Source organism: Papaver somniferum, chromosome 3 (genome assembly GCF_003573695.1).
Source record: "Papaver somniferum cultivar HN1 chromosome 3, ASM357369v1, whole genome shotgun sequence".
NCBI lineage: Eukaryota > Viridiplantae > Streptophyta > Magnoliopsida > Ranunculales > Papaveraceae > Papaver > Papaver somniferum.
Genome location: NC_039360.1, coordinates 58,728,992 through 58,801,080, shown reverse-complemented (window position 1 = coordinate 58,801,080; position 72,089 = coordinate 58,728,992). Strand labels below are relative to the sequence as shown.

The window sequence follows — 72,089 nt, the reverse complement described above, 5'->3', positions numbered from 1 at the left end:
TCTTCAACAATGGTGATGCTAAACTTACAACCTTTGGGATCATTGGAGTACTTGGAAGGACGAAGATTTCAGGGAACGTTGAAGATTAGACTATGGAATAGGAGCCACTAAAGTTTATCTTTTTTGTATTCCATATGTATAATAGTTTTGTCACTAAAATTGACAAAGGGGGAGATTGTTAGAGCATAGCTCGGTCGACCTCGCATGGTTGATATCTCAAGCATGTTTGTCAATGTTAGTGATCAAAACTACGAGTCTTTATTTCTAGTCTACATAGCTAAGTCTCGGACTAGGATAGAAAAGTGTAGTTGAGCTCAAGGACTTCATGGCGATTCATCATACAAAGACGAAGATCTATTCAAGAAACCGTGGAACTTCATCAACAAAAAGGTATGTGGAGACTTGAACTTATATATCACTCAAAAGTCTATCTATTATATCTCCTACTTCTTATGAGACAAAAAGTCTTATGTTATATAGACTGGATCATACACATTTGACATTTCGAGCTAAGTATTCACTACTTATCTTTTTCTCGAAATCGTGTGTTGGTAAAGCGTTTCGCTTTGATCAAGTTTATCTTCACCTAGTGACGAAAGTCATGAAAAGTTTCAATTACTTTGACAATTACTCTGACGTGAAATGGTTTGTGAATAACGGCTATATAACGTCCTCTGAGAATGCCTCAATGATTGGAATGAGAGTTTATATTACATAACCATGTATTCCTTAATCCGAAGTTTTCTAACTTTGTTGATTGAGTGAAACCGGAGGAATTGGCTTTGCCAAGTCCGCGAACTCAGTTTGCGAACTCAGTCCGCGAACTGACGGAATTTCTCTTGCCGAGAATTTCTGCTGGGATTTTCCGAAAACTCGTTTGCGTGTTTAGTCCACGAACCTAGTCCGCGAACTGGCGGAAGTCTCTTTGCCGAGATTTTCTGTTGAGTTTGGAAAACTCTGGCGATTGCCTTAAGTCCGCGAACTTGTTTGTGAGCTTAAGTGGTTATGATCTAAAGATGTGCTCTGAACATGAAACTTAAATTACTAAGGAATGCTTTATGCAAACCGTGGCTATAAAGTTCATGAGCCGATTCATCGAATCGAATCATCTTTGTTTCAATTGTGTCTTGTGTAGTTACATAAGATCTCATAGCAATTGAACAACTCTCTAACTAGTTCATTTGAGTCAATTGAACTAGTTATGGTGAAGAAGAACTAGGTTAATATGAATTGCTCATATGGTTAACCTTTTGGGTTACTATGTTGAACCAACATACACATACACGTTTGGGCATGGTTTTCACAAACCCAGTAAACGTCTACCCAAGTGTGTGTGACAAGCTAAGTTTTCGATCTAACGGTTGATAAATATTAGCTTGAATCTAAATCAGGCTTTCATCTAACGGTGAATATGGATTGCTTTGTAACTAAGGCAAAACCCTGATTTGAAGGCTATATAAAGGAGACATCTAGAATTGTGCAAAAACTAATCCCCACACGTCTGTGTGATACTGGTGCGCTCGCTAGAGTCGATTCTCCTTTAACCTTTGGTTTTCTTCTCTAAAACCAGGTTAACGACTTAAAGACTTCATTGGGATTGTGAAGCCAGACTGATACTACATTTATCGTAGTTGTGTGATCTGATCTTGCATCTTCTATCATACGAGTACAATCTTTGATTGGCTTGAGATCGTGAGAGTTCTCCGATAGGCAAGATAAAGAAGTCACAAACATCTTCGTCTCACTGTTTGTGATTCCTCGACAAACCGCTTGTGCAGTCAAGAAGGATTGCTGAGAGGTGATTGATTAATCTAGGCTGTTCTTCGGGAATATAAGACCGGATTATCAATTGGTTCCTGTTCACCTTGATTTTATATCTTAAGACGGAACAAAACCTAGAGTTTTTCTGTGGGAGACAGATATATCCTTTGATAGAATTTTTTTGTATGAGACAGATTTGTTTATTATCAAGTCTGCGATTCTGGGTTGCAGCAACTCTTAATACAGTGTGTATTCAATCTGGACTAGGTCCCTGGGTTTTTCTGCATTTGCGGTTTCCTCGTTAACAAAACTTCTGGTATCTGTGTTATTTCTTTTCCGCATTATATTTTATATAATTGAAATAATATAGATTGTGCATTAAGATTATCAATTGGAAATCCAACCTTTGGTTGTTGATTGATATTGATTGATCCTTGGATATTGGTCTTTGGTACCGTCCAAATTATTCCTTGTGTTTGATTAAAGACTCGCTATTGTTTTAGCTTGAGTAAATCAAAACAAGTGAGAGATATTGACTCCTTGAGATACTTTAATCTAGATTGAGCCTGACTGTCTAGTTGATTCTCTATCAAAGTATTTCGGAGTTTGTCCATACAGATTCCTAATCGAATTATTGGGTGGTGTTGTTAGACCCCCGCTTTTTCAGATCTAACTATAATCGGTTTATCCTTGTGGTAGATTAGATTGATTAGTTGTGTAGATCGGCATCAATACAATTTTTTGTGATTAATTGATTGCAAAATCTTAACAATTACTTCGGTAATTGATAATAAGATAGATCTAAGAACATGATGAAGTATTTTATTGAGATAAACAGAAGAGACTTTGTCGAACTCACATCACTTGGTTGAAAAGAGTTGCTACCAAACAGATTTGTTGTTCCTTTACTGTTTGGAATACGAACCAAAGGAATTGTTTTAAGTACGTGACTTATTACAGGTCGGAGGCATGGGAATACAGACGGAACTAGGTGAACTATAGGTTTAGTTGCTTGGTCTCAACTATACGAAGTTGGTTTGATTTTGTATAGCGTCTTAATCCTAAGAGTATTCAATTCTGGACAAGGTCCCGAGGTTTTTCTGTATTTGCGATTTCCTCGTTAACAAAATCTTGCTGTGTCATTTACTTTTATTATCCGCAATTATAATTGTTGTTATTATAATTTAAAGTAAATTACACAAACGTTAATTCCTATTTACTTGATAAGTAATCCTATTGTGTATGGTCAAGTCCGAACCTTATATCAAGTAAACATACTTCGTTGTTGTATTGTCTCGATCTCGTATCTATAGACGGTCACACGAAGTGTGAACCGATTAGTTGTATTGTCTCGACTCAGTCCATAGACAATCACTTTCAGAGAAAGGACTTATAGGTGGAAAAGTTTTAGATTGAGGTATATTTGGGTACCCTCGTCTTTTCAGTTTAGAATATGGTCCAAAGGACTTGCTATTCACGTGCGTGACTCTAGAAGTCGAAGGCACAGGGATACTGAGGGAACTAAGTATCTAGGGGTAGTCTGCTTGGTCTCAACTATACGAAGTTGGTATTTGATTTTATATAGTGGCTTAATTCTGAGAGTATTAAAAACTGGACTAGGTCCCGGGCGTTTTCTGCATTTGCAGTTCCTCGTTAACAAAATCTTGTTGTGCCTTTTACTTTGTTTTCCGCATTATAATGGTTATTATAATTAAATAAAATATACAAGTACGTTAACTCCGTAATACTTGATATTGATCCTATAGAGTTTCGTTATTTTGTCCATAACTCCTTGGAAGCCCTGGAAAACGTACCCAAACAACTGCGTGGGAAGTCTTTTGTTTCTCCGAATTGAACACTGAATACCAATCAATTAACTTCAGCGCATGAGGATTGACAAACTAGTTTGAAGCACGAATCTTCTCTTTATCATCTGAGTTTGATAACATAATAATGAAAAAACCTTTGCTCATAGGCACACACTTGCACTTGTTCACGCCAAGCTTCCATTGATCTTCTAGGTTTTGATTAACATCATTGAACTTTAAACCTGTAACATCTAACCCAGCAATAAATCTATTCTGAAAAGGTTTACAACCCTCTTGGAAGAAATCATTAGGAATCTCAAGAGCAGGCTCGCCTTCAACCAAAGTAGCGTTAGGTAACGTTGAAATATCAATAGATGTTGGATTTAGGGTTACTCTTTTTGTTAGAGCACTGCTCGGTCGAACTCGCAAGCGTTTCTATCTCAAGCTTGTTTGTCAAGTTTAGTTGCCAAAACTATAAGTCTTGATTACTAGTCTACTTACAGCCAAGTCTCGGACTAGGATATAAAGTGTAGTTGAGATCTAGACACCACGACGATCATCATACAAAGACGAAGAACTAATCAAGGAACTAGTGGAACTTCATTGACAAAAAGGTATGTGGAGACTTGAACTTATCTATCACTCAAAAGTATATCTACTCCATCTTCTATCTTGAGACAAAATTCGTATTGCTATATAGACTTCGATTATACACATTTGCTATTTCGATCCCAGTTTATCTCATTTATCTATTTCTAGAAATATGTGTTGGTAAGCTTTCTCTTTGGCCAAGTTAATCTTTACAAGTGACGAAAGTCATGTTGATTATTTCAATATCTTGAAAATTGCTTTGATGAAGAATAGTGTGTGAGTAACCTCTATTTAACATCCTCTAAGAATGTTTCAATGATTGAAATGAGAGTTTAGAATATATAACCTTGAATGGATATAAACATTGTATGTGAACTCATACGTCCGTAAGTCCAAAATCCTTGAACCAAAATATGCGTACTTTGCTGCTTAGGATAACCGGAACTAAAGTCCGCGTACCTGTACGAGTACTGTCGGAAGTTTACGTCCCGTGAATTTCTGCTGGAGTTAGTGAACTGAAAACAAAATTAATACGAGTACTTAAGTATGCGTACAAGTATGCATACTTGAGTGGATTATTTTCTAAAAACGGTTTATTCGTGAACTTACACTTATATAAACTAAGGAATGCATATTTGGAAACCGTGGCTACAAAGTTCATGAATCAATTCGAGTGAATCAAAATCGTTTTTGCTTCGATTATGTATTGTATACTTCTATGAGATCTAATCAATTGGACAACTCTCTAACTAGTTCTTTTGAGTCATTTGAACTAGTTATGGCGAAGATTAATATGGTTGATATGAAAATGCTCATATGGCTAACCATTTGGTTAACTACTGTTGAACCAACTAAGTATACACGTCTAGGTACGGTTACAAAAACCTAAATGAACGTGCATTTCATTTGTGTATAACAAGCTAAGTTTGATCTAACGGTTGAAAGATATTAGCTTGAATCTAATCAGGTTTTCATCTAATGGTGAATATTGAATGCTTTGTTATCAAGGTAACTTAGATTTCAAACCCTGGTTTGGAAGACTATATAAAGGAGAACTCTAGCAATTGGGAAACCTAATCCCCACACCTCCTGTGTGATACTAGTTGTATAAGCTATAGTCGATTCTCCTTTAACCTTAGGTTTCTACCGAGACCCTGTAGGTTAACGACTTGAAGACTTCATTGGGATTGTGAAGCCAGACCCAACTATTTTTTATGTAGTTGTGTGATCTGATCTTGTTGTTTATATCGTTTTGAATACAATTGAAATAATTGACTCGAGATTAATTTCTCTGATAGGCAAGATAAAAGTAGTCACAAACATCTTCGTCTCATCGTTTGTCATTCCACAATATCTTGTTTCGCTAGTCGATTAAGATTATTGTGAGGTGATTGATAAATTTAGGATGTTCTTCGGGAATATAAGTCCGGGTTTTCAATTGGTTCATGTTCACCTTGATTTATCAAAAGACTGAACAAAACTCGTAGGTATTTCTGTGGGAGACAAATTTATCTATTCCTGTAGACTTTGTGTGATACAGATTTGTTTATTAAAGTCTTCGACTTTGGGTCGTATCAACTCTTAGTTGTGGGTGAGATCATCTAAGGGAATCAAGTGCGTAGTATCCTACTGGGATCAAAGACGTAAGGAGCGCAACTTTACCTTGGATCAGTGTGATATTGATTGGGGTTCAACTACATTCCAAAACGAAGTTAGTTTGTAGTAGTCTAGTGTCTATAAAAGCTTAATACAGTGTTGTTCAATCTGGACTAGGTCCCGTGGTTTTTCTGCGTTTGCGGTTTCCTCGTTAACAAAACTTCTGGTGTCTGTGTTATTTCTTTTCCGCATTATATTTTTTTTATATAATTGAAATATCACAGGTTGTGCGTTGAATCAATCAATTGGAAATCCGACCTTTGGTTGTTGATTGAAATTGATTGATCCTTGAACATTGGTCTTTGGTACCGTTCAAGTTAATTTCTCTTGTATTCAATTAGACTCGCAGATTTCTATTTGCTTGAGTAAGTATTGAATCGAGAAATTGAGATATAACTCTTTGATATACTTTTTATTAAGATTGAGTCTGACTATCTAGTTGATTCTCTTAAAAGTATATTGGAGTTAGTCCATACAGATTGCTAAGCGAATTATTGGGTGAGGTTGTTGTACCCTCACTTTTTCACTTTTCTTAACAGTATCAGCAAAAGAAAATTTCCTAGCATGACTCTGATTAAAGGTGCTAGGATCATGAACAAGGTTTTCAATCATCATGACGCATCCTAAGATGTTCAAGATAATCAAACCTACGTTTTTGCGATTTTTGTGATTTTTATGATTTTCGTGATGTGCGAATTTTTCTCTCAATTTTTATCCGAATTTCAAGGTGTGTTAAATCTACGGGCTAGAGTCGAAATCGTGAGATATTATGAGAATAACCATTTCTTCGAACAGTGCCATATGTTGATTCCTGACTACTATATTCGGTCACTACAACCGACTCTAAGCAGTGACTCAGTTCCATAAATATCCAGTGCATAATATTAATTCTAAGAAATTGAACAAAAAAAAACACAGACACACCTTTTGACAAAAATTATATATATTACAACAAGTATGAATTACAACTTCACCCACCATTGTACGTTTAGACAATTTACCCCTGCTCGACTTCTACTAAACTGCTCAAGTCCTGAGAAAAATGAGAGTTCGCCAAATACTCTTCTTCACACAGTACTAGGATTAACATCGACTACTCAGTTCCTTATCTATACTAAACTCTCCCTCTTTTCCTGACAGTTCTTGTTTGATAAATTCCACACGGTACTAAACTGCTCAAGTCCTTTCAAAAATGAGAACCCGCCGAATAATCTTCTTCTCACTCGTTGTAACATTTCTTCTATTTTCTGATGTCTGTGCTCGGAGAAATGCAGATCCTCCGAGCGGACACTATCCTGGTGTTCCAAATGGTGGCGGTGGATCATCAAATGCCAAGACCAAGAAAGAAGTCGGCATAGCAGTACCAGCAAGTGTAGTCAGCGTCCTTGGATCCTACATAATATATCTAAATGGATGGTTTGTGAATCTTTGGAGGTGGTGTAAGAGGGAGAACCAAAAGCAATATGTTAAGGTAAGCATTTGGGTTTGTTAATGTTTATGTAATTCTTTGCTACCTCTGGTACATTTTTCTAATCATTATGAGCTTCAGTCACATAGTCTATTTTTAGTAGTTTGGAGTTATCTTTGGTAGTAATTTTTTTCATATAATTTATTACTTGAGCTAACAATTATCTAAAGCTTCAAATTATGGAAAGAACCTCATTGGAAGTCTAACTCTTACCAAAGAAATAATTTTGGGTATCTAAAGAAACAACTTAAATATAACAATCGAGAATTAACTTTGGTTGTACGAAATTTATTGTTTATACCTTAAGCAACCTATCTTTGATTGATTATTATACAATACTGAAAACACAATCCCTACACTCTTGTGTATCTTGTTGAAAATTTTGTCCTCGAAATGCCTAGGATGTTCGTCATTTAAGATTCGACTATGAAAGACTTCACATGGGATTCGTGAAGTATAGGTACAACTACAACCTATCTTCAGAAGATAGGTAGTTTCGTAACGTATATTTGTATTTATTATGTTTGTAATTCTTCTTTATTCTAAAGGTCATTCTCTTATGATACAAGGCCTTTCAAGAATTACTGATCAAATCCAGATTTGATAGAAAACTTAAATCATGATTGAGTATAAATTTATCTATTGAAATCTTTTTTTTAACTCTTCCATAAGAATTCATTTTGGAATTTCATCAAAATTGATATTCTTATGTAAATAATTTATTAGGTATCTTTTTAACTTTGTGAGGAGAACAACCCTAATCTTGGAGATTTAGATTCCTCCAAATCAGGGAATAGATTTATGTCCCATTGATCTTGCATCAGAAAGAAAATCATCAGGCGTCCTGTTGGCGGAAGGATAGCGTTATTCTTCATGATGACTATGGAGAAACTCTTAGGTATGTAAAGGACATCAGTTAGGGGAATCAAGTGCCCAGGTTCTTGCGAGAATCAAGAAATGTAAAAGCATAGCTACAACAAAATAGCTTGGATGGTTTATTTTTTCTCAACAACATTCTAGATTGAAGTCTTATAATACATTGTATCTTTAAAGTTTAAATTGTATAAGGTCCCGTTTTTTTTTTGCTTTGTCGTTTTCCTTGTTACAAAAATCTTTTGTGTGTGCTTTGCTTTACTTTAAATTTTCATACTGTATATTGATTTTATCTTTATAATAAAAAGTACAAACAAGTTGTAGGTTAATCAACCGTTGTGATTCAAGAATATTTTTACTGAGATTATCCAAGGATTTTTTTGTTTGCTTTAATCCTGACTAAAGTTCACGCAAGGAATTGACTATAATTTATGTAACGAAAATGTTGATGGTATACTTGGAGCGTTCCCCTCTTTAATGTGTAATGCTAGCAATTAATGTAAATGTTAGCACAATATTTGTAGTTATAATGAAGCCAAGGGTACACCACATTTATTTATGAATGTTGTTGGATTACTTCGATGACATTATGTAGTTGTTTGACTTTCAGTTTTCTTTTATATCTATACTTTGGGGTCTTTGGACAGTGCATACTAAGGTTGTCGTGCATAATATCAACAAAAAGGGAGAACCTGTCTAGACTTGAAAGTTCGTCAAGGTATTCATAATTCGGCAATAAGCATATATGAGAATTACAAACACATGGGATGATCCGCTGAGCAATGAAAATATACGAGAATTTGGAAAAATCCATACGAATTGTTTAATTTTTTATTTAATTATCAAAAAATAAAAGAGCGCATTCATAATATATTAACTTGTTAATAATAAAATATTTATTTGTTGAATAGTTACATCAATGTCAACGCTCGTGGTCAGGTCATCCCCTCCCCCACCCCCACCCCACCACACCCCACCCCACCCCAAGGCAACAATCATCTAGTTATATTTCAAATCCTTGTACGATTTTGGATATCAAAGATTTATCATGTAAAATATAGTATGATCGGTCTTCGCAAAGGCCGGGTGAAGTCTTAAAAGTCGTAACCTAGTTATGTTTCATGAAGAAACCTAGGTATTTAAAGGACAACTCTATCACAGCTGGTATACATCGTGGAGGGATTGAGATTCCACGTTGCAGAGAATCCTCTATTCATAATGATGAAACATGCAAGATTGCTTAAGGTTCAAGCAAATTTTCTTGTGATCAAAGCAAGTTCGTGCACTAGTTTCCATGTTTAAGAATTACTGGACCCCAAGCAAACTAAAGTTCTCAACATAGATTGATTCTGAAGAATGGAAACCATGTAAATCATGTGAGAAGTTTTCCTTGTAATACAAAAAAAAAAAGAATGTGGACTTGTATATTTGTCGATTAAGATCGTGCATAAAATTTAGCTCATGAATAACCAAGTATGGTTCATGAACCATCAAGCAACGTTGGAGTTCAGTAACACCCCAAAACAGACCAGTTCGCGAACGAATAAAGTGATTCGCGAATTCAATACATTTGAAGTGTAGAAGAACATACTCAAAAGCGCATAGTTCGTGAACACGCAAATTTCAAAAGTATAGAGGAACACCTTGAAAGCGCATAGTTCACAAACTGTGCACCTTGGAGTTCAGTAACATCAATAAAATGCAAAGTTTGCAATTTATTGGCTCAGTTTGTGGAAAAAAAATACAATTTGACGTTTTTAGGCTTATAGTTCACATAATCACAGACATAGTTTTTTTAGTGGTAAAAATTATGCTCAACATAAAAAATGATAGGACCTATGAACATACAGCGCTTGAGTTCAAGTTTCAAGATTTGTCAATTACAAGCTTGAATTCAAAACTTCTTCTTTATGATTCATCATACACTAAAGTCGTCTTCGTTTTTCTTCAGTCCTCAATCTTCGAAGGTATTTGGTAATACTCAACTACCATGGTCTAATACTAGTTTGGGACTGACTTTAGTAGGCTATAAATCAAGATACATTATGGGTCATCAAACAATGACAAGCTTGACATACCAATACTTATAGTTCAACCAAGCGATGCTGACAGGGATCTAGATTTAAAAGAGTTGATTCTTGATGTTTTGGTCTTCTCCAGTCCGATGATTTTTGTTGTAATGTACTTTTTCAATTAGTTGTAACATCCAACTTATAGTGGTATTTTCTGCAAGAATTCCTCAACTACAACGATCGTGTCAATGGCACGACCACTAGGAATAACCACGGTTCTAGTGGCAAAAACACGGGCCATGCTTATGGCGACCAGAACAACAACGAACGACAATAGACAAAAGTTTGCTTAGAGTCAAATTCACAATTACTCATTCATTTCACCACAATCCGGATGAAGACACCATCGTACTTGCGAGATATGATCAACAAAATCAAAGCCCTACTGTGATATATTTTGCATCATACAAACCACCACATTTGGGAAGAGGCCAACAAGGCAACAAATACACTAGCAAATCAGGCGTCGGGCAGAAGTCGACAAAGATCTCCTAGTGGCATAGTAATATTCATCAAATTTTTATGAATTTACTGGAAGCGGGTGTTAATGGTGGTTTTTAGCTTAAGGTTAAAATCGTAAAACCTTGCATTTGATGTGACGTCACTCTGTAAGGAAACGGTGCCGTGAGTGCTAACCTCTCCACCGGCATATTTATTGAGCCATTCAATATATTTACATGAAATTTATCCAGACTGGAGAATGTAGCAACAATCCCAAACACTCTGTAAATTTCGGCACCTCGCCAATACAAAACTCACTGAGTACTTTCCTGTGCTATGTTCCCCGGCAGAACCCTTAATATCGGTATGACATGACGGATTTATGTTCACTCGTAGCGGAGTAGCATAAACCTCCAAGTACCAAAGTTAAGGCCATCGCACAAAATTATCAGACGGAAAGCACACTTCATTCTGTAGATAAGGATTTTTGTGGCAGCATTCAAAATCCAGCCAATTATTGAGATAACTCACAAAAAACTCATAAACCCGACTAATTTTCAAAAACTAGGGTTTCGCGCCCCGCGCAGTACACTAGACCCCATTGGTCGAAACTATGCTTAGCCACACTAGGCAATTTCCGCCACAGTGCACACCAGAAGTGTGGCCACGCCCTATCTTGCCTCCCCCTTCCCATCGACCAATCAGGTCGCTCTAAAGCCGCCCCACTCACACCAGAAGTGTAGCCACGCCCATGCTTGGCCGGCCCCCTTATATTAACCAATCAGGTTTCTCTAAACTCGCCACAGTGTTGAAAAGGAGGAAACCGCGCCAGATGACCGCAAAGCCAATTGGCTTCCCAAAAACCGCGCCAACATACCAAACGGCATGCCATATGCCAAACGCGCACATGCCAAACGCACATGCCAGGCACACATGCCATACGCGCATGCCAAACGCGCCAAACATGGCCACTCACCACATGCGACATGCCATATAGGCCAATTAGGGTTTCGGCAAGCCAAACCCTAATTTAGGCAAGATTTCCACACCAACGTGCCAAAATCTCAGTGGCCATGGCTACGCCAGGCGCAACCATGCCAAAGGCGTGCACGAGCCATGCCAGCCATGCCGCTAGCGCGCGTTAAAGGCGCCACCGCCAACTAAAGGTAGCCATGATCGACGGCTGCCTTTCCTCCTGAGATGCAATCTCAGCCATCCAAGTTCGCCACCAAACTAACAGACTTGTGACAACTTTTAAGCGACCAGCCGTCTAAATCCAGTGGCCATGGCTACGCCAGACGCCACTTGCACCACCACTGGCGTGCACGAGCCGTGCCAGCCACGTCGCCAAACCCTAAACTTTGGCCACGACACCAATTCCCAATTTGGCCACGGCGCCTAATTTCGGCCGCAGTGCCAAGCCCTAATTTCGGCCGCAATGCCAAACCCTAATTTCGGCCACAGTGCCAAACCCCAATTTGGTCACGACACCAAATCCCAGCTTTGGCCATGCCGCCGTGCCACAGGCGCGGCTATGCCACTTAAGCAACCGTGCTAATGGCATGCACGAGCCATGCCAGCCATGCTGCAACGCCGCCGACGCGTGTTAAAGGCGCCACTGTCTACAGAAGGTAGCCATAATCGACGGCTACCCTTCCTCCTGAGATGCAATTTCAGCCCACCAAGTTCGTCACCGAACTGATGGACTTGTGGCAACTTTTAGGCGACCAGCCGCCTAAACCCAGTGGCCATGGCTACGCCGAGCGCCACTTGCACCACCGTACCACTAGCATGCACGAGCCATGCCGCAATGCCACTAGCGTACACCAAAACGCCAATGCACCATTATCAAGCGCCAACACAAGGTAGCCACAATCAACGGCTACCCTTATTCAAAAGATGCGATCTCAACCATCGAAATTCGTCACCGAGCCGGTAAGCTCGTGACAAGTTTTAAGCGACTAGCCAAAACGAGCCTAGCATCACATATGCTATTTACCGGCGGCAAGCCTCTCAATTTTAACTTGCCACACGTAGCAAAGTGCTACATGTTTTCCACGAAAACGCTCGAGACATCAAAACATGTCACAAACTGGGGGATACTCATCAGGGTATTGGTCTAGCGGTTTACAGCTTGCGGCGTGCAATACTCCCGTTACAGGTTAGTGTCATAAAGCGGTGCGGTTAGTAATGGCAAGAAGTAATTGTGTAAACGTATCCTTCATTATGGAAACATAAATTCCAAGCGTTACCCGTTACTCTCTTCTTCCACCACTCAATCGTTTCCACTTCCTACGAGACCAGGGTACGTTTTGTTGCGACTTGTATAAATAGGTCCCACCTATTTTTCACCGGACAATAAGTTTTGGTCAGGAGAAAAAATACAACATCCAGAAATCATCTGATAGCTTTTCATTCAGCTAGCCAGTTCAACTTTCTGATACAAGTCACGAAACACCCTCACTTCTAGAATCAACTATTCTAGTCTCAACACTTTCTTCGCTTCCCTCCCTAAGACCAACCCTTCACCTTCGCTTTGTGACCGAAGCAAGCCTGGAACGACCATTTCTTGGTTTAGGCCAGGATTGTACAGATTGATCTCTCGAATCAAAAGTACTCCCGTGCAGTACAATGTTTAGGGTTTAGACTCGTTTCTCATCCACACGAAATTACCAAAAACAACAGAAACCGTTTTCACCCTCAAACAACGAGATATCTAAATTATTTTGAAATCCTAATGTTATAAAGTGTACAAAAGTATATGACTAAATAAGATTGAAAGCAGTACGCTGTACATACAAAACAAACGGCATTCAATTACAACTAGATAGTAGGACAGTCAACCACTATATAAGAGAACTAAAAAATCTAAGTTGCAAGAAAACATAAAATTTTGGGCACTAACAATGTGAGGCTCTAGGCAATAGCCTAGCTGGCCTGGTCCATAAGACAGCTCTGGCTCCCCGCTTGGCTAAGAAGGGGAAGCATGTTATATACTAAGGTAAAATGTATACAGACTATTCACAACACCTCCTTCTCAAGTTTCAAAACAGCCATAAAGGCTTCTTGGGGTACATCAACTTTACCAACTGCCTTCATTCTTTTCTTTCCTTCAGCCTGTGTACAAGGATAAACAGATAAGAAGCATTACAACAGAACAGAATAATCAATTATGAACCAATGGACATTATATATTTTCGTAGCTATGTTCATGTCATTCATAAAAAAGGTGAGCATACTTTATCCACTACAGCCCATATTGTCCTCTAAAACAAATAAAGGATGCAGATGATTATTCTTAAATCTTATCTCTAGGCATCTACATTATACTACAACAAAGCCTTCTTTGGGAGATCCTACCACAACAAACATGGCTACAGGAGAAATTTTCACGAGGAAGAGTTCATAAGTTCGATACAATGCTTTGTGATAATTTCAAAGTAACAAACCCATAAACAAAGTTTAAGATAAGTCCAAGAATTCTAATAAAAACTACTTTACCCATAAACATAGTTTAAGAGTTCATAAGTTCATTCTTGCATAGCAGGACAAGTTTTTTAGAGATGTTCTTTTATTGATAGCTTGACACTTAAAAGTACAAGATTTCTAATAAAAACTACTTTACCCCTCAAAATGCAAGAATGAAACTTCGATATATGAAGAGTTTCGACTATGTATAAGTATCTATAAAGCTTGTAGTAGTTTTGCTTAGTTGTAAGGTTTGCTGTATATAATTAACTGTTGATCCTACACTGCTACATAGTATTAAATAACGAGTAGTTATCATGCCTTCAGCATACCACCAAGGATAAAATCATCAATAGTTTGCATGCACGTTACGTAAACATCTGAGTTGAATAGTTATATGCAATCACAGGTTTATGAAAGCTGTTTAAAGGAGCTATCATCAGCATATAACCAAACCCTACTACTCCAATTCCTTCCTAGCTAGCTTATGGATCTTTAAAAGAATAACTAAAGTTCAACAAATGGCTGTCAATTTTCAAACACTCATTTCATTTGTGCACTCAGAATAACCTAAATCAAATAGGATAAGATAGAAAGATGTTCTCTAATTAACACTTTCGTCATTCTATACTTAAACTAGCATATGCATCGACGGAGTTGTAAGATCAAACTATGAGAAATGGTTGAATGGGTTACAACTTACCTGTTTCTTCAGCAACTTCTTCTTCCTTGTAATGTCACCACCTACAATAAAAAGAGGAATAAAGTGTGTTATAGTTGAAAAGTTTTGTCAGTTCCCAGAAAAATGATACACTTCTTCTTGAGATGAATATCAACATTAAGGAACACCAGAAATTGGTCTGGTGAACAAGTAACATCCGTTACAAATGACTCATCTTACCATAACACTTGGCTGTGACATCTTTCCGTATGGCTGATAAGGTTTCACTTGCAATCACCTTGACACCTATGCATGCCTGTCATGGGAAACATAATCATGCACACGAGTTTACATGATTAGTAAGAGCAACAGAACACCTATATCGTGAACTCCATTAGAGTAGTAACATGCTTAAGCCAATCATCAGCTCCATGCTAGTCATACAATCACAATATAACCTTATGTTTTTTGCTATTATATGGTGCACACACATACCATTAAGCTAATTTTATTGGCAAAGTATGACCTTATTTCATGCTGTATGATTGGAGTATCGGGTTTTATTGAATAAGTAAGCTAATCTTATTGGAGAAGTATGACCTGATTGAATAAGCAAGGACCATTTGCGCGGATTTTAATACATCAAAATAGGCTTCAGTGAGGATGATTAGGTTCCACATCTAAATAATATGAAAGTTTAAGAGAAAGAACCAAAAGCTGGTGAGAAGAGGAGAACTGTAAGAAGCCTTGAAGAGCAGAAAAGAATGATTATAGTACCTCCCTCTTTCCTTTATGACTGATGTCAGAGCAACACAAAATTCTGTTTTTTTGGTCTTAATGAGGTTGCAATTCTGATCCAAAATGATATGATGTCATCTTGGATGCGCATTGAATCATGAATCATGGTGATGTGGCCAGTGGTCAATAAGACGATATGCGAAACAGAGTTTTAAATTAAAAGGATTCAAATGATGTTCAGAAATCTAATTGGCCAAGTGTTGGTTAGATTAAGACTCTTGTTGTTGTGTATATCAGCCCATGATACTTGGTTACCAAGTTAGTTAGGATGTAAAGTCTTCTTCACTATCATGCTAAGGGTTTCTCCAGAACAGTATGCAGTCTAAGCATGAATTTGAGAACGAACTCACTTGGATGGGTACTTTAAACATCTGGCGTGGTATAAGCTCCTTAAGCTTTTGTGTCAACGCCCTCCCTATGGAATAAGCCTGTAAAACATTGCATTTCATGGTAATGTCAATCAACAGTTTACTGGCATTGTAAAGTACAACCTCAGATAATTTCTTTAGCACCGAGACAGATTTTTATTAAGTAACCTGAATAATGTGGCAACAGTTATCAGACTACACTGATTGGTTAAATGATTATGTTATCATGCTATCTTAAAATAAAGAACCAGGGAATATAATAAATCAGTTGGAAGGAAGACGAATATGAATATAAACAAGCTATGATGGTCAACTTTAGACCCAAGAATTACTGACATCCAAGAATGCCCTTATGTTAATTCAGCATTTACTTACTTGGCTCTATCTTTATTGCTATAATTGGTAATAATTGACACCGTCTATTGAGAAACCAATCCTTTATTTCCATAATCTTATGCAAGTACAACTGTGTAATCAGGATTTCATAACAGTTGTACATTCCACTGGTCATTCTCGCTTTCTTCTGTAGCACCGTGAACACTACTTAGGTTAACGTAACTGGACCAATGGGCTTTTTGTCTGTGAAAATGATTGCTTCAGTTTACATCAGTAAGCTTGATGCCGATTGGTTGGGGTAAAAAACACAATTCATCCATGAAACTTTTTCAGAATACGGTTATGATGGAATTAACTTTGATCCTTTCAATCACATACTAGTCAGTGCAGATCAACTCTTACAATCCACAGCAAATCTAGAGAGAGGTGCTCCTAAAACGACAGAGGACATTAAGCAGCCCTATTGCACACCACTACAACGTATTAAATGTACTACTTCTGGTACTCTAATTATCTACTTTTATATTCACCTTATCCTTGTGGACGATGGTTGCCAAAGGTTCCACTTTCTCACCATTGATCTGGACATCAAGTTTTATCAGATCACTTTCTCGATACCTATAAATTAAGCATTTGGAGAAAATCAACAGATGCACATTGAGCAAGTGGGGTTCCCAGGAAAATGAAAACAATCTCCATAAAAATCATAAAAAAAAGAAAAGAAATCGAAACAGTTACTAAGTAGTCATCTTTGAAACAGAACAAATATCTTGGCGATACTGGGGGCACGCAATACAGTTATTCACCCACAACGAAGACGTCGTAGTAAAAGGTAAATCATCAATTCCTAGATTTGATCCTGCACGGTTTGCATGCTTTCCTGTATACATGCATGCATGTTTTGCCAAATGAAACAAACATCACGTCATCATAACTATGAGACTTTTGTATTCACCAAAAGGTAAGAATCGGTTAAATTTCTGATAGCCTGATAAACTCAAGTTCATTTGGGGATGGGTAGGCTGGAGATGAAGTAAGGCTTGGCCGAGAAAGAAAGAGATGTGTAGTGTCTGATAAGAAGACACTCACCGTAACACCAGATGCCGCAATTGAAATAATATTAAGAATATCCAACTAAAATTCAAGAGATGTTCAAATATCAGATGCAAAAATCTTATTGTCTCGATAGAGCGAGCAAGTAATGACACGCTGTGGATATGCCCTTGGACATCATTAACAAGAATGTACCTAGTAGTAAAATAGCTGGATGTTATGACCACATGCAATTAGACAATGTTACTCATGGTTCTACAAATATGAGTGAATTCTTAAAATTGAAATCACTTTCAATTATCCCAGGAGACGCCGCATATTTATTTAGTTTCTGCGAGGCTTATGATTTTATAATTAATCTTGAGTAATTATTACCCGATGAAAGAGTACTCCATGCTAGCGTATCCCTTGCTTCTGGACTTGAGCTGATCAAAGAAATCTCCGACCATCTGTAAAATGAATACAAAAAAATTCCAATCTCCGGAGTCAGCAATAAAAAAAATCTAAACTACTTGTTTTTCGGTGAAAGAACTTCATACTATTCACCTTTTCTAGTTATTTATAAAAGCCCAGATGTTTACCTCTGCTAAGGGTAATTCATAGACGAGGGACGCTCTGTTCTCGGTTATATATTTCATTTCTTTAAACTCACCTCTTCGGTCTTGAGTGAGTTCCATTAGAGAACCAATATAATCTTTTGGAGTAAGCATTTCAATCTACAAAATGTTTCCAAAATCAATAATAGCTTTTACAGATAGCCATTTCAAGAAGTATGTCTTGAATGGAAAACAAAATAAAGTGATCTTAACCAGAACTAAGACCTTCACAATTGGTTCCTCGATAGACTTCCGCTTTCCAGGTTCAGGAAGCACCGATGGATTTGAGCAATCAACCTAAATCAAATACAAATGATAATACATGAAAGGCAGCTTTTCCCAAATAGAATAGAAAATTGCATCACTCTCTAAGAACCAAAATCAAGATGCCCTTAAGAAGAAATCCACAAGGAAGACAGTATTGAGATACGACCACAGGAGGAGGATAAAAACCTTCCAAAACTAGTCACAAAGCATGAAAACGGCTAAAAAAAAACAGACGTAGAAAATTTAGCTGCCAACTCTCATAGAGAAATAAAAAATGATGATGCATGGAACATGTGACAAATGATTATTCAAAATAATTAATTACGAAATGCAGGACTGAGAACTTACAATATCACCATTGACACATTTCACTCGGTATACGACACTTGGTGCAGTAGTTATCAAGTTCAAGTTGTACTCCCTCTCAAGCCTTTCCTGAAATATAGAAGTTTATTACAAGTAACATGTGGTTGGAACAAACAATAAAAAATTAAAAAGTGATAACAAAATGACATACAGTTCCAATATCTTGAAACAAAAATTTATTTTATTTGGGACTTCTACAATAACAAAGAAATAAGATTCCTCAACTTAAAAAAGGAGATTAATGTATAACATGTGATTCGGAAAAAAAAAATGCCATTAAATGCAAATCAGATATTTATGTAAGACTTTCTAAACTAGTTTTCTTACAACCTTAAAAGAAAAAGAAAAAGAAAATTATTCCCCTGATACAGAATGGAAATTTATAATCAAGTAACTCAAACTTTGGCTAGTTGTATAAGATCCAAAACAATCATTACCCATCCAAAACTTAGACGGCTAACAAACTATAAATTATGCTAACTGGACTTTCATTTCCTATGATTTGAAACTGTACTGTTTGTAGATATTAGAGGTAAAACTAATTCGTTAGAGTAAACTAAAGTTGCAGTCACAGAGATTTTAGAATACGAAAATCAAATTTATATTGTAAGAAAATGATGTTTACCTCTATGAAATAAGTAATTCACAACTTCGCCAGTAATATGGTTTACCCTAAAATTAGAAGGTTGGTCAAGCTAAGGTAGAAACTCCGATAACTGGTAGATTTGGCACATCAAGACAAGTTTTGCCACCTCTGCTTATCCTTTCTCATCTTCCTTCAGCATAGCGTTTCTTTTTTTGTTCACTTATGGTCTATCAATGATTTGCTTTGTCTTTCTATATTTGTTAAAGGCGTGAAACTAAATAAGCTAAGTAAACGGTAAGTATCTACATAAAACATAATCATGCAATGTATTTGGTCAATCATGACAAATTAATACACTAGATATCATCTCATATCCCAATAAAAAGCTTAAAACAGTGACTGTTGACAAATGTGTCCAGCAAAATAGTTGTCAGACGGCCCCAAATAAGTAAATACCGATAAACTCTAAAATAACACTATTACTCACTATGCACGTGCTATCATTCCCTCCATCGGTAACTTGATCAAGCAATAACGATAGTAAAGCACTCATAAATCACAACAACTGTACAAACCTGAACAATTTCCATATGAAGAAGGCCTAAAAACCCGCATCTGAATCCAAATCCCATTGCGCTAGAACTCTCAGGCTCAAACTAGAAAGGTAATGATATATATCAGAGACATGCAACAATCGTGGAGTAACAATTAACAAACTAAATTCAACAAAGAGTACAGGAAACATCAGAAGAGATATCGCCAATATAGTAACATCATCTGTGTCGGTGTATACTTAGTTCCCAAATATAGTGAAGTAAATAGAGTGTTACACAAAGGGCCGCCAAGCCATTTGTCCCCAATGTAAACACCAAGGAAGCTAGAGATGGGTATTGAGTTTTATCCCAAAAGCTTAAGGCCTCGAGTCTAAGTAATAACTGAGTGCAACCCTGTCATCCATGATTGTGACCCACCCCCAACCCACCTAGAGTTCAACATTTTTGAGTGAACACCGAAAAGGCCTCTAGGCCATTAGAGAGGGGGGTTGACAAATATGGATCTTTACTGTGAGGCTATTTCATTAACCCAACTCACGATCTTTTGAAGGAGTCTCATTTGAAGGTCAGGTCCCTGCATTTGAACCTCCTATAAGATATGAAACCACCCATGACTTTAACATCAACCGTAACACCACTCCCCAGAACACATAGATATGTCTTAATTATGCAGCAGGATTTGGAACGAGAGTGGTTATATTCCAAATATAAATGTTCTGCCAGTGAGTTACAGTACTGATGGTTTTCTATACGGTCCTAGATTTTGTCAGTCGTGGGTGAACCTAAATAATTGTAATATCTAACTCTCTTCCTCGTCAACAAAATTGAAGAAGAGTTACTTGCCTTAAATGAGGATTTTGCCACAAAATTAAGGTTTGTGTTGGTGAATGTGAAGTAACTATTTTCTTAGTTGATACATTTCCTTTCCTACGATTTTCTCTCTTAAAGTGAGGACAACAGTACAGTAAATACCAGGTTTTTCCAGTATTTCATGTTATAAATAATGCTTCTTATGAAGTGGTTGAATAATGATATCTCTATAAGACAACTTCATTATATACGGGCTAGAAATGAAGAGACCACACAATTCGCAAATCAACTAAAAGTACTACAAATTAACTTCATGTATCCATACCAAATTTAACCTTCCAAATTGGACTCACCCTTAAGGCTGCATCATTTAGTTGCAGCTTATCTAATGCATCTCGCAACTCAGGAAACCTACAAAGAAAATGCAGTAAGTCAACACTTCGGACCAATCAGACTATAATTGAAAATCTCAAGTAGTTATAATAAGATTAATACTGGTCGGCGTCAACTGGAAACAATCCACAAAAGACCATCGGTGTAGCTTTCTCATATCCAGGCAAGGATTTCTCAGCTTTTCTAACATAGTTTGTGACAGTGTCACCCACTCTTGCATCAGCCACCGATCTTATAGATGCTGAAAGGTAACCCACCTGAAAGAGTTACATGACGCAAAAGAAAACATGAGATTGGATGATGGTTGATAAATTACTAGTCAAGATATCAATTAACTTAGGAGTGCTAACGCATATTCTCAGAGAATATCTACTTCTTTAATGAGCTTGGATTCCTTGGAATAAGAGGACTGATTATTCATGCCATACTACTGTCAATAACTATCATATCTAACCTCAGAAAACTATTACACCAACAGTTTCATTAAACCTTTCAACCAAATTGGCTAAAGATAAACTGGCCAGCGTAAAGATAAACCAAATTGGCTAAGTTTAGCTATAATGATCTTTGTATCACGTCAATCAACAGAGAACATTTGAAAGAACCAGCGTAAAGATAAACCAAATTGGCTAAGTTAGCCATAATGATCTTTGTATCACGTCAATCAACAGAAAACATTTGAAAGAACCACTTAAACCCCAAATTACCTGTCTTTAGATTAATCTATGTTGCAATCTTTCTAAGACTTGACGGATGGCTGAGATCTTTATAGTCTAAAGCCTATGAGAATTCCACAATCCACATAGATCTTCTTGCTCCCACATTTGTTTGAAGTTTGAACTGATGTTTGGTTGGTGGAAAGGTTGAATTAAAGGAGGAAAGGTGGTATCAAGAGACTAATGAATGTTTCTCATCAATTAAAAATCTGCATAGATGGTGAAGATGCGTTTTAGTCGATCTAATAAAAATTAATCATGGGATTTCTAGATTGACATTTGATCATGGGCTTTCTTGATCTCATTTATCTTTTTACCATCCAACTATCCAAGGATTGGTGACCCAGCTTATTTGGTAAAAGATGACATATCAAAAAAAAAGAAATACTAATATGCTGGGTAGTATACTGTACACCCTGTGCCTAAGGCACAGCAATATAACAGTGTTTTCTGCCATGTGACTTGCGGTGTGATACATTCAAACCCATGATCTGTGGAAAAATAGTCTTTTGGATGGTTACTAATTCTCAAAAAACAAAAATTACTCAGCAAGAAAGTAATGAGAATTAATAAAGGATACGAAGGTTATTAATTTTGCAAAAGATTAAGCTAGGCCTAGATAATTTAAATTTTGGTTTTGGTGGGATACCATTGTCTTTTTCCAATATCTTTTCCCAACGGTTATCATCTGGAAACCCTAAAAAATACTTCACTTGAATTGTAGGCAAGTTATGTTAAATCATGCTCAAGATACAGTCGACCCATCCCTGGAAAAGTTTATGAAAAATCCTGAGTTATACCTTGGGACACTACATTATGCCCAAGATCATGCTCAAGAAAACCATTACTCTAAAGAAAACGACTGATATGTTGCTAGTATATCGAAATAAAGGTATAAACCCTACTTGCATAATGTAGATTTAACCTCAGAGTTAGAGAGTAGCGAAGTCTATTTTTTAGTCAAGCCATAGAAGATCAAGATGAGTATACACATAAGAAATGAACTATAAACCATTAGAATAAAAGCTTTTTACCTCACCAGCATACAGTTCATCAACTTGCAATTGATTGGGTGATAAAACCCCTATTTCATCAGCATAATAGTCCTGTAGTTTAAGAGTTTGATTACTAACAGACAAACATATATAGTACAAACAGAATTTGCAGAAAGTTTGTGACATAGTGGGAGCGTATAAAAGTAACTTGCCTTCCCACTGGCCATAAAATATATCCTGTCACCTCTCTTTATTCTCCCATCAATCACACGAAAATAAGCAATGACACCTCTGTATGGGTCATAGTAACTGCAAAAGGAGTAGCGAGTGAATCTATAGCAGAACGGCAAAGAGATATACACAGACCATAATAGAAATGGACATAAAATCTATATATGCTCCAAAAGATAAGCATGATTGATACAGGGGGATACCAAACCTAGCGTGGGGATACCAATCCACATAAAGCAAAACAATCCTGACCACTGAATCTCTGGATTAGTATCCCCCTATATAAATCGTGGATAAGAAGAACTAATACCTAGCTAAATTAAGAACTAAATGGGGTTACTTGCCATCATGTATCTCATAGTTGGTTACTCCAACAAAGCCAAGTAATACAATTTCTGTTAAAATCTGGATCAATTTCTGTTAAATCTCCAGAATCTTCTACAAGCTTTTAGTCAACAGAAAACCATAAGTCTATTTTAGAAACAAAGGATTTGTCGCAAGTTCCAAAATCAGCCAAGTTAATAGATGCAAGGAACCCAAAAATTTTGATTAACTAGAGTTGGATCCTTGTGTCACGTCCAACTTTCACCAGGGCCTAAGTTATTAATTATAACGCCTCATATAATTGGGTGCAACAGTAACTGAAGTTTAGGTATGTGAATTTTACACTCTAGTTGCATGTTACTTACACATGTTAGAAATTTCAGTCATATGGTGCTATATATGTACAGTACATGTAAATTTATAAGCCACCAAATCACAGGGGTTAATAACAGTCATATGGGTGCTATATATGTACAATGCATGTAAATTTACAAGCCACCTAACTACAAGAGTTAATAACCCCCTGGAGTAAGAAAAAATGGCACCCCCATTACAGAGATGTTTTATCAAGTGACCCCTAGCAGTTATAGAGATGCTTTATAAATTGACCCCTGGCAATAAATGTCAGAAGGATCCAAAGTTGTAAAAAACAAATTCACAAAAGAAACAACCACCCCAACTTGAAAATTACAGCCAAATATTAGTGCGCATATATTCGGCCAAATTTCAAAAAACAGTCAAAAATATTCTGACCTTAACAACTGTCTGGGGCAAAAAAGAAAACATGGGAAAGGTACAGAAAATACCTGTCAAAAATAAGAGCCCTTAGAGGATTTTCAGCAGTATCCTGAGGGGGAGGGATTTTTTCCACAATGGAATTCAGAATCTCAGTTATACCTATTCCTTCCTACGAAAGGAACAAACAACAAAAAGAAATAATGAGAAGGTGAGAAGACTTCAAGATTTTCTTTGCTAAGAGTTAAAGAGAATCGAGAGATGCTTGGAGTGAAGTATTTTACTGTGACTTGTGAGATAAAACATAAAACATTAGGCGGTCGTTTAACATGCTAAATTCATTCCACACCAACCTTAGCTGAGCAGCGAATAGCATTACTACAATCCAACCCGATAATCTACAAGCAAAGAAGCCAAATAAATTTAGAAAAATTTAGAAATTCAAGATTTTCGTTACTTTTATTTGTAGGATCACTACACCAAAAATTATAGAGTGCGAAGACTTCATCGATGTAAACTCATGAAAAGTAAAATTTGCAACCCATGAAGAAAATCACTTGAAGTTAATGCACGGTTGTAGTAGTATTGTGTCAGAGTCATCGTTTGCAGTATCGACAGTACGCGGTTGGTATCAGTCAATACAAACTTATAAGCCGATACCAGTTAATATAGTCGCTCAAGTTTTAGTCTTCTAATGCTATTTATTTTATCTCCATAATGTCTTATCCGATTTTTCAGCTTCGATCCCATCAACTTTCTTCATTTTCAGTTATGTATTCTCTGAGCAGTATATCCTACTGCTCGTGGTCGGTCTCATCATTACAGTAATTTGGACAAGGAAAAAAACATTGAGATAATAAATTATAAAATATACTTCAGTACGTTGGTGGATATTTGCCGGTATAGATCACTACCAATCGGTACTCATACCTATACGATACTTCCAAAATTTGTGCATGTCGGCCGACACTGCAAACTATGAGCTAATGAGACTCGAGTGGGATATCACAGGTCTTGATTAGTAAAAGGAACAGAGTTAATAGCTTTCAAGTGTAGGAACAACGAAACTAAGAAAATTATTTCAAGAAATAAATAATCAATATGGTGATGATATAACCCAGCATTGTATTTGTATATATCAGTATAGAAGCCTCGAGCAACATGCATCAGCGTTTACCCACATCACCGAGTATGGGTCCATAGGGACGACATAGGCGACAGATATAACTCATTATATATATAACCCATTTTGGGCCAACAAAGCAAATTCAAAAAAGGAATTGGAAAAAAACAATTGAGAGGAAAAGTTGTTGCCAAAATGCCAGAATCCTGTTTGAAATCTGAAGTCTCTAAAGTAGAAGCTTCAACTATAGGCACACGTGTCTTTAATCAACACAAAAAAGACCAAAGGTGAGTTGACATGAAATACCTCTTCAACCTCTCGTGCAATACGATCTGGATCAGCACCAGGAAGATCTATTTTGTTCAAAACCTGTCAAGATAACAGATAAATTAATCAAATAAACCTAGATTTCAACTACGTGCCCACTTCATGGTTCAAAAATGTTTCTTCTCGGTTTTTGTGCGAGGTAGCTAATACTTACATAGGTGAAGATTGTCATGCACTCTCACATATTAACTAAATGACACTCGAGAAAGTTTGAATTAAACATTTTAGGTAATCCTTGGGACACAATGAAGCCATATTCGTTGTATTGTAGAATGTGAAAACCGAATCACAACTTGAACACTCTGAGTAAGGTGGCAGACACATAGCTCTAGCTACTTACAATTTGCTCACTTGACTTTTTCCTAATGCTTAAATTGATCTTGTAATCCGACTCCACAGTAAACATTTTTATATGATTCTCAAAGTGACCGATTACAACTGCTCGTGATATAATTTTGGACTCTTTTAAGTTTTCTCCACACAGGTGCCTGCTTACTAAGTTTGTGATCGTCAACATCTCTAAAAGGAAATGAGGAGGTGATCCCACAACTCATCTTCTGCATATCTTGGTCATCTGATAGGGGAAGAATCACCAAATCTGTCATGATATGTGTGTAACATAGAGCTAGGCCCTCATGTAGTTGTAAGGGTAATGCCTAGTTGAGGGGTGTGCACAGGATACCAGCAGTACTTTTAATAAAATAAACTTCAAACAATTTACAAAAGAATGTGAGCTTACAGGGATAATTTCAAGGTTGTTTTCTAAAGCCAGATAAACATTTGCCAGTGTCTGTGCTTGCACTCCCTGCATCAATATGTATATACAATATTAAGTATTAACTAATAAACTTATATGGCACTTAAGAAAGAATGTTTACCCAGAGGTAGTATTGCTGCCAGAATCAAAACCTGGAAGACATTATATGTCGCAGCAGGATTTGATTTCAATCATCAACAAGATTATAAATTAAACCATGAGCCAGACTGCATTACTTCCAGTGGCTCTCCAAAAATTAAGTCTACTATTATGTATAAAGAAATGAAAATGCACCTGTGAAGCATCTACCACAAGAAGAGCACCTTCACAGGCAGCAAGAGAACGAGAAACCTGTTCCGACACAAAATTGTAAGTAGAAAGGAAAAGGATGATACAACTCAAATGAATCCTTTTAGTTTTAATGTGTTTGCTCAAAGCAATGATGATGTAAGATATATAAAGTTAGACAAAACAATTATTAGAAATATTTAGCAATTTTAGCCAATCAGTTATTAACATTACAAACTTATATCATAATCGGGGTTTCGCCAAAAATAACTTGAGCTGTGGTGGTAGGAGCAAACGAAACTTATAAGCAAGTACTTGTAAAGGTAGAACCTACACAATTTCTTAGATAGAATAACCGTATCTGTATTAGTCGTTAAGCAGCCGTCAGTTTGCAACATTTTCATATTTCCAGATTGTCTCCTTCACAGTTTTGTATAGGTATTATTAAATTAATATTTAATATTTATCAGTAGCCATGGTTATCAACGGTAACTTAGTTGGCATGTCGAAATCGTATTACAGGAAGAGAAAATGTATCAGTATATTACCTCATATGAGAAATCGACATGCCCAGGAGTATCAATTAAATTTAGACAATACGCCTTGTCTTCAAAAAAGTAGCGCATTCGAGCTGCCTGAAAGAAAGATCAGGGTTACATATTTGACCCTTTATTCACGCAGCTTTTGGACTATTACTAGTTAGTAGTTATTACACTTGAATATAGGAACATATATATAAACACATACAAAATCAACCACAACATTAAATGACCTAATTGATTATTAGGAATTATTAGGCAAGCATCGAGTTATTATAAACTATAAAGGATGCGAAGAGGTAGTAATTCTTGAAAGTAAAGGCAAGTTTGCGCTCAAGTCTTCAGCAGAAACACTTTCCACTTTAACCTAGACTCAATTTATCTACGTTCTATTGTTTCAATTCTGCGTTCAATTCAATTATCTTTGTTCTATTTTCCTAAGTTTAGTGTTCCGCGTTTAAGCATTGCATCACATATGTAACAAATAACCATGTCTAAGACTTTTTAGACATTTGCTCGTGCTCTTAGATTCTGATCAGAAGTTCAAACTGATCTAAAATATTTTATAATGCCTCCAAAGCTACAGAACAAAAGGTAGTTCCATCAATTCTTCTACATCTGGAGCTACAGGTTATCGGAAGGAAGATGGTAATGAACTATTTAACCGGTAAGAAGGATGAGACATGGAAGTGGCCAGTGTATTGTGAAACTTTCTATTTTAATTTCTGAATGGTAACCATAAACAATGTCCTGAGAAATGAAAACCCAATCAGTAAACTCGACGCGAGTTCACCAAAAACATACCTGTAATTTGATGGTGATACCCCTCTCTCTCTCTAGATCCATGTTATCCAGAAATTGCTCCTTCATTTCCCTCTTCTGTACGGTACCAGTCGCCTGTAGCAATTTATCTGCTAAAGTGGACTTCCCATGGTCGATATGAGCAATAATACAGAAATTCCTGATATTTGATATAGGAACCTGTGTCATTCAAGAAGAATTTTTATTCAGATTCGGGTTCAAGTTCCTGATATTCCAAGAAGTCTATTTATAAAAAGCAGCATTAAATTCACATGGCCAAACAACTGAGAGTCTCTTACTAATAACAATGAAACAAAACAAATATCATATTCCTCTCCCCATAAAAACTCAATAATGATCACAACTTCACTGCACTCAAGGTGCAAGGTGTATGGCAATGAGAATTGCTCAAAGACTTTGTGAGACATTTTCACATGACTCTGTAAGCTTGACTTGAAAGTGAGAAATGATAATGTTCAGGTAGAACCAAGTCTTAATCTAACCTTCCTCATCCCAACTCAACCTGCTGATTAAACAAGCCAGAGATAGGTTTGCAAATTGCCTGACCATGAAATATCAAGATGAACAACCCCAGCGGATTCAATTTGAAACTTGTACACATTCATGTATATATACATAGTTCAGATTTTAATAAAAATGATACTCAAAAAATGTCTAATTGTAAAATGAAACAGCAATTGGTTGAGGAACAGAAGTAAAATAGACCTTAGAAAGACGGTCTTGTCCGACATCAATATCAGCATCAACTCCTCCTCCTCTTCTCGACTGTTGTGTTCCGGATGCTTTACAAACAATAACCCTAACTTTTCTCCTCCTTTTGCAGTTCTGAGCAGAGAATAAGTTGTTGTTGTTTTTGCAGAAACTTCCTCGATGGTTATGAAGAATTTGATGTTTTTTGTAAGTGTTGTTGGGGTTTACAACAGAAGACAATGGATTTGTGAGATGAAGCAATCCTCCTGTTGCCATTCCCAAACTCCCAGTTTCAAAATTTTAAGAAAATTGAACTGAAATGAGCTGCAAAAAACCGCTCTAGTTATGCATGTTTAGGGATTTCTTTTCCAGTTCTTCTTGGTGCTTCTGCTTCTTGGGTTTTATGTTATCCTTTCGGTGTGTAGTGAGAGACTGAGAGGCGTACGTCTTATTGGAACCTAGTGGTCAGTGGGCGCCTTTATCAAAAGAGTGGTTCTAAACAGAACTGCCTAAAAAACACCCTCTAATTAATAGCGTGGTGCATATTTAGAAGTTACATTTTAACTTCTAGAAGTAAAATAGTTTATTTTTGATTTCTACTTATGTTTCTAATATTCAAACGCTCTATAAATGTTAAAGAGATATATTTAAAATGTAACAGAGCGGTCTTGGAGGTGGTTTTTGATATGACGAAGAATTTTTATTATCGAAAAGATATACAGAATTTTCCTGAAATTTTAAAAGAATACGGTAAGTAAATTCATTGGAGAACATACTTTTGGTTAATAAATTTGTTGTTCTTATGGATCTTTGAGTCGTTACATTTTCGTTCTAGTGGTGGACACAGTTATCAGAGACATGCAAGGGGGACTTCCTTGGTGCATGCTCTTTGATGATGATGTAGTGCCGATTGACGAGATTATGACAGGGATCGATAGGAAATTGGAGTTGTGGAGACAAACTCTTGAATCCAAGAGCTTTAAACTTATAGCAAGAATGAAACTGAGTATATGAGATGTGACTGCAACGATGTTAGAGCAGAGGATGGAAATGTCACTTTGGAGGAGCAAGTAGTGCCCAGGAAAGACACTTTTCAATATATAGGGTTGATGTTGAGGAGTGGTTGCGAGATTGAAGAGGCTGTTAGTCATAGGATCTGACATAGTGAGTGGGAATGGCGACTGGCATCCTATGTGACAAAAAAAATCCTGCAAAATCTCAAAGGTAAGCTATATAGGACGGCAATCAGGATTGCGATGTTTGTATCGTGTGGGATGTTAGGCTACTAAAACACAGCATGTTCAGAATATAAGTGTAGCGGAGATGCGTATTGTTGCAACGGGATTGTGGCCATACAAGAAAATGTTGAATTGGAAATAATGATTTACGTTATAGACTTGGAGTGGCACCGATTGATAAAAATATTATTAAATATCGTATGACATGGTTCAGATATCTCCAACAGATGCACCAGTGCACACATGAATCATATGGGAATGGGTCGACCAAGATTGACACGGGAGAAAGCAGTGGAAGGAAACCTGAAGGAATGAAGTGTATGAAAAGGAGATGGAACCTAGTAAACCACAGATTTTTCCATTTGTGAACTTGTATGCTTGTACAATCAATATGTCTAAATCTCTAATAACAAGATCCGTGTTCCTGATTGTATATTAAGTCAACCTTTGTACCCGAACCTCCAACATCTGAATTCCAACAAGACAAAGCTTCGAAATCTCCACTTCAAGATACGAATTCAAAAAGAACATGTGTAACACCCGCATTTTTTTGCAGACATATTTCTTAAAGATCCGTCATTGAATTCGAGGAACCTTCATCTTAAGCTTGTGTAGCGCATTCAGGACATGTTAGCCTATAAAAAAAATTGCATCATCATGGTGCATCATGCTAGTGGTATGTATATGATGGTGCGAATTAAAGGCATGTTGTCCTGAATGCGCAACACAAGCTTTCGATGAAGCTTCATCTCATTGAATGACGCATATTTGAAAATGCGTCATGCGAAAAATATAAATATTACAAGGAAACTCAAGTTTGATTGGGGATTTGACTATCACAGATCTAGTGCTTGAAGATATGTGGATAAAACTATTGATAAATCAACATTAACGGACTTCATTCTGTTGTGTTATAGTAGAAATTAAGTTGTTTTTGCAACAGTTACTTTGAAGATTTAAGATTAAATACTTGAAGATATTTATTTTTTGGGGTTTTTGATCTTTGTGATTCTTATTGCGTACTTGGTTCTCTGGGATCAAACAATCCGTTTATTCTGATACACTTAAGAATTGTCGTAAAAATCGAACAAACTGTCTAGTTGCTTCTTGTCGTTAAGTTGCTTGGATATATCTTGTGCACTGAGATTGATTATTTCGATAATCTTTATCTTTGTTTGGTCTTTGATTGAAGGAGTTTATATTAATCAAAGAGAAGATCCTTTACTCTACTCTATCTATGATTTAAATCTTGATTTGGTAGGTTGGTAAGTGAGTTGGTTACTGAAACAAATTTAGTCCTTTGTTGTTTCGTGTTACGATCCAAAGGAGTTGAGAGCAGAAGTCTTCACAACAGGTGAAAAAACTCAAGATAGTCGATTTTGTCTTTAGATTAACGTGTGTAAACCATTTTGGTTGTAGGTGCAGGGATACTGAAGGAACTGAGTAACGAACGGGTGTTTACCTAGTCTCAACTATAAGAAGTTGTGGTAGTTAATTTATGTAGCGATTTAATTCTGAGAGTATTCAAAATTGAACTAGGTCCCGGGGTTTTTCTTCCAGGCAGCTTTTCTCGTCAACAAAATCTTGTATGTTATGTAATTTACTTTACTTCTGCATTATGTTGTTTCTCTTTATAATTAAAATAAATACACTCGTACGTGAATCTACCTGGTACGATCCCATAGTTAGTTTGATTAGAATTTTGACTACATACCAAGTTACATCTTGTTGAAGTAAAATTTTGGGCATTATTGTTTTGGTAGAATTACACAAGGACTAGTGTATGTACCTGTTGATATCGAAAAGATTTTGGCGTACTCAATACCCTCGTCATTTCAAAATTCTTAACTTTATCTAATCATATAACAAGAAAAAGATAAGCAGGGTGAATAACATAAGATATCCATATCATCTAGCTACAAAAATACTTTAAAATTGTCAGCATAACTGAGAATTAAAAATAATGCAACTCAATAATGGCAAGTTACGAAGGAATACATTAATTAAAAAAAAAAAGGTTTTCATGGATCAATTAACATTAGTGTAATATCGGTTTGCACAACAAATTTAAATAGTCATGGTAAATTTTTTTTTAACAAACCAACCTCCTCTATATAAATAATAATAATAATAATAACATGGAAGGTAGAGTTAGTTTGCCCCCCTTGTGACACAATCTCAGCCTCCCATCCGCTTCGACTCCTTTGGCTAGGTTACCCATGAGGCTCGCTGGTAGGCTAGAACATCAACCTGTTCAATTAATGTAGTAGTATGTCATTGGATCTTAGCTTGTTAGGCTTCCAACTAGTTTCATGTAATAATCGTTATCCAATAATGTAATAATATATAATAATAATAATAATGATAATAATCCACCAGGGCATCAATTTTTGGAGTCTTTTATTCATCATTTTCACTACAGAATGGGTATACCTAGCAACACATATTTTCTTTCTAGTTTTATCCTTTTTTACATTGAAATTTTACAAAATATCTCCGGGCACCTCCAACTCTTCTCCTTCCAGTCTTTGTACATCAAGATCCACATCGTCATGTGCAAAGAATAATATTTCTTGGATTATAAGAAAGTGTCTCACAATGCAATTCCCACTTACACATGTTACTTCATCAATTTTACTAAAAAGGGCGTTTATACTCAATCAATAGTTGCACTTTATATCATGTCATTTTTAATCAATTATTGACGTAATTCTTCATTATTGAAAGTATCTATCTTACAAGGTGATGCAAGTGAAAAGAAAACAAAGGACAATACAACATAGAAATACAATCTTTCTCTCTTATTTGAATTATTAAAAGGAGCTCTCCCAGCCTTCTTGCTTCATCTTCTTTGTTTTTGATCTATTTCTTTCATTTATTTTTCTTGTAAGGGTTAGCTTGCCCTTAAAGTTAATTCATTGTTTACTTATTTTACTTTGATTATCCAACAAGATTAGTTTTTTTAGTCGTTTTTTTTGCATGTTAAACTTAATTTTAGTGCACTTTGCAATTTATGTTTGAAATATACTGACAAATTTGATAAGGTGGCCTAGTTAACTTAGTGTATCCGTTACATACATATATATGTATATTAATTCCAACTTAATTACTAAAATTTCTATCATACGTTAAAAACATAATAAGTAATGTAATTAAATTATTAACTTATTGATTTAATTTAATAAAAGATAATCGTAAAACTCACAATGCACAATTCAAAATAAATAAACCTCTTTGTTGCAGGATTAACATTAATATAATTTTTTGGAAAGTTAAGATTCTCATCTTTCGCTAATCATATGATCATCAAAAGACGAGCATGGTGAATAACATAAGACACTCGTATTATCTAGCAAACTTAAAAAGTGTCAACAAAACTTAGAACTGAAAGCAGCGCAACAACCTAAACGAAGGATTATAATAAATTAAAGAATTTGAACAGTCATTGTAAATAATAAAAATAAAAAGTCCTCATATCAGTAATCATCATCCTCCATAATCATAACCATCCATAGAGGTATCAATTGTTGGTGAAGGAAAGAGATCCTAAGTAATGTCCTCAAGCCCTGTCAGAGTCTCTAGTTCCCCCTCGATAAGTGTGAAACCTTTTATTCATCATTTGCTCTACTAAATAGCTATACGTAGCTAGCAACACAAATTTGTTTTCCGATTTTATCTTTTTATCTTTTTTTTTTTTTACGTTAAATATTTCTGAAATATCTTCAGGCACCTCGAAGTCTTCTCCTTCTTGTATTTCTATATCAAAATTTATATACTCCTCAGTAAAGAAGATTTTTGGAATTATAAACAATTTTTTTTGAACAAAACCCACTTCACCTAATGAGTTGATCTTCATCTTAATCAAACAAAAATCAATTGGTCCTCCACAATTCTCACTGACCCTATACCCCAAAGTCATTGCTTTTACCAATAAACAGTGAGTATCGAAATAGGATTTGTCTGACCATATTATGCCTTGTAAAAAGTTTTTAATCACTTACATTTGATTGTTTCTGAACCATTAGATCATTAGTGACTGTAATTAACTTATTCTCCTTGAATTCACCATTTCCTTTTACTACTAACGGCCCAACAATGAAGGAACATATATAAATGTCAACGATCCATGGTAGGTTTTTGGTGTTCTTTCCACTCATCAATGCTCTATGCACAAAAAAAAAATGTTCAAGAAATCTTGAAAACTTTTCAAGATCATAATCAAAATTCTTCTCATACCTTATTTTACTCAAGTATTCAGACCTTAATTCCTTCATAGATATATTATTAAAAAAAACACACTACCCGACGATAGTACAAAGAAGGAACTAACCATCTCCACTTTTGCATATAGATCAATGCGCCCGGTTACGGTCAATAAGACAGTTTCAGTAGGTTTATCTGAAGAACACCTTAAGTTCGTAGAAAAAACAAGTCTCACTAACAGGGCCCTTAACACCTACGTCTTTCGTTCCTTGAAATAATATTCCTTCATAACCTTATGGTTCTCTGGTAAACGACTCGCCTTTTACACTTCTGGTTACATATCAAAATATAAGAAACACATAGAGCCATAAAGACGTCAATACTAGAAGCATATTAACATATTTTCAAAACAGAAAAACAATTAGAGAAGTATGAGACCTCATTTTTGTGGATTCTACATGATGCGTTCTGACGATGGTCAAATGTTTTTGTTAGTTCAGAACCAACAGAGCATGCTGACATGTTTTGTGTTTTACCAATCTTCATCTCCTTTATGTTATGAAAAATATTAATTAATTCCTACAATTTACTTATCTTTTTTTCTTAAAAAAAAACTGAAAGTGTAGATTGATTAAGAGTTAAGTGTTTACATAAATTGCATCCTCCTGCAATTGAACGTAGAAGTTGTCAGGAGGGGGTAACCAGAAACCACTCATTCTATCAACTCGCTAGTTTCGACAGAATATTTGCTACCTTATTTCTTTATTTTTGCATATAATTGCATTATCATTAGGTGAAAACTTTAAAGAAACGTTATATGTCTAAAAATATATTATGAATCCTCCAGTCAGTGTTGAAGGTATCCTTGTTCACCACATCTACCATCATCTTTGAGTCCAGTTCAAGTTTTACTTTCTCCATACCTAAATCTTTTGCCTAGTTCATCACTTCCCATAACGGCCCAACAATGAAGGAACATATATAAATGTCAACGATCCATGGTAGGTTTTTGGTGTTCTTTCCACTCATCAATGCTCTATGCACAAAAAAAAATGTTCAAGAAATCTTGAAAACTTTTCAAGATCATAATCAAAATTCTTCTCATACCTTATTTTACTCAAGTATTCAGACCTTAATTCCTTCATAGATATATTATTAAAAAAAACACACTACCCGACGATAGTACAAAGAAGGAACTAACCATCTCCACTTTTGCATATAGATCAATGCGCCCAGTTACGGTCAATAAGACAGTTTCAGTAGGTCTATCTGAAGAACACCTTAAGTTCGTAGAAAAAACAAGTCTCACTAACAGGGCCCTTAACACCTACGTCTTTCGTTCCTTGAAATAATATTCCTTCATAACCTTATGGTTCTCTGGTAAACGACTCGCCTTTTACACTTCTGGTTACATATCAAAATATAAGAAACACATAGAGCCATAAAGACGTCAATACTAGAAGCATATTAACATATTTTCAAAACAGAAAAACAATTAGAGAAGTATTAGACCTCATTTTTGTGGATTCTACATGATGCGTTCTGACGATGGTCAAATGTTTTTGTTAGTTCAGAACCAACAGAGCATGCTGACATGTTTTGTGTTTTACCAATCTTCATCTCCTTTATGTTATGAAAAATATTAATTAATTCCTACAATTTACTTATCTTTTTTTCTTAAAAAAAAACTGAAAGTGTAGATTGATTAAGAGTTAAGTGTTTACATAAATTGCATCCTCCTGCAATTGAACGTAGAAGTTGTCAGGAGAGGGTAACCAGAAACCACTCATTCTATCAACTCGCTAGTTTCGACAGAATATTTGCTACCTTATTTCTTTATTTTTGCATATAACTGCATTATCATTAGGTGAAAACTTTAAAGAAACGTTATATGTCTAAAAATATATTATGAATCCTCCGGTCAGTGTTGAAGGTATCCTTGTTCACCACATCTACCATCATCTTTGAGTCCAGTTCAAGTTTTACTTTCTCCATACCTAAATCTTTTGCCTAGTTCATTGTTGGGGCTAGAAATGTAGTCCTAAAAATTCTACTGCAAGTGCACAGTGTCGGCAAGCAACACAGGGCAAGCACAGGTCAGTTCCACAGGGACAAGGGGGAGCAAGTGTGATCTTTCTTATTGTGACATTAAACAAAACTAATCATTAGCATTCAGCAGAACTAATCATTAGCAGTTATTAACTTCCCAATCATTACACAGAATTAGCATTTATTAAACAGAAGTAACAGAACAAGCATTAAATTTCCACTAACAGTTATTAACATTCAATGCATTGACTTCAGGTTAGCATCAAATTCAACACAGTCTTTATTCCTGAAGCATTAATCACTAACTACTAATCATTTACATTAACTGAATCATTAACATTAACAATTATTTCTGGAGCACTAATCATTGATCATTGATACCAATCATTCACATTAACTGAATAGCAGACTTGGAGGCAAAACATTACACTAATTCAATCACTGAGATTGAAGCAAAGTTACACAGTGAACTGAAGATGGACAAGCAAATGAGGAGGGTAAAAATTCTGAACAGTAACAGGGATAGGGTGAATCAGATGAATGGAAACTAGGGTTGAGAATTCACCTCTCAGCCCATACTAGCATGTGAACTAATGAACTACTTTAGCTTCTTTGAATAGATAAATTACCTCCAATCACTAAATCAAGGCAAGCATTAGTTGTCTGTTTAAAGCACAACTAATCAAACACAATAACAAGCAATGTAGAGTCAGTGAACAAACATAGAGGAATTCTAACTACCTAGGATGCTTGACATTCTAGGTGAAAGCAACATGTATTCATCAACAAAAATTCATCTTACACAATTATCTTGGCATAAACAGCAGCACATCAGCACACAAATTAGCATTCAGGCTAAGGGTTTCATCTTAGCCCCAGTTAAGATGTTTAGTTCATAGTTAGAGAGCCTAACATGATACTAAGAGGGTTATTATACATGGAGAAAAGCTACAGGGACAGAACACAGAACAAAAACCAATTGATAGAGAAAATTCTTATTGAAATTAAACTTGGGTCTCCTCTCTCCCTCTCACAATGTTACACAGTGTACAATTTATACCAGAACACTAACCCTAATTGTAAATCCCCAAATCAGAAAATTAGGGTTTTTTTAAATTACACAAAATTTAACTTACAAACTCCCAAAATCTGCTCGACCCATGCCTCCTCTAGTCCTTGATGCTCTTCCTCTGCTCCTATTGTCCCCTAATTTCGAGTTATTTTACTCACCCCAAAACCTAGGGTTTCAGAGGTTGTGAGAAGAAGAAAATAACTAGGCTAGGGATATGGGGGTGTTGTCGGTGAAGAGATAGTAGTGGCAGTGATGGAACTGGTGGTGGTGATGGAAGTGACAGCGGCAGAGAGGGGAGGTGGTGGAGTTGCAGAGCTCTGCAACTGTCGGGTGAAGGAGATGAAGTTTTGGGAAGAAGGAGGTGTTTGGGTGGTAGTATAGGCATCGGTGCTAGGGTGTGAAGCGGGAACATCTGATTCGATGTTTGGCGAGCTGATCCGTAGGATGTGACGATGGTAGGTGGATCCAACGATGAGATGGGAGGCTGTGGGTAGCGACCGTCGGATGGAGGAATGCAACGAAAAGGACGGCCCAAGATGGAGATCGGCGTTGCGATGTAAAGCGGGAGCTTCGGAGTTTGATGTGCGATGATGGAGCGACCGTAGGATGCTGAGATGCTTCAATCTGACGGCTGAAATCCGATACGGGCTTGGGTAGTGGAAGTGGGTTTGAGAAAGGGTTTTGGGCCTTGGGTATGCCAGGCCCATAACTTCTTTAAGAACAATTCTTCCTTCTTGAGCCCATTCCTAGCTTTTTGGTCTTGTGCGCAACATTCTTCGCGGCTTCCTTGCGGAATTCCTCCCGGCTTTTCACTACTTTTCTGCTCTTTTTGCTCCGCACTTCATCCAGATTTTATTTGTTACCTAAGAATGCAAAATTAAGTAAGAAAAATATTTATTCTTGAAAACAATGAAAATACAGAATATGGGATAAAATGTAGAATTAATGCACAAAAGATGAGTTAAATGCCAACAAAAATATATATAAATATGCACTATTTAGCACTCATCAAATACCCCCAAACCTGAATTTTACTTGTCCTCAAGTAAAAACAAACTAAGGAAATCCTACCTATACCACTGTCGCTGGTCTCTCGAATGCATTTAGCGTATGCACTAAGCCTTTTAAACCACTAAGTGTCCCTAGTGGACGAGTTGAAGTCTCGTGAAGGTTTACCAGAGGTGTGCCTACAAAACCTAAGGACAAAATATAAGCTCAGATTCCATCAAATGTGACATGTGCAAAACAGTTTAAGCTCACAGCAAAATGGAGATGTCAATCTAGCTATCGAAGGCACAATCCTAGCACTGATAACAAATAAGGACATGTGATAAGAGTGTAAAGTGTATCTACACATGTGTAAAGAAAGATCTGAAGTCATGACTACTAATCACCAAGAGATAGTTTCTCAGGCTAAGAACTGAGGTCGAAATCTAGCTAGCTGTCCGGACTTTACGAGAATTGTGAATGAGTTGGAGGTATTTCACAATTACTCGCTTTGTACATCAATGGCATACACCCTCCTTGCTTACAACACAAAAACACAAAAGATGACTATTTACATGACTCTTATTTACATTGACTATTCTCTTTTTATTTTTGGAACAAGAGATGATGGAATTGATAAATACTTGAAATTTTTTTTTTTTTTTTTTTTTTTTTTTTTTTTTTTTTTTTTTTTTTTTTTTTTTTTTTTTTTTTTTTTTTTTTTTTTTTTTTTTTTTTTTTTTTTTTTTTTTGAGAGAGAACAAGGAAACACTTTTGATACATAACAAAAAGAAACAAAAGATTACATGACACTTTGCAAGAGGTAGCCCTTTTTGATGCACCCAGTTAAATTCGATGGTTGTCTTTCTTAATGTAACCTCCACCTTCTATCCCAACCAACCAAAGAACAAGCTAGTCAAGTTTCGTTCAGTATTCTAAAGTGATTGGCAATCGTAACTTCCTATCCAACACCTTGAAGATCGAGGCCATACATGTATTGGTAGATCGTGCGCGTGCAAATTTCTTATCACTATGTGAATTGTGCTAGAATCAGGGTGCCTAAATATCTAGACTAAGACTCCTAATAAAAATACATATTTGCACAAGAGTCAACATTTCAAGGTAAATGAGCTCCATTTTTATGTTTTTTTCATTTTTTTTTTTTTTTAATAATTTATTTTTTTTTGAATTTTTTCGATTTTTTCAAAAAGAAGAAGGAGTTCGTTTTTAATTATAGCATATTATCGTGGTATCTACTCTATACCCCCAAACCTAAACTAAACATTGTCCTCAATGTTTCAAAATATGGAAAGAATTAAAATGCAACATATGGAAAGGGACATGCTGAGTAGAGTAAAAGGAGAGAGAATACCCGATTTCGGCGAAAGCATTAAAACTCCGTTATTCAAGGCAAAAATCCATCATATTAGCAGTCACAATGGATGAGCACAAAATATATACAAAAGGAAATTTAACTAACACATTATCTACAAGAAAATTTGGTTTTTAATGGGATTGGACTTTTTGGAAAATTTTGGTTTTGTCGGGAGACATTTGGTTTGGATGGGAAAAAGAAAAATTTTGGTTTTTAGGGGAGAAAAACATTTGGAAAACTGTTTGGTTATTTAGGGAAAGAGTGGACTAGTTTAGTCCACATAGACCGGGTCCTCCAGGTTGGTTGTTTCAATGTCGGGTGGGAATGGCTCAAGGAATGGCTTTAATCTCTGCCCGTTGACTTTGAAAACGTTCTTGTTGGAGACATCCTCCAACTCTACAGCTCCATGAGGAAAAACTGTGCGTACTAGGTACGGACCCTTCCATCTGGAACGCAGTTTTCCTGGAAAAAGATGTAATCGGGAGTCATACAGCAAGACTTTCTGACCAGGAGTGAAGGATTTGCGCAGAATACGCTTGTCATGAAACATCTTCATCTTCTGCTTGTACAGCTTGGCACTGTCATAAGCCTCATTACTCAATTCTTCCAACTCGTTGAGTTGAAGTTTCCTTTGAATTCCAGCTTCGTCCAGAGAAAAGTTAGCTCCTTGATTGCCCAGTAGGCACGATGTTCTAATTCCACAGGTAGATGGCACGACTTTCCATACACTAGACGATAGGGGGACATGCCAATTGGTGTCTTATAAGCTGTTCTATAGGCCCACAAAGCATCATTCAACCTTAATGACCAATCTTTCCTAGACGGGTTGACCGTCTCTCCAGAATGCGCTTAATTTCCCTATTAGAAACTTCTACTTGTCCACTAGTCTGAGGGTGGTACGGAGTAGCAACCTTGTGAGTTATGCCATACTTGCGTACTAAAGACTCAAAGTACTTGTTACGAAAATGTGAACCGCCGTCACTGATGATAGCTCTAGGGGTACCAAAACGTGCGAATATGTTTTCCTTTAGGAATGAAAGTACCACCTTGTGGTCATTTGTTCTGGTTGCTATGGCTTCTACCCACTTAGAAACGTAATCAACTGCGACTAGGATGTACAATCTACCGTCAGAAATAGGGAATGGACCCATGAAGTCGATCCCCCACATCAAAAATCTCCACAATCAAATGGGGTTCAATGGCATCATGTTTCTCCTCGAAATGCTTCCTAGCTTTTGACAGCGTTCACAAGCAACACAATAATCATGGCAATCCTTGAACAATGATGGCCAATAGAATCCACACTGCAAGATCTTTGCAGCGGTTTTCTTGGCACTGAAATGGCCTCCACATGCCTGGTCATGGCAAAAAGATATCACATCTTTGTCTGTCAGTGTTGGGGACACATCTCCTAATGATTTGGTCCTGGCAATACTTAAACAGATATGGGTCATCCCAGATGAAGTGTTTAACTTCAGCCAAAAACTTATAGCGGTCTTGTCTCGACCAATGTGAGGGCATCCTACCTGCAGCAAGGTAGTTACGATATCAGCAAACCAAGGAAGGTCTGAGATAGACATCAGCTGTTCATCTGGGAATGATTCTCTAATCAGCTCAGATTCATGAATAGACTCTAAAGTTAATCTAGACAAGTGATCAGCAACCACATTTTCACACCCCTTCTTCACGGATTTCGATGTCGAATTCCTGTAATAAGAGTATCCATCGAATAAGGCGAGCTTTAGCATCCTTCTTAAAGAAGATACTTCAAAGCCGCATGGTCTGTGTATATGATGATCTTAGACCCTATCAGATAAGATCTAAACTTGTCTAATGCGAAAACCACGGCAAGTAACTCCTTCTCGGTAGTCGAATAGTTGAGTTGAGCATCATTAAGAGTTTTACTAGCATAGTATATCACATATGGTAGTCTATCAACACGTTGCCCTAGAACAGCGCCAACGGCATAATCAGAGGCATCACACATGAGCTCGAACGGCAGTTTCCAATCTGGTGGTCGGACTATAGGAGCGGTGGTGAGGAGAGTCTTGAGTTCTTCCCATGCCTTCACACAAGAAGCATCGAAGTCAAAGACAACATCTTTGGCAAGTAGGTTACACAAGGTCTTGAGATTTGGCTAAAGTTTTTGATGAATCGCCGGTAGAACCCAGCGTGACCTAAAAATGATCGAATCCCCTTCACAGAGTGGGGTTGAGGTAATTGCTGAATGAGGTCGACTTTAGCTTTATCTACTTCAATTCCTTTTTCCGATACGATGTGTCCTAGAACTATGCCGGAGTTCACCATGAAGTGGCATTTTTCCCAGTTTAAAATCAGATTCTTTTGCTTACATCTTGATAGCACAAGGACTAGATGGTCCAAACATTCGTCAAAAGAGGAACCAAACACAGAGAAATCATCCATAAAGATCTCGAGAAAACTATCTATCATGTCTGAAAAAATGCTCATCATGCACCGCTGAAAAGTAGCGGGTGCATTACACAGCCCGAAGGGCATACGTCTAAAAGCAAATGTCCCAAATGGACACGTGAATGTAGTTTTTTCCTGATCTTCTGGTGCAATATGGATTTGGTTATAACCGGAAAAGCCATCTAGAAAACAGTAGTGACTGTGTCCAGACACACGTTCTAGCATTTGGTCTATGAAAGGGAGCGGGAAGTGATCCTTCCTTGTTACTGTGTTCAACTTCCTGTAGTCGACACATACTCGCCATCCTGTGGTTGTACGTGAAGGGACTAACTCATTCTTTTCGTTCCGAACCACAGTAATGCCTGACTTTTTAGGCACAACTTGTATGGGACTAACCCATTTACTATCTGAAATCGGATATATGATACCCGCATCGAGTAGCTTCAAGATCTCACTCTTAACGACTTCTCTCATGTTAGGGTTAAGTCTCCTTTGCATTTCCCTAGATGGTTTGGCATTCTCTTCAAGATTAATGTGGTGCATGCAAATGGTGGGGCTTATCCCTTTGAGATCTGAGATGGTCCATCCTAAGGCTTCTTTCTGCTCCTCAAGGACTCCTAAAAGCTTGTTTTCCTGTTCTATGTTTAATTGTGAAGAAATGATAACAGGTAAAGTATCAGAAGGACCTAGAAATGCATACTTCAAAGTCTCAGGTAATGGTTTCAATTCCTGGTTGGCCTTAGGCGACTCATCCGAGATATAACAAACTCCTCAGAAAGTGGGGGTTGTTCCACTGTATTCTGCCACTTAGTGATGTCCATTTGAGGTACAGATTCGAGCAAAGATTGGACTTCACTAGTGTATTCATCATCATACAACTCCATTAACACCTTCCAAACATGCTTGCAGGGGATCTTTTGACATAATGCTAGTCAATGAATCTTGTATCAAACTCTCAATCATATTGACTTCATGTATCTCCTCATCATCAAGATTCACAGGTTGTTGACTAACATTAAACGCATTCAATTCTACAGTCATGTTTCCAAAAGAGAGTTTCAACACTCCGTTCCGACAGTTGATGATCGCATTGGACGTCGCCAGGAATGGACGTCCTAGAATGACAGGAATGTGACAATTTGGGTTTTGGACAGGTTGGGTATCTAAGACAATGAAGTCTACAGGAAAATAGAATTTTTCAACCTTAATCAAAACGTCTTCTACCACTCCACGAGGAACTTTGACAGATCGATCTGCCAATTGGAGAGTTATAGGTGTAGGCTTCAACTCTCCAAGACCTAACTGCACATAAACAGAATATGGCAGGAGGTTCACACTTGCACCTAGATCTAATAAAGCTCTATTGACCGTGTGTTCTCCGATAGTGCAAGAGATGTTGGACAACCTGGGTCCTTAAACTTGGGTGGAGTTTTGTTGAGAATAATGGAACTCACTTGTTCAGCTAAGAAAGCACGTTGTGCACATTAATCTTGCGCTTTTGAGTGCACAAATCTTTGAGGAATTTGGCATATGCAGGGATTTGCTTAATTGCCTCAAGAAAAGGAATGTTGATGTTGACTCTTTTAACAGTTCTAACATCTCATTGTAGTGGGTGCTTATCTGTTGGCGAACTAACCTCTGAGGAAAAGGAGCAATAGGAACATTAGGAGGTAGAGGGACATTCCTAGCAGTAGGTTTGTCGGCTTCACTAATGTGCTCGGATTCTTTTTCTGGACTAGAGGTTTCCTTAGGTGGTGTAGGCAATGCTAAGTTTGGCTCAGATTCACTTGTTTGTGGTATGCCTACATTGTTCTCAACAACTTTACCACTTCGGAGAGTGGTGATGGAATGGACTTGATCGGGTGAGGTTCTTTCGCAAGATGATGATGTTGTGCCTGCTTGAAATATCCTCTTTGGTTCTTGTTGGGGTTGGCTAGGAAGTTTACCCTTTTCTCTTGTATTCAATGCATCGCAAATTTGACCCATCTGTAGTTCTAGAGCGGTGACTCGCTGATCAGTTGCTTTCTCGTTTTTCATCAGATGTTGGGTCAATTGATTGATACTTTCTTCAATGCTGGACAATTTCTTATCAGCAGTGTATTGAGGGTACGACTGCTGTTGAGGATTTCTAGGGTATTGGTAGCCTTGGTTGTTTTGATAGCCTTGATTTGGTTGAGATGGTCCTCCTTGGGCAGGGCCTTTGGACCATGAAAAGTTGGGGTGGTTTCTCCATCCTGGATTGTAGGTCTGTGAATATGGGTTGTGCTCTTGTTTTTGAAACATAGCATTGCTTGCTCAAGCTTAGATTCCTGGAATGCATGCATTTCCGGACAATCATTGACTTGGTGATCAGATCCATTACATAGAGCACAGATAGCCATTTCGACATGTTCACAAAAGGTAGTGGGAGAAGGGTTTGCGTTTTTCTGTAGTTCTAACGCTTCTATTCTTCTTGCTAGCGCAGCCATCTTTACACTTCCTTCAAAATCAGACTCAATCCTATGGACCCTAGCTACAGGTGTAGTCTTTCTAGGTTCACGAATGGATTCCCACTGTTGCGTCTTCTCAGCTACTTCAATCAGGAAGTCCCAAGACGCATCAGCAGTCTTATTTACAAAAAGACCATTGCACATTGACTCAACCGTTGTTCGGGTGGACACATCTAGACCCTCATACAAAATTTGCACAAGTCTCCATTTTTCAAAACCATGATGGGGACATTGGAGCAATAATTCATTGAATCTCTCCAAGTATCTAGCTAGGGTCTCACCCTCTAATTGCACAAAGCTATTCAGACTTTGACGAATTGTCGCAGTCTTGTGATTTGGGAAAAACTTTTTGAAAAACTCCTTGAAAGACAAGTGCCATAATTTTTCACTTTTTTCAAAAAGAAGAAGGAGTTCGTTTTCAATTATGGCATATTTATGGCATATTATCGTGGTATCTACTCTATACCCCCAAACCTAAACCTAAACATTGTCCCCGGCAGCGGCGCCAAAAACTTGGCAGGCCTTGAAAGGGTATAAAATTATGCGCAGAAAAACGGGCCTACAGTAATACCGCAAGTGCACGGTCGTCAGTTGTAGCTCGTGCAAGTACGGGTCGATCCACAGAGATCGGGTGTGTTTTGGAAATGTTTCTAGCTAATTGGGTTCCTAAATTGTTGTTGGGTTTTGAAGCCTTTTGGGACTGTTGGGCTTAAAGTACTAATGGGTTTGTTCACAATAAAATGAACTGAGCTTGGGCTCAGTTTGTCTTTGAAATGCAAATGGGCTTTGGCCTTAAACTTAGGCTTTTGATTAAGCCCACAGTTGAATTGGATTGGGCCTTAATGAATTTGGGCTTTGGATTCAGTCAAGGTTCTGGGCCTTTGGGGAACTGAGCTTGAGCTTTGAAAGCTGGGCTTTGTTTCAGTGAACTGATTTGAGCTTTGGGCTCAACAGTTCAACTGTGAATTGGGCTTAGGGCCTTGGACTCAGTTGAAGCAGCAGTCTTTGGCTTGGCCTTGGAAGGCAGCAGGAGAAGAAGTGGCAGGGCAGCAGCAGGAGAAGAAGTGGCTTGGCTGCAGGAGAAGAAGTGGCTTGGCTGCAGGAGGCAGCAGCAGGGGAAAGCAAAGCAGCACAAGTGCTGCAGCAGCAATGGCAGCAAGGGTTACAGCAGCAGTACTGCAGCTGCTCAAGCAGTGAAGAAAATGCAAAACAGGAGAGTTGCAGGGCAGGAGGGAACAATCAAGGCAAAAGCAATACAAAGCAAGAAAGCAAAGCTAAACAGTTGAAGATGGAATTGTGGATGAGAATGAAGTAGATTATGGATGGGAACTAGGGGTTGAATTCACTCTAACTTCTACTATGTATTCTCCTATAGAAAGTTAAACACAACTATGGTATTCTTTCCAAAGCACTAATTGTCTTTCTACAGCACAACTAGTCAAAGGATTATGAATTCAGCTTGAGTTGCAGCTTATCAACAGCTCATGAACCTAACTACAAAGTATACTTGGCATACATTGTGAAAGTGAGGTGATGATGAACTAAGTTCAAGTTTTTCCTAAACCTGTTTAGCCTTCTAAAGCCATGTGATCAATGTGCTACACAATAAGAGATTAGGGATTCATCAAGTCCCTAGCATGGTGGTTTAGAACATGACAAACATTACACTATCATTACAGGGAATTAAAATCAAGAACAAACGAACAAATGCAATTAAAAGTAAAATGCAACTAACAGGAACAATTAAAAATGAACAGGAGCATCACACATTAAAGATTAACAGTGCAATGAAACTAACAATATTGAGCTAACTGAACATCAAACTATGAAACATCAAGACATTAACACTAACAGTGAACAAGGAGAAAAATATGCAAATGGTTAAAATTGAAAGTGAAATTAAAATCAAACCTAACCCAATTAGGGGGAAACTTGGCTAGTCCAAGAACCAGTTTTAACATCTCATACACATCCCCTTTTATACCCAAATTAGCAAATTAGGGTTTACACCCATTTTCCCCAAATATCTTCACTCAACAGTACAATTAGGGTTTCGAGAAATAATGAAATTAACTCACCCTCTGATGCAATTAGACTCGACCCATGCTTTGGGTATGTCCCCTCTGCTCTTCTGAAGCTTTTCCAGCCCTCAATTGTGTCTTCTCCTCGCTGTTGGTGAAACCCTAGCTTCTCACTGTTCTAGCTTGTAGCACCTAGTTAGATGCTAGAAACGAGACAAGGGAGAGACTTGGGATGGAGTGGTGATGTACGGTGTGGTGTGGTTGTGGTGTAAGCGACAGCGGCAGAGAGTGGAGGTGGTGGAGTTGCAGGCTCTGCAACTGTCGGGTGTTTGTGGTGAACTGGTTTTGGGAAGATGAGAAGGAAGAGCTCGATGGGATTAGGATTAGGGGTTTTTGGTTGGGAATAGGGTATGTGTTGCTATGGTGTGAGGCAGGATATCAAATTTAGATGTTGGCGAATCTGAGATGTTGGATCATTGGATCTAAGTGGAATCGAACGGATAGATGGAAGGATGTGTGAAGCGACCGTCGGATTCTGAGGTGCAACGAAGTTAACGGCAAGCAGATGGAGTTAGGTACAGTAGTGTAAGCGGAATCATCGGGATTTGATGCACAGGCATAGGCGACCGTTGGATTCAACTACCATCTAATCTGAAGGCTTGGAATTTCAGCGCTGTGGTGCTTGGCAGAGACTTCCGATTTTGATGATCTATGAAGGAGCGACCGTCGGATGCTCCCGAGAACTGATCTGATGGCTGAGAACGGAGGCGCTTTTGTGTGTAGAAAATGAGGTTGTGCGCACCATTCTTCGCGGCTTCGTTGCGTAATTTCTCCCGGTTTTTCACTACTTTTCTGCTCTTTCCGCTCCACGACTCATCCGAACTTTATTTATTACCTAAAAATGCAAAATTAATTAATAAAAATATTATTCTTGAAAAATGAAAATACAGAATATGGGATAAAATGTAGAATTAATGCGCAAAAGATGAGTTAAAATGCCAACAAAAAGGATAAATATATACAATATTTGGCACTCATCAAATACCCCCAAACCTGAATTTTACTTGTCCTCAAGTAAAACAGAACTAAGGAAATCCTAACTATACCACTGTCGCTGGTCTCTCGAATGCATTTAGCGTATGCACTAAGCCTTTTAAACCACTAAGTGTCCCTAGTGGACGAGTTGAAGTCTCGTGAAGGTTTACCAGAGGTGTGCCTACAAAACCTAAGGACAAAATATAAGCTCATATTCCGTCAAACGTGACATGTGCAAAACAGTAGAAGCTCACAGCAAAATGGAGATGTCAATCTAGCTATCAAGGCACAATCCTATCACTGATAACAAATAAGGACATGTGATAAGAGTGTAAAGTGTATCTACACATGTGTAAAAAAGATCTGAAGTCATGACTACTAATCACCAAGAGATAGTTTCTCAGGCTAAGAACTGAGGTCGAAATCTAGCTAGCTGTCCGGACTTTACGAGAATTGTGAATGAGTTGGAGGTATTTCACAATTGCTCGCGTTGTACATCAATGGCATACACCCTCCTTGCTTATTACAACGAAACACAAAAAACTCTTTACATGACTCTTATTTACATTGACAAATCTCTTTTATTTTTGGAACAAGAGATGATGGAATTGATAAATACTTGATTTTTTTTGATTTTTCTGATATTTTTTTTTCTGAAATATACATCGTTTTTTTTTTTTTTTTTTTTTTTTTTTTTTTTTTTTTTTTTTTTTGAACAAGGAAACACTTTTGATACATATACAAAAGGAAACAAAAGATTACATGACACTTTGCAAGAGGTAGCCCTTTTTGATGCACCCAGTTAAATTCGATGGTTGTTTCTTAATGTAACCTCCACCTTCTATCCCAACCAACCAAAGAACAAGCTAGTCAAGTTTCGTTCAGTATTCTAAAGTGATTGGCAATCGTAACTTCCTATCCAACACCTTGAAGATCGAGGCCATACATGTATTGGTAGATCGTGCGCGTGCAAATTTCTTATCACTATGTGAATTGTGCTAGAATCAGGGTGCCTAAATATCTAGACTAAGACTCCTAATAATAATACATATTTGCACAAGAGTCAACATTTCAAGGTAAATGAGCTCCATTTTTTATGATTTTTTCATTTTTTAATTTTTTTGAATTTTGAGTTTTTTAATTTTTTTGGAATTTTTCACTTTTTTCAAAAAGAAGAAGGAGTTCGTTTTCAATTATGGCATATTTATGGCATATTATCGTGGTATCTACTCTATACCCCCAAACCTAAACTAAACATTGTCCTCAATGTTTCAAAATATATACAAAAGGAACCGAAGGGTTAGCAAAATATATTTCAAAAACATATACAAAAGGAACCGAAGGGTTACCAAAACATTGTCCTCAATTTTTCAAAAACATTGTCCTCAATGTTTCAACATATTTCAACCGAGATCATATTGGATTAGCAAAATATATACAAAAGGAACAAAAGGGTTTTTAAAATTTTATCTACTGGATTATATACAAAAAATTCACCATACACTAACAATCTAAAGAGTTGAGGATCAACCCAAAAGACGAAGTGTAGACATTTCAACAGCTTCACACAATAATAACAGGAAAGAAACGCAAGTGAAACTGTGAAACAAAATGAGCTACCCCCAAACCTGGATTTTACAGAAGATATAATTTTGAAAACAAAATCGCGCAGTTTTGGGGGTTCATCATGCACAAGGTCTAGCTCAAAATGAACTGTGCTAGGGACGGGCAAACATGCTATTTCCAACTGTGGTTCCTCAAATGTATTATATTTGGAAGCAAAATAGTCCAAGAGGACTTGGGAAGCACACAGTTCCAAACCTAGGTTGGGCATTCTCAGAGAAATTGGTTTTATAATATTGGTACAAACCAAATCTAGGTTGGGTGGAAGGCCATCAGATTGTGACTTAGGTAGAGAATAGGCATATCATTATCAATCAAATCAAAATCTTCTAACTCATCTACACATGTCACATCATGCTCACAATCATCACTCACATTGGCAAGTTCACACTTAGAATCATCAACATCATCAACAGATTCATTCTCATGCATCGGCAAATCAGGAGAAATATCACAATGTGACCTAGGTAGAGAATCAGACACATCAAATATATTTTCATGCATATTAGTGTCTACAGAAGATTCAACTATTCCTATGTCATGCTCATCTTCACAGAATAATTGTACGAATCCCATGTCAATATCAAAATCATATGAATTACAATGAGTATTAGAAAAAAAACATTCATGAAGGTCGAGGGCGAGAAGCCATATGTTATTGAACCAACAGGTTCCACAATATTTTCATGTTCTTCTAACACATCATCATAATCATCATAATCATCATCATGGTAGCATGCATATTGGTCCTCATTAAAAGTGGTGGTGTCGTTAGTCGATTCATGTTCCTCTAAATTAGGTTCATAATCATCATTTACATGGATGGGACTAGACACTTCATTAGGGACAACATACATTTCCTCATGAATTTCCCCCTTTTGTAGGTGAAGCAAAATCTGATCTAAATATGCCTGAATTCGTGATGTAGATCTATCGAAGTTTTGCTCACTGAGTCTGAAAGCTTCTGTGGTGGAGTCTAAATTCATGGGAGTACAAAATTCTTCATGTTCAAATTGTGGTGATTGGTACATGTGTGCATGGTCATTAGGGTTTATAAAAGATTGATCGCAACCCTCAAAGGATTGATTATGGTCCCAATGACTACCATTCTCACAATTTATGGGCGTTTCATACATTGGATTTTCTCTAGATTGCCTAAAATTATGCAAAATATGACAATTCTCAACAGGGTGGTCTAAACTACCACATGCGGGACATGCATAGATTTCAGGTTGCCTAAGAAAATTAGATGTGACAGATTCCTCATGTGATTGCATTTCTAAAGCTGTGATTCGAGCTTCTATTTGATCCATAAGTGATGATTGGGTGAGTGAGGCACTAGCAAAGTGTTCATTTTCACGTTGTGGCGAATGAATGATGCATGTATGAATAGTCATTAGGGTTCATGTATTGCGGCTCGGGACTTTGAAAATGTCCATAATAATTCCTATGACTATTGACATCATGGTCCGTGGAAGGTTCATAACGTGGCATATGCCCATAAGCAAGTTCTCTAAGAGTTTTATTTCCATCCCAGGAGCAGACCAATATCCAGACATGATTGGCTCAAAAGCTAAGTAACTATGTTACAAAGCTCAGAATTTGGTTTTTAAAGGGTTTGGATTTTTGGGAAAATTTTGGTTTTTAAAGGGTTTGGATTTTTGGGAAAAACTTTTTGAAAAACTCCTTGATGAGGTCATCCCAAGACATGATGGATTGAGGCTGTAAAGCATACAGCCAGGCCTTAGCCTTATCTTTAAGGGAGAAAGGAAAAAGCCTCAACTTTAGGATTTCGTCAGACATTTGAGTGAAACGCAGAGTTCCACAAATCTCCTCAAACTCTCTCACGTGATGGTACGGATTTTCATTTCTACACCTCTAAAAATGGAAGCATTTGTATTGTGCTTGATTTCAGCTCATAATGGCCATTGGCTTCTGGTAGCACAATACAAGATGGTTGACTAGTTCTAGTTGGGTACATATAATCCTTGAGTGTACGGGGTTCTCCCATTGTTTCTGATTGATCTGGATGTCTACCTCAGAACTAAGGATTTCGATTGGATCGTCCGGGTTAATTCTAACGAGTCTGTTGGTTTGGTCTCTGTAGGTCACAATCATGTCCTAGCAGGTACCTCAGCTAACATGTTGGTCAGAGCAGTCGGAAACAATTTTTGGAACCACAAAAGGCCCAATATTTTGGTTTAAAATGGGTTTCTTGATGATTTGGTTTGAATGGGTTTTGGTTTCACAAAGGGTTTTGGTTATGAAATGTAGAGCCCTAATTTTTTTTTTTTTTTTTTTTCAGATGGAAGCCTAATGGATGGGATATACACCTAAAGTCCAAATTAAAAGACAAGCCCACAAAAGAAAAGAAAAAGAATAATAACAAACAATAAATACAAGCCATAAAAGAAAAAAAAAAAAAAAAAAGAAAGAAATTAAAAATTATTACAGGCCCAAATAGAAAGAAAAGAGAAAATTTAAAATTATACAAGCCCAGATTAATACTTAAACACAAGCCCAGATGAATTTAATGAGGCCCAGTTGGGTTATCTCATGGGTTAGGCCTACCTGAATAGCACAGCCCAGCTGTTCGGTTTAAGTTGCTAAAGCCCAGTTGGGCTTGGATCGTCCTACGCGCGGCTTTAGTTTTTCTGAGGCCCAGTTGGGCTTTGATTCAGTTTCTGCACCTTCTTCAGCTTTCAGCCCAGTTGGGCTTTTGGTTCAGCAAAGCTGCAAGTGCACCAGCAGCAGCAACACAAAGCAGCAGGAGCAGCAGCTTGGGAGAGGCTAGCAGGTCAGAAGCACAGAGCAGCAGCAGCAGGAGAAGGGTTGGCAGGGAAAGAGAACTGCAGCAGCACAGCAGCTTGGCAGCCCAGTCAGCTAAGCAGCAGCAGTTCAGCAACACAACACAAGAAAGAAAGAGCAATTGCGCCGCAACCGAGTCCCCGGCAACGGCGCCAAAACTTGTTGGGCTTCTAAAAGGTCCTAAAAATTATCCCCGGCAACGGCGCCAAAAAACTTGTTGGGCCTTGAAAGGGTATAAAATTATGCGCAAAAAACGGGCCTACAGTAATACCGCAAGTGCACGGTCGTCAGTTGTAGCTCGTGCAAGTACGGGTCGATCCACGAGATCGGGTGTTTTGGAAATGTTTCTAGCTAATTGGGTTCCTAAATTGTTGTTGGGTTTTGAAGCCTTTTGGGACTGTGGGCTTAAAGTACTAATGGGTTTGTTCACAATAAAATGAACTGAGCTTGGGCTCAGTTTGTCTTTGAAATGCAAATGGGCTTTGGCCTTAAACTTAGGCTTTTGATTAAGCCCACAGTTGAATGGATTGGGCCTTAATGAATTTGGGCTTTGGATTCAGTCAAGGTTCTGGGCCTTTGGGGAACTGAGCTTGAGCTTTGAAAGCTGGGCTTTGTTTCAGTGAACTGATTTGAGCTTTGGGCTCAACAGTTCAACTGTGAATTGGGCTTAGGGCCTTGGACTCAGTTGAAGCAGCAGTCTTTGGCTTGGCCTTGGAAGGCAGCAGAGAGAAGAAGTGGCAGGCAGCAGCAGGAGAAGAAGTGGTGGCTGCAGGAGAAGAAGTGGCTGGCTGCAGGAGGCAGCAGCAGGGGAAAGCAAAGCAGCACAAGTGCTGCAGCAGCAATGGCAGCAAGGGTTACAGCAGCAGTACTGCAGCTGCTCAAGCAGTGAGAAAATGCAAAACAGGAGAGTTCAGGGCAGGAGGGAACAATCAAGGCAAAAGCAATACAAAGCAAGAAAGCAAAGCTAAACAGTTGAAGATGGAATTGTGGATGGAATGAATGAAGTAGATTATGGATGGGAACTAGGGGTTGAATTCACTCTAACTTCTACTATGTATTCTCCTATAGAAAGTTAAACACAACTATGGTATTCTTCCAAAGCACTAATGTCTTTCTACAGCACAACTAGTCAAGGATTATGAATTCAGCTTGAGTTGCAGCTTATCAACAGCTCATGAACCTAACTACAAGTATACTTGGCATACTTGTGAAAGTGAGGTGATGATGAACTAAGTTCAAGTTTTTCCTAAACCGTTTAGCCTTCTAAAGCCATGTGATCATGTGCTACACAATAAGAGATTAGGGATTCATCAAGTCCTAGCATGGTGGTTTAGAACATGACAAACATTACACTATCATTACAGGGAATTAAAATCAAGAACAAGAAAATGCAATTAAAAGTAAAATGCAACTAACAGGAACAATTAAAAATGAACAGGAGCATCACACATTAAAGATTAACAGTGCAATGAAACTAACATATTGAGCTAACTGAACATCAAACTATGAAACATCAAGACATTAACACTAACAGTGAACAAGGAGAAAATATGCAAATGGTTAAAATTGAAAGTGAAATTAAAATCAAACCTAACCCAATTAGGGGGAAACTTGGCTAGTCCAAGAACCAGTTTAACATCTCATACACATCCCCTTTTATACCCAAATTAGCAAATTAGGGTTTACACCCATTTTCCCCAAATATCTTCACTCAACAGTACAATTAGGGTTTCGAGAAATAATGAAATTAACTCACCCTCTGATGCCAATTAGACTCGACCCATGCTTTGGGTATGTCCCCTCTGCTCTTCTGAAGCTTTTCCAGCCCTCAATTGTGTCTTCTCCTCGCTGTTGGTGAAACCCTAGCTTCTCACTGTTCTAGCTTGTAGCACCTAGTTAGATGCTAGAACGAGACAAGGGAGAGACTTGGGAGGAGTGGTGATGTACGGTGTGGTGTGGTTGTGGTGTAAGCGACAGCGGCAGAGAGAGTGGAGGTGGTGGAGTTGCAGGCTCTGCAACTGTCGGGGTTGTGGTGAACTGGTTTTGGGAAGATGAGAAGAAGAAGAGCTCGATGGGATTAGGATTAGGGTTGTTTGGTGGAATAGGGTATGTGTTGCTATGGTGTGAGGCAGGATATCAAATTTAGATGTGGCGATCTGAGATGTTGGATCATTGGATCTAAGTGGAATCGACGGAGAGATGGAAGGATGTGTGAAGCGACCGTCGGATTCTGAGGTGCAACGAAGTTAACGGCACCAGATGGAGTTAGGTACTGTAGTGTAAGGCGGAATCATCGGGATTTGATGCACAGGCATAGGAGCGACCGTTGGATTCAACTACCATCTAATCTGAAGGCTTGGAATTTCAGCGCTGTGGTGCTTGGCAGAGACTTCCGATTTTGATGATCTATGAAGGAGCGACCGTCGGATGCTCCCGAGAACTGATCTGATGGCTGAGAACGGAGGCGCTTTTGTGTGTAGAAAATGAGGTTGTGCGCACCATTCTTCGCGGCTTCCTTGCGTAATTTCTCCCGGCTTTTCACTACTTTTCTGCTCTTTCCGCTCCACGACTCATCCGAACTTTATTTATTACCTAAAAATGCAAAATTAATTAATAAAAATATTTATTCTTGAAAACAATGAAAATACAGAATATGGGATAAAATGTAGAATTAATGCGCAAAAGATGAGTTAAAATGCCAACAAAAAGGGATAAATATATACAATATTTGGCACTCATCATTCATCACTTCCCATAATCCTCTACACTGCTCTGCACCAACTGCATCATCTAGAGAGATGCATTTTGATCCTCGATGTTACCCTACAAAATTATGAAATACTAGCCCAATGCCATCATTTTTAGTAATATTAAGAAAAGAACCATCTGAAGTAATTATAAAAGTTCCCCTTGGAGGAGGGATCTAATGGATATCTGCACGATTCTGACGAGACTCAGTTCTTGGAAAAACCTTTGGTTTGTTCTCATATTACAATATGAACTTCCTTCACTTCTGTATAAATTTTTCCGGTATGGAGTTACTTCCTTGAAAAGCCTTGTGACATCTTTCAGATCAGATGCACCACGCTGCAATAGCTATTCTACATACTTCATTTTCTGGAATTTACTTAGATTATAACTTATCAAACCATCTACATTACCATTCCACTAGATTTATGCTAATTTGTATATGCGGGCCCAAAGTGGCGAAACCTAACATTTTTAGATAACGAAACACTCCAAAATGCAACGAGATGGTGATTCAGTAGTTTGAGCACAGAATGGACAACTTATATCAAGATCTTGAATCACCTGAGCCAGTTTGTCTCTTGCTGGCAGGATATCCTTTATGCACTTCCAGAGAAAGTGGTTTATCCTGGGGAGTAAAGAGAGTTTCCCATAGCTGTTAAAAAACACCCTGCATTATGTGACCCGCTGAGTTATTATGGTGGATCCTCTTTGTATATTTTCCTGTAAGCCGACTTTACTGAGAAATTCTCATTCTTTTCTAGAGTCCAGAATATTTTATCTTCATGGTGATAACGAACTAAGATGTTGAGATTCAATATTGCAGTAGTAGCTTCAAATAATGAGAAGATAAGGTTGAAATTTCCAGCTACCCGTATCAGATAAAAATAACTGATGCATATAATTCTAGTGGTTAGTGAGTCCATATTTGGGTATATATGGTCTGTCCTACTATGGAATCCATTTGTGCTTCCAAGTTAATACCTTTTGATTATTGCCAATACTCATACAACTGTATTTGTTGATGAATTCCAATTCAGAGCTTATGCTTTTCCGTGACCAGGTTGAATTTCCATTTATTTATTCTTTGTATGTTGAATACTTTTCCATCTGGGTAATACTTTTCTTGAAGGGATTTAGCATATACAGAAGTCTTATCAGTACTAACTTCCATGCAGATTTGGCAAGTAAATCCCTATTAAACAAGTGAAGATCTTTGAAACCCAAACCTCCTTCTTCCTTGAGATTGTTGACATTTTTTTTCCATGAAATAAAATGTTTGCGTTTATTAGTTTTCTTGTTTTTCCAAAAAACCTATTAAGTTGAGTTCATTTTGCTGATGGTTGTTTCCAGCAACTTGAAGCTGATCATATTACGGACTGGCATTGCATTTGTTACATTTCTTATCATGACCGATCTAGAAGCCTCAGACATATTATTACGTCTCTATTTTGCTAACCAAGTGACCAATTTATCAATAAGTGTAGAAAATGATGTTTTCTTGCTTATGCCAATAAAGAATGGAAATCCCAAGTATTTTAGTTGTCTAACTTGCAAGATGTCATTTATGTCTTGACAACATGTTGGATCCATGTTGTTACTGAAATAAACAACAAATTTGTGGAAGTTGATTAACTGACCTGAGCAGGCACTAAATATTTTATGACCCCTAGCAACTTGGTTTGTTTGGGAAATATTAGATTTACAGAATAGCAGACAGTCGTCTGCAAAGAGAAAATGGTTCATACTCATGTGTTGATTTGTATCTTCGCAATGCTTTAACATTCTTGAAAAGATTCCACGGAAAGAATAAATAGGTAAGGGGATAGTGGATCCCCTTGTGGGCTTGAAAGATTTAGTTGGTAAACCATTCACCATGATCTCAATTTGTGTTGTGCTGATGCAAAGATGACATAAATTCTTACAGAACCCAAATTTTCTTAAAAACTCAACGAGGAAATCCCATTCTCATATGTCGTATGCTTTCAACATGTTCATATCTAGTGCAATATGATCATAACTACCACCATTATTTTTCATAACTTGGACAAGTTATTTTACCATACAAATATTCTCCAAAACTTGCTTACCAGGGACATACGATGGCTGCATCGGGGAAATAACGTTAGTCATGTGTTTCTTAAGCCGAAGAGCAATTATCTTTGAAATCAGCTTGGATATTGTGTTGCAAAGTGTTATTGGTCTGAAGTCTTCAGGCTCGTGAAAAGTATAAGATCTTGGGATCAGAATAACCCTTGTGTTGTTGACCTTCTTTAGGAGAAACCAAAATGGAAAAAAAATGTTTTAATCATCTTGCAAACATCTTCTTTAACTACCTGTTATTGTGCCTGATAAAGCCCGGTAGAAAACCATCTGGTCCTGGAGCTGTCCATGGTTCCATAGAGACATTAATGCTTAATGTATTTCTTGCTCAGAAGGAATGACAATGAGTTCTTCATTCTGTGTTGGATATATTTGGGATGTGTTGAATAAATTTGTTGTTGTCAACTAGATTTACAGCGGTTCTAATCTTTTGAAAATGAGAGACAAGTAGTTGTTCAATTCAATCTCTATCTTGACACCATGAACCATCTGGAGCTTATAAAGAATCTATTTTGGTTCAGACTCTCCTCTGGTTTTCACTAACATGGAAATACTTAGAGTTTTTGTCTACGTCATTATAAAAATAATCTCTTGATTTCTGTCTATTGGAGTTGGCTTGAATTTTATTAAGATAATCAATTTCCTTCTCTACTTTCAAAACTTCGGAAGTACTGTTGTCTTGCACATCTATAGCTTGTAAGTGCGATAACTCTTGTTGCAGACTATTAATTCTTGACTGAATATGACCAGAAGTGCTTTTAATAAATCCAGACAAGAAATGTTTAGTATATGATAATTTATCAGATAACACAAAAGCTGCAGAGCATCAAATGTCATAACATTAGTGCCTCTGTTAATTCTACATGATTGATTTAATTTCTACTTGCATTTATGATATATAAATAATGTTCTTCTTTTTTCGTGTCTACTATGTGTTAGATATGAAATTTTTTATTTGTAATAGACTCGGGTAAAAGACGTGGTCCTAATGAGTTTGTATTCATCTTCTTTCAACAAAACCACGTCATAGAACCAGATTTATACATTTGTTTTACAGATGGACATGTTAAAAGAAATTAATATGCAACCTTCATATTTCTCATACCAAAAACCTTCTTATAGAATTATGTAAAAACTAATATCATTGAAGGTTTATCAAACAAAATTATCTATCATTTTTAATTTTAGGAAGAAAAATATCTAATACTGAGACATAATTCACAGATTAAAAAAAATGGTAAAAATGGTTTGATGGGTCTAAAAAATTTAATATGCCGAATGCTTTCGATATAGTCAAATTATTTTATTTTTTTTAATTCTATCATGTTAAGATTAGGATTCTTTGAGATATGGTATAACCTTGTGTTACAATACATATCCTTCATTTCCCTTGTTGTCCTTTTTAATGGTTTTCTTACTGACCTTTTTTAGACCTACTAGAGAACTGAGCAAGGAAACCCAATATCTCCTTATTCTTATTTTGTTTTGTATAAAGGCAATTTCGAGATCCATTTTAAATGCTAAATCTACAAGTCTTATTAAGTAGAGTAAAATCTCTAGGTATGCGCTCTTTCTTTAACCCACCTTGTTGTTGCTAACGATTGCTTGACATTTTGTGTTGTTAATGCTTGTACCTGCAATAATTAGTTAATATGTTGACGAAATATTTGGCTCTGCCTCAGGCCAATTGGTCAACCTAAGCAAGTCAGAGGATTTCTTTAGCCTCAAAATAAATTCTCATGTTAGAAATGAGATTGAACATATTTTAGGCGTTAAAGCTATATCGTTTAATAATAAGTACCATGGGTCTCCTTTCTTCACTGATAAATCAAACATTAAAATATTTGACCCTATAGTAAAAAATGTGAATAATAGACTCCTAAATTGGTAAGAAAAGCTTTTTTTTAGGAAATCACTTATGATAAAGGAGAGGGTAACTAGTATATCACTAACTTTTTCGTGTGTGAACCAGAATGGACAATTCTTGTACAATTAGTACATATAGATCTTCAACATAAAAGGTCTTTATTCCTAATTGTAATATCAAGGTCAACCTAGTATGTACTTGAACCTTCAAGATTTGAATTCAATCAAGACAAAGTCTTGTATGATATATATATTTTAAGATCTTAATTTAACAAGAGAAAGTCTTGGAAGATCTTTGCTCTCATGTTAAAAGGTATCCCAGTTAATTAACGGTACTACTTGTAAAGACAATAGTATGATGAGGAAATAACTCAAGACACCTGAATTTTCGTTAACGAGGAAGCCTGCAATCTAGCAGTAAAACACCGGGACCTCGTCTAACTTGAACACCACACTGTATTAGGCCGCTACAGACACTAGCCTAGTATCAGACTTCAGACTAGAAAAATACACCCTCTAATCCATTTAGCTGCAGTATAAGCTCCTTACATCTCTTGGCTCTCACAAGATCTACGCACTTGATTCCCCTAGATGACGTCCTTAACAAGCCTCTGAGTTGTTCCAACAGGACACCTAATTAATTTCTTTCGATATGTCAATCAAGGTAAATCTATTTGCTTCGAGGATATTTATGTAAAAGCAATCAAACAAACCTCAAACAGTTAGAACTTAATCTCTTCAAAAGGTTATAAAGATGCTTAACTGATTCCACCTCAGAAGATCTATCTAAATCAAGTTTAGCTCGTAATCTTGTAGACCTGACAAGGTTAAAGACGAAGAATTTCTTGCAGTTTTTATCAATCTTATTTCTCAATCAATTCTTGAATGGTCGTATTGCAGAAGATGCGGACCTTTAGAATAGACAAAAATTACGAGTCTACGATGATCAAAATAAGATTCCGGATAAAAAATATCTGTCTGATAAAAAATAGTTAGACCGGGCTTCACGAATCCAACTGAAGTCTTCATAGTCGTAACCTAATTATATTTCTCGACTAAACTAGGTTTCTGGAAGACGAATCTTGCAGCAACAAGATGCACATCGTGTAGGGCCTGAGAAATTTATTACGAAAATTTCTCTAATTATAATGATGAATAAGGCTAGGTTGCATAAGGTTCAAACAATGCAAGTTTGTGACTAGTTTATGAATTACTTTGATCCCAAGTAATCTCTTGCTGCTTACAATAGCTTTTTACTTTGATCCCTAGTAAGACTTGTTTCCTTGGTTAGAATATTATAGAAACAAAATTCTTTAATTTTCGTTGATAGAAGTTGTAAGAATGGAAACCAAAAAATTTTCAAAAGAAAGATACTTCTAAAGTTTAGTTTCTACTCCGTTAGAAAATATCTAACTTACTCATAATAGCATTGTACCAAGAAGGGAAACCATTAAGCGTGCAAGAAGTTTGGCTTGTTATACAAAAAAAGATGTGCACACACGAATTTGTCAATTAAGAACCGTGCATACTACGACTCACAAGTTTACCAATATGGTCCGTGAACCATCAAGAAAATGATAGCTCAGTAACTACCAAACTCCTCACAGTTCACGAACAAGAAAAAAAAGGTTCGTGAACTCAAGAACATGTCAGGGTCAGCATAACTTTCCTTAGATCCCATAGTTCACGAACTAGAAAAAGTAGCTTGCAAACTCAAAAACGTCAACAGAAAACATCTCAAATTGCACAGTTTGCAAACTCCAAAAGTTAGTTCACAAACTCTAAGGCACATTAGATGTCAACAAGAAAATCTTCAAATTAATTGAACAATTCACGAACTAGAAAAGATTTCGGGAACTCAAAGGATATTTGGAGCTTTTAAGGAACTTCTTGCTCAATCATAGTTTATTAAATAAATGAGTTGTTCTCAACCTCAAATACGATAAGTTTTAGTCATTATTTGCTTGAGTTCGAGATTAGTCAAGTACAAGCTTGAATTTTCGAAACTTCTTTGTATCTCATCATATATACTAAAATCATATGGCATTGTTGCTGAAGATCGAATTTGTTGAAACAATGAGAAAATATGATAGTCAATCATACCCAAAAATAAAATAAAATGGAAAAACACGGTATAGCTAAAATCAAGAGAATATACGAGGTTTCATCCTCCTTTTCAAAAATAGAAAGAAAGAAGAGTCGCCAGGAACCCAAACCGCATCACTTCATGGACTTTTTGAAGAGAGAGTGCGTGAAAATTGCATAAACTTATCAAGAACCGTTCATGTATATTCTCGCATGTTAGATAAAACCTTAATGTTCCGGTCTTCATGCATAAACTTAAGAACGCTTGACTGTAGTAGTAAATCATCTATGTTGCTTGAGTTTAATTGTGGTAAGCAAGTTGATTCGTTAAATTAAATAGTTGTCAATTACATGATACAAGTACAACCATGCTGCATTATAGTTTCTTTCATAGTAAAAATTATGCATAAATTCCGTACAGTTTATTCTCTAGTACTAGTTTACAAGTCCAACCTCCTTGCTCTTTTAGTTTTAGTAGCGTTCATAAGATCCACCAATGAGGGAAGAGGACGAGGTACTGGAACATTCATCGACCTGTACAGCTTCCGCATATTTTCACCGAAGCTACCATTGGACAATGTTTGTCCAGCGAAAGAACGTCTGGGTGATACAGCACTCTTTATTACTATCACCTCAGTCTTTTCCTCTTCTGAACCTTTAAATTGTACTTCAGCGGAGTCATCCTCTAACAGGATAATTTCTTTTTCTTCACTTTCAATAGAAGTATCCGGAGGGTTCATTTTCATGCTTACATTTTTCGCTTCTTTGACCAATAATCCAGAATTTTGGAGGCCTTGTCTTGCTCTTCCAAATAACGTGACAGGGGGTCTTGTGCTTGGAGGAGATAATTTCAATCGCATTTCTATGCTGCTACTAGACGATCCTATGTTATTCGGCTGTGGTTTATATTCTTCTGCAGAGATCGGTTTTGGATTCTCCTCTTGATGAGAATAAGATGCTGCACAGCTAGCTACCTGTGATGACGGAGTAGGAGCTACCTCTGAACCAATATTTAGAAGCTTCCAAAGAGGATCATCAGAAGCTACCTTTGAGCCATAAGAAGGTTGTTTTCTAACATAATTCAACTCCATTGCTCGACAATCAGGCGTTGTTGAAACAACTCTCTTGGGTTGCAGAAGTTGCAATGCCCATTCCAGTTCTTCACGGGATGAGTGCATTGAATAACAAACATGCCAAACACCAAATGCATCTTTATGTGCCTCATTGTATCTCTGTTTCTTTTGCCAATCAATGATCTCCATACTCTCCTCTTCACATGCATACCACTGTGTGGAGGGCCGGATAAAGAGAGGATCGGGTTGAGAATTAGCCCTTGCTTCTATTATCTTAGCTTTTGCTCTTTCATATAGTCTTGGGAACCCTACAAACACATGGAAACGTGGAGATGAATCTTCGGACAAGATCTCTGGAGCTAAGAGTGTCAGCGCTTGGTAGAATTCTGCACTGCTGGTTTTATCAACATATATCTTACACCCGAATGTTCGAGATACTTCAACAAGTATTTCTTCTTGGCCTAGAAGATCACAAGATAGATATACAACAGGAGCATTTGGGTGCTTCCATATGCAATTGATCACCTGCTCAAAATAAACTATTGTTAAAAGATTCACCGACTTACAGATTTCTGAAGTTAACATGTCCACTTCATTTCCACTAGGACATTACAATCTTAAGAGCTTGGACATTCTCTCATAAAAACAATCATTTTTTAGTTTTCCTGCATACAAGCCACTAAAAATCACAACTTTGTGTACTGTATGAAGAATTTCATGCACATAAACCTGCTATCTGAAAGCTAGTTTCTTCATCATTTCCAACCAAACAAGTATAAGACTTCTTCTATGCAACTGGGTCACAAAAGGGAATCCTGAGAAAAACATGGTTCGAGTAAAGTAGACTACAACTTGAGGACATTTTATCTCACATTTCAGAGGGTTGAGTGCTTTTAACTTCTTTTTGTAGCAACAAATGATTTCTCAAAATAAGGGGTAGCAGATCTATTTGCTCATCAATAAAGGAGGGGAAAACAGAGTTCTGATAATCCAAACTTGGTTGGGTTGGTATATTAAAGTTTAGTAATGTGCCGATGTATACTGCATATCCAAGAGATAGGGACAGCAATGTCTTTTTATTGTTGGAGATAGTATACTCATCTTATAGATGATTCTCACCAAACAGTTAAACCCAAAATCTGCATCCCTATATCTTTTGTAGATTTGACAATTTTTGTCATCTCGGCACATCATCAAATAATACTGTTACCAGTATTAGAATGCTCAGTGAGGATTGCCTACATGATGAGTCAAACATTTTCAAAAAATACAAGCAATCAGCCCTTAGTTTGATTCCAACCAGACCCTAGTTCTACAAGAGAAAGCTGCACATATCAGTTGGGAACGCGGCTGGTCACAATCCCAAGAAAATATATTTATCTATTACGTACGAACTAAAATGCTGATGCGGTTTCAATTGCTGATAGATATGCAGATCAATGAATTCTGTAGGTCTAAGAAACACGGACAAGAAAAAGCTCAAAGCTTGACAAGAGAACATAAAAGTAAGAATTGCAGTTCCTGTCAAAGCTGAGAAATACCTGTTGAATTGCAGAATATTTGCTTGGAATCTTTAGAAAAGATTTCCCAAATGTGCAGTCCAGAAATACGTAATCAAGATGGCACTTTGGTTCTCTTCCTTTCTTGCTTAAATATTTCTCTGGTAGGTTTTGGAGACAGTCAGGGGTCAGCCTGCAGTCTCCTGTGTGCAAAATATTACCAAAATTTCCTTCGAATAAAAACATTACCGCTCCTGTAAGTATCACAAAGAAGAAAATAAAATTCCTCAACTGGTTTCCCAAACTAGAGATGATGTGCATCTAAAAAGTCAAGGAAAAGAGCAGTTCCACGGTGCTATTCTTGCTAGCACTAACTCAAATGTTCGCCAGACGTATCAAAATGAATGCAGAAGAGTTACAACATTATTATCTCCCCCTAGCTGCTAGAGAGAACTACGAGAGAAGTCAAGTAAATACGTGGAACGATGAAGATAGGTGAACATTCAAGATGTCATTTATTTGTGAATTAATTCATCAGCTGGAAGTGTAAGTAAACAGGGCTATGTATCAAATATTACACAAGCAGTTTCACTTTTGGTTTTAGAGGCCACCAAACCAGTAAACCAGTGATAGCTATCAAGTGAATGAAAGCGGAAAAAAGTGAGAACTCGTGATAACCATAGACTTTCCAATTCTGAAATTTCTTTGACAAGAATTGTTATCTAATTTGCAAATACATCAGCTGTGTGAATGATTATCCATTTGTGCACATGTTGAGGGAAATCGAAATTAAATTTTGATTTTCGAAAACTCCACGTTTCCACTGTACCAACTCTACAAATTAAATCTTCAATGTCTTTCTCGTGTTTAATCCAAGGAAGTCCCAGGGAAAAACAATCTTCTGCAATTAACCAAAGTATGTGCATAAACTACAAAGCTTCATGAGTTATAACACTGGGTACACCAAGAAAACATCAAAAGAAGGATATGTTGACTCCCAAAGAGACATGCAACATTGTTAACTCAACAAAGTTTCCATCCCTCTTTAACTTCGAATCTCGATGCAATGTGCACCAAGAAACCATTGCTGACGTGTTTATTACTTGGAAGGAGCTTCCTTAAAGCATTTCTAAGAGACCCCCATAAATAGAATTTGCTAGCTATCCAGACAGGTCTCCTGGAGATGCATTTACTAGTTTATTTAGAGATTCACTCCTTGTATATTCCTCACATCAAAGTTTACTGTGTTCATTCATCAAAAACCTATACCATAGAAACTTGAATTGGGATCACACAATTAAGAAAGACCCACTAAAAATTCTTTCTTTTTAAATCGACAAAATACTGGATGGAAGTAAACGAAAGACAGTACCTGGGCAGTGATTGGCATCAAAAGCAGTAACAGTGAAAGATCCATCCGGGTCATCCAAAACCAGCTGTTCCCCAATCTCTATTCTGACAAACAATGAAGAATTAAGCTGCAAATAATACATAAAATTAAGAAATTTAATTTTAAAAAATGATTAGAAAAAAAAGGGAAAAAGAAGAAGAAAACCTACCTGTGGAATTTGTTGGAGAAGCAAGTTTTTGGTGATATTGGTAGAGTAAATAGGGTATGAGAAATGGTTGGAGATTCCGGCGGAATGATCTTTGTGAGCATGAGTTAGAAAATGATGTCTTTTCCTTCTTGAAGAAAGGCTCCATGTATCCACTGAGAATGGTAATCCTTTCGGCATCTCTATCGGCATTTTTTTTTACAATTCTATCTTCTAACAAATCCAATACAAGACTAGACCAAACGATGGAGAGAGTATTGATTTTGTGAAAAAATAACTTTCTTTATTTATTCTCTTAAAAATCCAAAGCTTCCAGGAGAAGGAGAGGAGGGAACTGTTATACTAGCTTGGAATTTTATTTTATTTTTCATTTTCGTTCTTTTTGTCAACTGGGAGGTGTTTGGTTTGGTAACTTCGGTTTTTGTGTATATGGCGGGCCTACTTCACCGGTCTTCCTCGAGTTAGGTTTATCAGCCGCGGAGCAATGGACCTTAGACCTGCACAGGAACTAGACTGGAAATAATAAATTTGGACCGGAACAGGAGAAGGTATAGGGAATGAGACTAGAACCGGAAGCAGGCTGATTAGCATTCACTTCATTAATCACACTATCATCATCAAAATCAAACTTAAAGTGGGCAAGATATCAACGACGAAACCAGAATTTTATGTTCGGGTGGGCTAAATTTTTTCTTTTGTGGTTCTCAAATTCGGTAGTCTCAACTGCCATAAAGATAAATGTTGTAAAGTACTTGAAGTGAGCACAACGCGCAACACACTATCTTTCGCTTGAACACAGTGTACATTGATAGTGCTTTAGAGCACACACATTATTTCATTCTTTAGAGTAAGAGCATACACCTTATCAACACGTTGTACATGGAAGAAACGTTCTTGGACATTCCTTTCTTATTAACATACCTCAAGATTGTTCTTTACGTGATTCAACATTTGATTCATCAAAAAGAATGCAAACTTGGCATTCCTAATTTCGTCTCAAATTTTCTCTCTAAAATTAACAACAAAAATATTTTTTTTTTATTATTATCATAAAATTAGTTTACTCAATAAAAGAGTTCTTGCATAGTAGGCAAGCGAGCAACAAGCTGCGCCGCAAGCCCTTTTTGAATTGCAAAGCCTATCATTTTAAAAAAAACTCTCTCGAACCGGGGGTCATGACATTATTGTGCATGACTTTCTGGACTCTTTTGAGGAGTTCAACCGCCTCTGGAGCTAAGAAACAAAAAATATCAAAAGCAAATGGGATAAAAGCGTGCCCATTATCGATACATGCTTTCTCATGCTTCGCTATCTTACCTGAGGCAGCCCTCAACGCTGCTTGGCCGACTGTAAATGAACCATATCCAATGCCTACTAACGGAAAAACCTCTGTGAGGTCGACACATGCGTGTTTGCCATTATCCCATCCAAAAATAAGTACATCCGCTGGCCTGAGTGTGGATCTCCCCTCCAGTGGGTTTGTCAAAAAGTTGACAGACGCTTCCTTCTTTGCTGAAATACTCGCTCGCCATAACACATCATATAAGGTATCTCTCACATGATCATGTCTATACTTAAAACCAGGATCTAACTTACAATGGACTGCATGTTCCCCATATGCGTCTAAGCATCCTGTGAAGCAAGCAGGGCAGCGTGAATCAGAAGGGTATAAAGGGATCATTAACCTGTACTTAAGGATGGATCGGTACTCCACAGGCGACATCTTCTGTCCAAGGCCCTCAATCGGAATTGCTAGGAGGAAGTCTTGGGCATGCGCTGCTCGTAGACAACCAAAAACCGCTTTCTGCCTGTCTGACAACTCGTAATCTCGATCCATGTCTTTAACCACTTTACCAAAAAGAGCACTCGCCAGGTTACTTTTTGCTTTAAGGGGGGCGGTGTCCTTACTAGTAAAGATGCTAAAATCATAATCAGGAAGAGTCGCTTGTAATGCCTCCAAAGCCTTATGAAAATTATCATCCATTCCCTCCACTCCACCATCCCTTAATTTGTGATCTTGTAGACCCCAGGATTGCACACGTGATGCAAGAAAAGCATAATATGACGCCTCTTTAGCAGTGTATAAGCCTAGACCTCCACATCTAATAGGTAGGGTGGATAACCTCCACCGTAGATCCCCAAAAAAAGGACCTCCATAAACCACGATACCCTCCACCACCTCCCTTAATCCGCTATCAAAAATATCTACCGCTTCTGTGGTGTATTCTGGACAGCAAATACGAAGCCCAAAGAGCAGCTTGGATATGCCCATACATGCACGAAGGAGTAACAATTCGCTATGAGGATCTCGAAGCTTGGATAAAACTTGCATTAAGTCTACTGCCTTCTCAGTTCTCTTAATGGCAAGTCCCTTCACAAACCCATCATCAAGGCTAACCGCACCACCCAATAGTTTGACCCCGTCACATGGCCTGAAGATTCCAGTAGGAAACATTCCATCTCTTACCTTTCGTCCATCACAGGAAGGCCATAAAATTTATGTTTTCTTAATGTTCAATATAAGCCCCAGCTCGGGCCCTTCTGTCTGGACAATCGTGAGTGCCTTGGCCACTTCTACAGTGTCACCAATAATGGTATCATCATCAAGGTACCACGCTTGTAGAGATAGTGTGCACTGTTCATTTATCTTTTCTATAAGATGATGAAGCACCAAAGCAAATAACAATGGCCCCAAAGGATCCCCTTGTTGCACTCTTGTAGACGAATAAATATAATAGTCTCCCATATACAATCTTGTAGGTTGTCCATACAAGTGTTCCACCCACGGCGAGATAGATGGACATAACTTACGCACCTCAAGAAGCATGGTTGTTCGGTCGGCTAAATTAAAAGCATTTGTAAAGTCCACAGTTAACATGGTAAGACTAGCATTTGTATGATGATTACCAACATACCTGTTCACAGCGTGTAGAATTGCCTCAGCACCACCTGAGACACCTACATCGAACTGGAAATCCTGCAAGTAGGCTGCCATGTTTTTCCCAACTCCCTTCATAGCTACCTTGGACACAAGACGACGCCAAATCGTCCCAACAACGATAGGACGGATGATTTTGTCTGGTTTAAGAAGTGGTGTCAAGGGTGCTGATGCAATGAACTCCGCAAGGTTAAGTGGGAATCTACCACTCAACCACAAATTGACTACCCTTGTTATTGCCGTGATTAAATCAGCAGCAATAGAGGACCCTTCTCCACGAAAAACATCCAACAAATGTTGTTCCCTAAGGCCATCTTTTCGGCATGAAATTTCTTTGGGAAACGAATTAATACAACTTAAGATAGTCCCTTCTTCAGCTAACAGAGGTGTCTCATGCAGCGGAATGGTTGGCTTATGTGGAGGAGGCATGGCTGGATGTTTATCTTCAAGCGCTTTCCGTGTCTCCGCATTGTTTGGTGCTACCCCCGAAGAACTAATGGCCTTGACCGCAGCAGTAAAGTGCCCATCTGCCACTTTTCGTAAGCAAGTTGAAACATTTGCTAGCTTGATGTCTATCTCTTTATCATCAGCATCAAGGCCTCTAAACCCTCCAGGTCGTGGTATCTTCAGGACTTCCTTAACAAACTGTTGCGTTCCACCACTTTCACCCCAAGTTGCCAGTGCTCGCAATATTTGTGTCTGCTGCGTAGCTTTGCGATTCCCTGACTTGCACTCCGCTCTACCCTGTGGTCTGAAAACTTGCAGCGTACATCGAGGAAGAAGCAACAAAAGAACCCAATTGCTGGTGAGTGTAGGTTCTGCCGCAACCCTCAGAAGTGCATCCTTGAAAGCATGGGATAAAGCCAACCTACACCCTCTTGGAATACTTTTAACAGTGCGAATAGGAGCTCGAAAGACTGCGTCTAACGTCTCAGTATTAAGATCGATATCACTGTTCAGTGGGAGTGGAACTGAGCCAGGCCGTGGTACCCCTATAATTGTTTCGACTACCTCACCTGCAACTGTTACAGGCCGAACCTCCTTGTCTCCGTGTTTGCACGCCCTACTCCAGGCCTGTATACTCATACAATCGAAGCACAAACATTGCTTCAATGTCCTCTGCGTGTTCTCTAAACCACAAACATACCCAGGTCGCAACTGATGGCATGTTGTATTGCATTCTTCCTCTCCATGTTGCAGAAGTGCAGTCTCTTAAGATGGGGAATTAAACATACAAATCCCTTACTCCCAATTCCCCCCATCTGGGCATCCGTGGAAATCCTTGAAGGGGCAGAGCATAACACCCTTTCCAGTATGCATCATTCAGGCGATAGACCAAACAATTACAGCTCAACCATAGAAGTATCTCAGTTCTGAAGAACAAGCAGTTCTTGCAGTATCAGACGTTACTCAAATGCAGAAAATTGAGCAGAAAAACTATGCAATCAGAAAACTATAACAGCGTAGAGCACTGGCTTCACGAGAGGGGAAAAACAGCGTAGAAAAACCTAACGAAAAAAACAAACAAAAAACGGAAAACTCCCCCACACCACCCTAACCCATCGAGATTATGGTGGTGATGTTGGGAAGTTAGGGAAGGTGGTTTACCGGCGAGTCCTTAGTGGTTTAGGGTTTCTCTAAGGTTTTCTCTGATTTGAAAATTTATGCTCAATTCCTTCGACGGATGGGAATTTTTTAGATTAAGTTGAAAATAAAATTTGAATGGCAGGAGAGTTATACTTGGCATTTCTTGGTGCATTATCGAAAACAGCTTCACAAAATGATCCAATTGAAATTCAAAGTTAACGCCTAACTCCCAATAATAAAATAAGAATTGAAGATGAATAAAATTAAATCGAAAACAATAAATTCATTATTCATTATAAAATAAGAATTGGTACAGGGGCGTCAAGTTCTGGTAGAGGGGCGGCAACCTAATAAGACAAAAAGGTCATTACAGAAATTCAAGTGCCCCTTATCAAAAAAAAAAATCTGAAAATGACTAATTAGACCTTATTGTTGATAATCAAGATTAGTAATGATAATCAAGATTAGTATTGATAATCAAGATTAGTGTTGATAATTAATTTTCACTTATAATAACTCTAAAAATCAGATTTTTAGAGTTATAAAAAAAAAGTTTAGAGGAGAAGAAAAAACTAACTTATGTGATATTTGTGAAACCCTAGATTTTGATTCACTCAACCAAAATGAGTGATTCTAGTGGCAAATTTGAGGTGGGTGAATCTCTATATGATAGAGAAAACAAGTACTACATACCTCTTGATGGAGATCCTGATATGAAGTATTTTTTAGATGGTAGAGATGTTTTAGCCCAAAGTGAAGGTCAATCTCAACCAATTGAAGAAATTAGCCAACAAAGTGAAGAACCAAGCACTGACAATGACCAGGTATACTTCTAAATTAGTTCCCATTAGCTTTTTCTTGATCAAAATTATCTAAAGTTTTAAAATTTTCAGAAGAACATACGGTTGGATATAAGCTAGTTACCAATCGTAACTAGCAGTTACGTTTCAGAAAATATCCAATGCCAACCGTAACTGGTTCAATTTGGGGAAAAACTCAATCGTAATACCAGTTATGGTTGGTAGAAAATTTTCGATACGAACCGTACCTAGGTTACGGTTGGTTATTTCATGCATTAGTTACCAACCGTAACTCGTCATGTGCATGGTGGTATTTACTGCACTTATTACGGTTGGTAATATAAGAATTAGTTACCAACCGTAACCTATGTTACGGTTTGTTCTGTACATAACCAACCGTAAATGGCTCTCTTTGTTTTCAATTTTGTTTTGATGTGGTTACGGTTGGTTAGAAGATGAAAGTTACAAATCGTAGGTTTGGTACGGTTCATAAGTGTTTGTAGTTACCAACTGTACCCCAGTTACGGTTTGTTTATCCTTTGTCGTTACCAACCGTACCTGTATACATATTTTTGTTTTTTTGTCTTGTTTAGACTAATGTGGCTATATTTTTGTCTAGATCGGGGATGTATCTCCCATAATGGATGACCAACCTTTAGCAAATGAAGTTCTCACCAAAGATTTTAGCTCTCACTATTTAACCGAGGAGACATGGGAGGAGAAAGACGATGCAAAGAAGTGGGATAGAGAACGAGGAAAGTTGATTATGTGTATCATAGTTTGTAATGGTACCACTAGTGATAGTGCCTTTCAAATGGTTTGCGAGTGTAGTGGACAACATAAAAGTCACGCAAAAAAGGATATCTTCCAAGTAGCAAAGCCAAAGAGGAAGAATACTACTTTCAGTAAGAAGACCCGATGCCCCTTCAAGCTTCAGTTTAAAAAGGACGCGGCAAAAAGGTGGCTTTTGGAGAAAGTTGTATGTGGTAGTCATAACCACCCTATACCGGAGAGTTTGTTATCACACGTTTATGGTGGACGCCTTACCGAAGAAGAAAATAAGATCGTAGAATCACTGACACAAATTTGTATGAAGCCTGTTGATATCCTCGCTCACTTAAAGGAAAGAAACCCACAAAATGCTTCTAATTTGGATAACATCTACAATGCAAGAAAAAAATTGAAGGCTAAGAAATGGGAACAAAGGAACGAAATGCAACAATTAAGGCATTTGGGGGAGTTGCATAATTACTCGGTTTTCCACGATGATGATGAGAAAGGACGAATAAGACATCTTTTATTGGCTAATCCTGAGTTTGTGAAGTTGGCACGGTGCTCTCATCAAAGTGCTTCTAAGGGATTGCACATACAAAACCAACAAGTTTGAGATGCCGTTGTTAAACATTGTCGGTCAAACTTCTACCAATGCTCCTTTTAGTGTTGGTTTTTGCTTCTTGAAAGATGAGCTTGAAGAAAGCTATGTGTGGACACTAAAACAAGTGAAGTTATTCTACGTAGAGGGATATACTCCAAAGGTGATTATTACCGATAAGGAGCAATCTTTTTTGAATGCAATAAGGAGGGTTTTCCCGGAAGCTCATAACCTTCTTTGCATGTTCCACTTGTGGAAAAATATTGAAACTAAGTGCATGCGTCTTGTCCTTCCAACCCGAAAAAGCAAAATGGATAAAATAAAGAAACTACCGTTACATAAACAAGATGAAGCCAAAGATAAATTTAAGAAGGATGACAAGTTGGCGGAACTAAAATGGAAAAGTTTCAAAACGGAGTGGAGAGCCTTGACCTATTCTATCACCGTGGATGAATATGAGGATAGAGCTCGTATGTTAGTGGCTCATTGGAAAAGAGGTTATCCAAGTGTTGTGAAGTATTTGTTTGATAATTAGTTGGATCCGCACAAAGAGAAGTTTGTATCGGCGTTCACTAACCAATATAGGCACTATGACAACCAAGCTACAAGTACGGCGGAGTCATCTCACAACCGGTTGAAGAAGAAACTTCATAGTTGTA

The 72,089-nt window shown here is 37.4% G+C and overlaps 2 protein-coding genes across 5 annotated transcripts; both read right to left on the bottom strand.

The window, feature by feature from the left end:
- Window positions 1–13,410: 13,410 nt before the first annotated feature.
- LOC113356246 (translation factor GUF1 homolog, chloroplastic-like) lies at window positions 13,411–28,905 on the bottom strand. 2 transcript variants are annotated; one of them, XM_026599332.1, is made up of 22 exons: window positions 28,489–28,904; window positions 27,766–27,942; window positions 26,971–27,057; window positions 26,429–26,485; window positions 26,117–26,182; window positions 25,357–25,419; window positions 24,281–24,325; window positions 23,999–24,099; window positions 22,850–22,946; window positions 22,677–22,748; window positions 21,029–21,183; window positions 20,887–20,944; window positions 19,745–19,825; window positions 18,566–18,652; window positions 18,176–18,247; window positions 17,936–18,070; window positions 17,730–17,803; window positions 16,832–16,919; window positions 15,948–16,025; window positions 15,040–15,115; window positions 14,842–14,882; window positions 13,411–13,787 (listed from the first exon to the last, which is right to left on the bottom strand). In XM_026599332.1, exons 1-22 carry the CDS (start codon window positions 28,747–28,749, stop codon window positions 13,692–13,694), a joined length of 2,067 nt encoding a protein of 688 aa, XP_026455117.1. In that variant the 5' UTR covers window positions 28,750–28,904; the 3' UTR covers window positions 13,411–13,691. The 2 variants fall into 2 exon arrangements, 1 of the variants encoding a protein (XP_026455117.1); XR_003362904.1 differs by lacking the exon at window positions 16,832–16,919 and having other exon boundaries at window positions 13,431–13,787; window positions 28,489–28,905.
- A 32,008-nt stretch (window positions 28,906–60,913) lies between these two features.
- On the bottom strand, window positions 60,914–65,112 carry LOC113356245 (5' exonuclease Apollo-like). 3 transcript variants are annotated; one of them, XM_026599328.1, is made up of 4 exons: window positions 64,737–65,112; window positions 64,550–64,655; window positions 63,220–63,431; window positions 60,914–62,203 (listed from the first exon to the last, which is right to left on the bottom strand). In XM_026599328.1, the coding sequence occupies exons 1-4, from the start codon at window positions 64,923–64,925 to the stop codon at window positions 61,046–61,048; spliced, it is 1,665 nt and encodes a 554-aa protein (XP_026455113.1). In that variant the 5' UTR covers window positions 64,926–65,112; the 3' UTR covers window positions 60,914–61,045. The 3 variants fall into 3 exon arrangements, with proteins under 3 accessions (XP_026455113.1, XP_026455116.1, XP_026455114.1); XM_026599331.1 differs by having other exon boundaries at window positions 64,550–64,632; XM_026599329.1 differs by having other exon boundaries at window positions 64,550–64,627.
- Window positions 65,113–72,089: the final 6,977 nt, after the last annotated feature.

Bases quoted from the DNA above. Each gene is read 5' to 3' on its own strand.
- LOC113356246 (XM_026599332.1), bottom strand. From the start codon at position 28,749: ATGGCAACAGGAGGATTGCTTCATCTCACAAATCCATTGTCTTCTGTT. The intron at 26,486-26,970 runs GTAATATACTGA...GTGTCGGAACAG, and splicing joins ATGTCGATTTCTCATATGAG to GTTTCTCGTTCTCTTGCTGC. The intron at 14,883-15,039 runs GTAAGATGAGTC...TTTTTATTGTAG, and splicing joins TGTCACAGCCAAGTGTTATG to GTGGTGACATTACAAGGAAG.
- LOC113356245 (XM_026599328.1), bottom strand. From the start codon at position 64,925: ATGCCGATAGAGATGCCGAAAGGATTACCATTCTCAGTGGATACATGG. The intron at 64,656-64,736 runs GTAGGTTTTCTT...TATTATTTGCAG, and splicing joins TTCTCCAACAAATTCCACAG to CTTAATTCTTCATTGTTTGT. The intron at 63,432-64,549 runs GTACTGTCTTTC...TGATACTTACAG, and splicing joins TGATGCCAATCACTGCCCAG to GAGCGGTAATGTTTTTATTC.